This window comes from Acomys russatus, chromosome 1 (genome assembly GCF_903995435.1).
Source record: "Acomys russatus chromosome 1, mAcoRus1.1, whole genome shotgun sequence".
Classification (NCBI taxonomy): domain Eukaryota; kingdom Metazoa; phylum Chordata; class Mammalia; order Rodentia; family Muridae; genus Acomys; species Acomys russatus.
In genome coordinates, this window is record NC_067137.1 from 14,892,137 (window position 1) to 14,963,050 (window position 70,914).

Consider the following 70,914-nt stretch of genomic DNA (forward strand, 5'->3'; position numbering starts at 1 on the left):
TAGGACCAATATGGCAAGTAACTCAGGGCACATGGCTGCAAAAACCGCAAGACTAGCTTAGATCATATCTGTCCAGCAGACTGCCTAAAACTAAAGAGATATTGAAAATAGGTCTCCTACGGTAATAGCTTTCAATGCTGGGGTTGCTCCCCAGGCTATCAACACACTTGACAGACACCTTCCAGCTTGAATTTACCCTTAGGAAGGGAAGAGAAACGGCACGCCCACACACAGCAAAGCTGCTTGTGGCCAGAAGAGGCCCCTGGGATACAAAGAAGGAAGCTACTGAAATGAGGGCAGCTGTGGGGGACACAGGACACTTATCCAATACAGACTCAACGCTTATCATCAGCACAAACCAGAAGGAAGACAAGAAGCCGTGGTTTCAGCTAGCATACTGGGTTTTGGGGTGCGTGTGTGTGTGTGTGTGTGTGTGTGTGTGTGTGTGTGTGTGTGTTTAGATTTTTGGGATCTGTCTGTCTGTCTGTCTGTCTGTCTGTCTGTCTGTGTCAGAAGTCAGGGGTGTTAGGAGCTTGTGAGCTGTCCAATCATTTTCCTAAACCAACCTTAGGTATATCTTGGCAAGGAATGGAGACTCACTTAGAATGACACATGAAAACAAATGCCACATTTTTTGCATGGCCCCTCCAGGCAGTTGAGCCCCTCAGAGGAGCACTTTGAGCAGGCCAGCACTTGCAGCTCAGCCACCAGCAGCAGCGGCACCATCTGCAGTTGGCTCACCAGCCATTGCATTCAGGTAGTTGGGTTTCATGACCCCGATGTCAACCACTGCAGCTAGTGTGCCCGTGGGCCTGCTGTTGGACACTCGTGGAGTCACTTCATCACTGGGGGCTTCAATGTGGATAGCAATAGTTGAGCTCTCAAGGTCTGACAGCATCTATGGGAGATTCAGGGAGCCATCAGAACAGCAACCTTGCTGTCCTTGCTTTTCTGACATGGGTTTCTAGATTGTGCCCCAGGACCAGGGTGAGATTAAGGCCTGGAAGGGTTTCAGTGAAGGGCTGAAGTGATGGCAGGCTCGCAAATTTCTTCAAACAGAAGAAGGAGGAAGAGGAGGAGGAGGAGGGGGGAGGAGGAGGAGGGAGGAGGAGGGAGGAGAGAGGAGGAGGAGGAGGAGGAGGAGGAGGAGGAGGAGGAGGAGGAGGAGAAGAAGAAGAAGAAGAAGAAGAAGAAGAAGAAGAAGAAGAAGAAGAAGAAGAAGAAGAAGAAGAAGAAGAAGAAGATGATCTGCTCTGATGACCCCTTCAGCATAAACACATAATTAGTAGTGAAGGTGCAAATTCTAGGTTAAGTCTCTCGTCAGGGGCAGCTGTCTGCTCCAGACTGGCTGTGAAAGAGTGTGTCCTGACTGTACAGGTATACTGAGACGACAGAGTCAGGGCCTGGGCCAGGTTTGAGTGGTCTCCTTACAACACCTTTGTGACATTTTTCTTTGTCAGTTAATTACAATACAATAAATGTGTGCTGGAAAAAGATCTTTAAAATCCTGAGACAGGGTCTATCAAAGAATTGGCAACTTTCTCTCTTACTGACAAGATCTAGATAGAGGACCGGCACACATCTTAATTTCACTTTCCATGAACCCCAGGGCCCCCCATGCTATGAGGGAGGCAGTAGCTGTAGGCCCCTACTTGTTCCAAGAGGAAAGGCAGTGCTGGGGAGACTCTGGGGAGCGTGAGCATCAGACCATAGCAGTCTAGAGTCCTTGACCTGCAGGGAGCCCAACTCGGAAGGTGGGAGACTGGCCGGCACTGAGTCCTCCTTTCCACAAACTAGCTGCCTCTATGAGCCGTAGCTGTATTGCTAAATGGGTAAAACCAAGATTTATCAAATCTTTTCAGTTAATAAATAACAAAACAGAGCCAGATATCCAGGAATGTCCCTAAATTGGTGCTTTAACCACTTAACTAAATTACCCTGTGATTTTAATGGTCACACTAACTGGACACTTTCCAAATTGTGTTTGGAAAACTGCCAATCAAAAGGAAACCAGAAATCTTGGAGAATTTCTCATAGGAAAACTGAAGGCCTAGTTTTATTAAATATCTGTTAGTTGGATATTTGGTGTCTGCTAATCTTCTGTTAGGAGATTTTGTTCTTTTCACTGGGTGGGATGCCTAACCGGTAATAAACTAAGGCTCTAGGGTAACAGTCCTGATCCCAAGCCCGCCTGCACCTGCGGGCCACCTTTTGTCAGAGCAGGAAGGATATTCAAACAGGATGAGAGGCTGATGATTGTTTTCTATGTGACTGAGAAAGACTATTTAACATAGTCACTGCAGCTGGGTGACTCGGAGCAGCATCGTTAGCAGGGAGCCAGCATGGCTGAGAAGTCCAAGTTCATTGAGTACATCGATGACGCTTTAGGAAAATCAAAAGAAACGGCACTTCCCCACTTATTTTTCACCTACGAGGGGATTCCGTACCCGACTACCATGTGCACTTCAGAGACTTTCCAAGCTTTAAAGGCCTTTGAAGCCAGAAGCGATGACATCGTGCTGGCGTCCTACCCGAAGTGTGGTACGTAGGGGAGGGTGCAAGGTGAAGGGGGAGGAAGGAGGCTCATCCCCCACATGGAACTCACTGAAAATCAGCAAGGAGGGGCGCAAGACAGCAAAGCACGCGGCTTATAAAGCCAACAACTGAAACAGGGCGAGGAGTCAGCATTCTGGGGGAGGAGGTTGAGGTGCAGAGGTCATGGCAGATGATGAGTGATGAGAGAGGCACGGCAGGGCCAGGATAACAAAATGTGAATATTTTTGACAGACAAAAGAAACATGCCATTTCTGTCACTTACATAATGATTTCCATGAGGTGGCTTTTTTTTTTTCCCCCTTTCCTTTCCAGACTCTAACGTCAAATCGGTGTTTAAGGGCCATCATCAGTAGAGGATGAAGATTTAGAATCTAACTTACTCTATTCCACATTGTCTACTTTTTTACTTGTGTTTTTGTTTGTTTGTTTAAATTGAGGTCCAGGCTGGCCTAGAACTTACTATCTTCTGCTCCGGCTCTAGCGTGCATGGGTTACTGCTGTGAGCTATTCCACGCACCCACAGCATGCACTTTGATTCTTTCTGCTGTCGCTTATTAAAGCCCATTTCACTGAACATGTTGCTTCCTCTTATTCAATGCTGGGCTTTCATAAAAATCAAGATTGTACACTCCTGTCATTTAATTCAGGGTAAAATACGTTAACCCGATATTTTTATGGCATAATATTCTTCTTCAAGGAACGTGTTCAATCATGTCAAGGAGACATCTGAGGCTGACTTGGTGGCAAGCATCTGGAATCTCATTACTCAGGAGGCTGAGGCAGGGAGTTCATGGGTTAGAAGCCTGAATTGCAAGATGTTGACTCAAATAGAAGGAAAGAGTGGAAGGGAGTGAGCGAGGGAAAGGGAAGAGGACACGGTTTGAATTTTAAATACATTAAATTCCATGTTAACATACACAAATGCTCTTGTTTGTTTGTTTGTTTGTTTGTTTTTTGAGTCAGGGTTTCTCTGTGTTAGCCTTGGCTGTCCTGGAACTCACTTTGTAGACCAGGCTGGCCTTTAACTCACAGAGATCTGCCTGCCTCTGCCTCCCGAGTGCTGGAATTAAAGGCATGCACCACCATGCCAGGCAATCATAAATGCTCTTCTCTCCAAAATTATTTCTTTCCACCTCTAAAGAAGTGAATGTACACACCATGGGATAGCTGAGAATTTAGTTTCCTCCACATCTATATGCTAAGGTGATATGTCTTTGTTAATAAGACTCCTTAATGAGTTTTGTTTCCTTACAGGGTCAAACTGGATTCTCCACATTGTCAGTGAATTGATATTTGCCGTTTCTAAAAAAAAATACACATGTCCAGAATTTCCAGTCCTTGAGTGTGGTGATGCAGAAAAATATCAGGTTAGTACAGCTTTTCAACTTACAGCAAGTGGTCACAGGAGATGTCGTCCACCGTGGGGCCTTCACTTCTGAGTTCAGAAAGTATTAAAGCAATGCGAAGAGTGATCACCGATGACTAGTGACTGCTTGCTTGCCACATCCTTGGTCCTTTTCTCGTATCATCTCATTTTCTCGCAAAATAACCTTATCACTATTCCCCAGAAGACGAAACTGCCAGCCTTGCCTGAGATCAAGGAGATAATAAATGGCAGGGCCAAAATTTGAATCCCAGCTTTCTGATTTGAGCTCTGAAAAACTTAATAAGCATTTACAGAGCATTTTTCAACATGGGGGGCAAGTAATCTGAGAATACCCAGAAAATGAAGACTATAGCTTGGGTAGGATACAATCCTGGGTAAGATGCTAGACAGAATCTGCAGTTTTTCACTACTAAGGCATTTTAAATTTCCTTACCTTTTCCCCCTCCATTTGTTTATTCATTTGTTCGTTCATTCATTCATTCACTTTAAATCCTGATTGCGGCCGCCTCCTCGCCTTCCAGTCCCTCCCTCAACACACTTTCCCCTCAATTCTCCCCTCTTCCTCTCCTCAGAGAAGGGGAAGTCCCCCATGGGTACCAACCCGCTTGGCACATTGAGTTGCTGAAGGACTAGGCGCATCCTCTCCCCCTGCCAGAGAAGGCAGTCCAGCTTAAGAGAATGGCAGACATCAGAGTCAGAGAGGGCCCTGCTCCGGTTGCTGGGGGACACACATGCAGGCCAAGCTGTGCATCTGCCACATATGTGTAGGGACCTAGGACCAGTGTTTATTTTTTTATTTTTTATTTTTTGGTTGTTCAGTCCCCCTCAAGTTAGTTGACTCTGTGGTTCTTGTGGAGTCCTTGACCCTCTGGCTCCCTCAATCGAACCCCCAACTCTTCCCTAGGACTCCTTGAGCTCTATCTAATGTTTTGGCTGTGGGTCTCTGCATCTGTTTCCATCAGCTGCTGGGTGAGGTCTCTCAGAGGAGTTATGCTAGGCTCCCGTCTACAAGCACAGCAGAGTAACATTGATAGTGCCAGAGGATAGGTTCTCTCATGTGAGGTCCAAGGTTAATGTTTTAAGTTTTAATTTTACGTTTAATTAATGCCTCTAATCTGTAGGCCTTGCCTAAGGGCAGATGCTTCCTGACAGGCTGGAGGCTCTCGTTGCTTACGTAAGATAATAAACCACTTCCTTAGACAGGTTTGGTTGACCCAACTGCACCGGATGTGTTTGACCACATGTAGGTGGGAGATACACAGACAGGGAATACGTCAGGGTGTGTGCTTGCCCCTGACTGGATCTGATGAGAAATGCATAGCCTTATAAGTTTGTCTTTATAAGCCTCTGCAAATTGTGACTGCTTGTCATTTTCTGGGAACCCTGAAACGGACCTGCCAGCGTCCATCAAACTGGCCAGTATTTGACTAAAGCTTACTTTTTATTTAGTTCAAAATTGTGGTAGTGGTCCTATTCTCACCCGGCGGGATTAACACCCCAGCGAGGGCTTTCTGCTTCTTCAGCTGCGCTAGTCTGACCGGAAAGCCAAGTGTTGCCCCGGCTATTGTTAGAACCTTCCCTTTCTGATCTTAGTGCCAACTGTGAATAGGAAGTTGATTTAACCTCTGAACCATTTCTCCAACTCCACTTTAGCAAATATTCTAAAGTTGCCTATGGCTCCTTTTAAAATGCAGTGTGCCTTTTATTTTTAAACAGAAGTCAGTGAGAAGGCAGGTTTGAATTAATAGTGATTCCATTTACAGAAAACTTCCCAGTAGGACACATACAGACGATACACATAGTCTGAAGACGTCCTCTGTCCAGTCAGTCAGCTTTAATACTGCTTACACTTTGGCTACACCACTCATTTGTTTGAATAACGTGTTGTCTATCTAGTTCTGAGACAATTGCTTTCACTTTCCTCTTGGCTGTGCCTCTAATCCTTGTAGTAACTTTGTCACTCTGTGTGAGTCACCATGTGACTTGCGGCCATACAGTGTAGGATGAACAGTACACCATCACTTAATCTGTAAATGACCACCTATTTGCTGTTGTACAAAGCGTCTGAAACCTCAAAGGCTAACCCTAATCTCTAAAACGGAGGCTCTGATATCTGCCTGAAAAGGCTGTTGTGAATGGATGAAGCTAAGCTATTTCAAACCCCAACACAGACCCGTTTAGTGTGACCCAGCCATTATCAGCAGGGATCAACACTTGGACACAGTGCTCCTTTTTTTAATCTCAGAACGTCTTGATTTTTCTTTTTTCTTTCTTTTCTTTTCTTTCTTTCTTTCTTTCTTTCTTTGTGTGTGTGTGTGTGTGTGTGTGTGTGTGTGTGTGTGTGTGTGTGTGTGTGTGTGTGTGTGTGTGTTTGTTTGGTTTTTTGTTTTGTTTTGTTTTGGCTTGGTTTGGTTTGGGTCTTCTCTATCTAGCCTTGGCTGTCCTGGAATTGCTTTGTAGACCAGGCTGGCCTCGAACTCACAGTGATCTGCCTGCCTCTGCCTCCCAGAGTGCTGGGATTCAAAGTGTGCGCCACCAGGCCTGACTTTGTTCTCTTGTTTGAGTCGAAGTCTCCATACTCCAAACTTAACTAGAAATTCCTAAATATTATTTTATCACTGGAGTTGAAGTTTCGAGTGGTCTATATTCTATATTCACGAGACCACTGAATAACGATTATAAAGGGCTGACTCTAAGCTAAAAACCCTTCGCCACTGAAGAGCATCTATTTATTGTTCTTCAGACAGGGTCTCCTGTGACCTGGAATTCACTACTTTTCTAGGCTCATTTAAATGTGTGTCCCTTCAACCTCACGCTTCCTGGAGCTGATTATAGGTGTACACACCACTACGCCCACAGGTAGCCATAAAACTTTGTTCTTTTCAGTTATCAGTAGAAATAGATAACAGAAAAATAACCAATTATTCTATATTCCTCAAATGAACAAACATTTCATAAATAAACTCAGATATTTAGGTAACACGAGCCTTCAGATTCTGTTGGGATTTTTTTTTTGGGGGGGGTGGTTTTCGAGACAGGGTTTCTCTGTGTAGCCTTGGCCATCCTGGACTCACTTTGTAGACCAGGCTGGCCTCGAACTCACAGCGATCCGCCTGTCTCTGCCTCCCGAGTGCTGGGATTAAAGGCTATATTTAATTGTATGGTACACCTTTAATCCCCACACTAGGGAGGCAGAGGAGGGTGGATCTCTGAGTAGGCCAGCCTGGTCTACAGAATGAGTCCCAAAACAGTCAGAGCTACATAGAAAACCCCTGTCTTGAAAAAAACATAAAAAGAAAATATATGTCTAGAGGCTACAAAGATGTGTCAGTGGCTAAGAGCACTTGCTGTGCAAACATAAGGGCCAAGTTTAGATCTCAGTGCCTACATAAAAAGCCAGGTGTCCTATAATGCCATTGCTGTAGGGGATGGAGACAGGAGAGTTACTCAGTCTTTCTGGGTGTCAACGTAGCTTCATGTTCAGAGACTGCTTCAAAAGAATACTGTGTGAGCAGTGATATGACAGGCCACCCAGTGTCTTCCTCAGGCTTCCAGGAGAGCACGCACAAGCACACACAACATACAAACATACACAGTCCACATTCACATATCTACATATGCTACATGGGAGTGCACACAAACACCAAGAAAAGTTTAAAAATAGATCTATCTGTTAGAAATGGATTTTTAGGAACCTTGTCAGACTCAAATATTTCTATTAAAGGCCTTCATATAGAAGAGATATGAATAAATAAAACAGTGAAGTGTGAGTTCTGAACTTGATATGATTGTTACAAATGCTTGTTTAAAAAGTGACAAGGATTGATTGTGGAAAGCAGGAGATGGTAAAACTATTTAGGTGAGATTTGTTAGGTGAGATTAGTGATTTGTTCCTGATCTTCATGAAAACAAATGTAGGAAAGAGAAAGTAATTACGGAGTGCTTGGAGCCACCACTTAGATACTATGCCTTTAATGACTGAACACACACACACATCTACACACACTCACACACACTGTCAGACATACTTTCTCAAACACACATTTTAAATGTATATTCTCACACACACTCTCTTACAAACAACCGCCCAGACACACTCTCCAACACATATGTTCTCTCATACATACTCTTAGATGCACTCCCTCAGTACACAATTACAAACACACACAACACACACACAATCTCTCACACACCTATACACACTAACCACATTGTGCACACTTTGTAGAGAATGAAACTGTTCCCATCACCAAGGATTTTGACAACTCACCTCCACTATGACAAGCTGCCTCTGTCTGTCTTCAAGAACAAAGCCAAGGTGAGTGAATTTGAAGCACATAAATTTTTTACTTTTATTTTGTATGTGTAGGAGTATTTTTCCTGTGTGTTTGCATGTGTACCACGTATGTGCTGAATGAAACACTTATGTATACATACAGTCTGGCATTTCGTTCGCTTGTTTTGACCTCACTTTTTAGCAGTGCTAAGCAAGAGCTCTGGCGCTGAGCTTCACGTTCAGCCCCATAGCTGTTGGCTTCTGATGGGGTGAGTTTGCTGGTAATCATGGAATGTAACTATGTGAAATGAGAGATGTGGGTTTTTTTTTTTTTTTTTGTTTGTTTGTTTTCTGTCGTTTCTTCCTTCAGCTGTCTTGCTATGGCTACATTCAAGTCAAATACAATTCAACATAGAGAAAACATAGGTAGGAGGAAATGTGCAGTTTATTATCATTGGTTTTTACAATTGATAGATTTTAGAATCTCACTGCTTCAAAAGAACACAGTCGCATACAATAAACATTTTTTTCCTGGTGACATCTGCAACCATATTACTTCTGACTTTCACATATAATAGTCATCTTTATGTTACCAGACAAATTGTTGTCCGCCTTGACTCTGCTTTCCATTTGCTTAGACACCTTGCACCAGGAGTGGCGAGGCGTGCCGCAGCCCCTGCACACGGGATGCTGAGGCAGGAGGCTTAAGTCACCCTTAGCTCTGAGTCACCATTTTCCCCATTTCTCCCGCCCCTGTACCCCTACTCTGTGGTCCCCCCCCCCCCCCGCCTTCACACCACACGTAGTCCTTCTGTCCTCCTCCTCCCTCCTTCCCTTGAGATCGCTTGTTCCTTTACATGGTCCCCAGGCTACTTTAATCATCTAAACACATACACACACACACACACACACACACACAGAGTGAGAGAGAGAGAGAGAGAGAGAGAGAGAGAGAGACAGAGAGAGAGAGACAGAGACAGAGACAGAGACAGAGAGACAGACAGAGTTTTAGATTCTGAATACATGTGAGAAAGCATGTGCTATATATATGAATCTGGCTTATTTTGCTTACTATGCTTTCCAGTTGCACCTATTTTCCTGCAAATGACAACGGTTTCAGTTTTCATTACAGCTGAATGAAATTCCATTATGTACCAGAACCACATTCCCTACATCCATTCACCTGTCGATGGTCCACCAGGCTGGCTTCGTGTCTTTGCGACTGTGGACAGTTCCATAATGCCCAAGCACCTCTGTGGTGTTAAGCCAGCAGTCAAGGGATGGAGACGCTGCACCATCCTGACACCGCCGGCAGCCTGAGACTTCCATCTTGTAGGGGCCTAAGCAGGATTTGTGACTTTGATGCAGTAAAGTGTTTTAGGATTGGTCATACGAAGCCGAGTAGGAGATGTTACCGGAGATATTTTAGTATGGTGGCACATGTCTTTAACCTCAGCACACAGGAGACAGGGGCAGGCGTGGTGGACATAGCAAGTTCCAGGCCAGGCAGCAGTGGAGCGCTGTCTTAAACAACAGCAGCAGCAACAAGATCTTTTAGTAGAAATAAAAGCACTCTCAAGAGTATGATGGTGGGCTTCTCAAAAGAGCCATGAAAGTAAGATATTCCCAAGCCCAGCACTGCCTCAAGGGGGAATTTCAGATGCCTTAGCATTAGCCTTATTTACCATTTTAGTAGATACCCAGTTACAACTTAAAAGATGCTAAGAAACCATTTATTTTTCTCTCCCTTTGTATTCGAGACATCATAAGGTGGCTCTGATGATGCCTCGCACATAACTACATAATCTGATGAAATAAAACCAGGAGCTCTGCCCTCCCCAGCCGCTCTGTTGTTAGTCATGACCCGTCTCCCACCCCAGCTTAAAAACCTCTGGGTGTGTTCCCATGAGTTAGTTACCGCTCTTTGCATCTGAGGACCCACGCTTCTACTGCATTCAGCTTGCAGCCATTTAAGTTTCACAGAAAACCAAGCCCCAAAAGCTCTGGAAACCATCCAAAAGCACCCGAGAAGCAGCCTCCGCGATGACCTGACCAGAAAGCTCGTGGTGCCCTCTGCTGGTTTCAGCTTGCTCTTACAAGGACCTCAAACCTATTTATTCAGTCAAGAAACTTCCCAGGGGAAGCATCTCTGCCTTTTCAGAAGGTCACGTGACTTCTGCCTGTTCAGCCTAATCGGGCTTCTGCTGCTTGGGCACGGAAAGCTCAGCCGCACGCTCAGTTGTGTCTTAGGTTTGAAGCAAGGAGCAGGCTCACTTCTATCTTGGGCTTGTTTGAAGTCCTGAATGCATACCTAATCTCCCACAATCCCTTGGTTCTCTGGGGATTCAGTTTGCTGTTTACAGTGCTCATTTCACACGTTTTACTCAAAGGCCACTAGAGGTCACTGGAGAAGAGAGAGCGGGGAATGAGAGGTCTGGTTTGCTGTGGGGGTGGGGGTGGGGTGCGCTTTATTTGGAGGTTTACTTTTCAAATCATCCTCTGAGATTCTGATAGTGAAATTATTGTTTTGCCTTTTAGTATCTTCTACATCTGCCTTTTTATGGTATAAACTCATTATTGGCAAAGGTCCTCTGCAGTGTCACTCTTCGGTCACAATTATGGCATTGTTCACCATTTCTCTTTTCCAAAGTGCAAAATACCAAGCTACATAAATTAACTTTGTTTTTACTCTCTAGATATTGCTGATATTTCGAAACCCTAAAGATACAGCAGTGTCTTTTTTTCATTTTCATAATGATGTCCCTGATATTCCAAGCTACGCCTCTTGGGATGAATTCTTCAGACAATTTATAAAGGGACAAGGTATGACTGTTAATAAAAAAGGTTTTCCTTTAACAGGCAAACACATAAATGTGAAAATGTAAAGAAATAAGATTTAGGAAGATCTCGGAACCAAAAGGTTGCATTTTAATGAAGTTTTACAGCATTAGGACCAATTCCATGCATCAAGCTACTGCAATGCATCTTTGGTTTCATAGATACTCTAAGGCAGTGGTTCTCAGTCTTCTTAATGCTGTGACCCCTTAATACAGCTTCTCATGTTGTGGTGACCCCCAACCATAAAACTATTTTTAATTATTTATTTATTTATTATGTATACAAAATTCTTCCAAGGTATATGCCTACAGGCCAGAAGACAGCACCAGGTCTCATTATAGATGAGCCCTCGTGTAGTTGCTCGGAATTAAACTCAGGACCCTTGGAAGAACAACCAGTACTCTTAACCTCTGAGCCATCTCTCCAGCCACAAAATTATCTATTTTTGTTGCTACTTCACAACTGTAATTCCGCTACTGTTGTGAGTCGTAATGTAAATATCTGTGTTTCCGATGGTCTTAGACAACTCCTGCGGAATGGACCATGACCCACAGGTTGAGATCCACAGCTCTGGAATTCATTTGTTGACTATGAAAACTGAGTGGTCATAGAACAGATTCAGAACCAAGATGTTTTTAAGAGTGATGTAGAAAAGTATTTCTAGTTAGTTTCCCTTAAGTCATTCTATCACAGTGTCAAAAAAAACAACAACAACAAAAAACAAAACAAAACAAAACAAAAAAAACACACTCAGGAAAGATGAAAAAGAAACGTCAATAAACTTGTGTAAGCACACCTAAGACATTTTTGTTAGACTCCATAAACATCATATCTCTAACTATCAATAGCTACTATTTTAAATTATGCTTTTGTTCTTTGATAATTGTATATAATTTTAGCCTTCTCTCTCCCCGTTATCTTGTTTTGTCCCCACTCCTTTTCTTATTGACACTGGGAAACAGCTGGAGCGCGGGTTGTTACACCATAGAAGAAAGCGCTGCTCACACCCACCTCGCCACCATCTTTCACTGCTCAGTCTCTCAGGGAGCTATGGGGCCTTGGGAGCCTTTCCTCCCTTTATGCTGAAATGATAACTATGAATTTCTATCTGTTACTGCGTCTCCAGATGTTACGCTGGGTGTTGTCTAGGCATGCTTTCCCTTAAGACTCATAACCAGGCAGAGTAAGGGGCTCCTGTATAGCTGAGAACACTAGCAAATATGTTCTGCCAATTGCTAATTACCCAACTTGTGCACATGGCAGTGAGGCTATGTCCAAGGGTCCAGGAGCCAGAGGTCGGCAAGTATCTCCTTTTAATAGTGGCTAAATGACCCTAGGGGAGACAATATTGTCTGTTCTCCTCAAGAGAACATGTTGTATAACACTTTCCTTGGATATTAAAATAATAAAAACTAAGACTCCCTCTCAGAGGGACCCTGAGACCAGACCAGCGGCCTGGAAGAAGCAGAAAGTAGCTGAGCTTCTTGGAAGAGGTTTAGTGCAGAGTCACTTGAAAAGAGGCTGCTCTAACCTGTTGAGCTGCCTGCGGACCGTGTGGTAGGCTCCAGGTTTCCCGGCCTTAGTGCGCTGTCACCCACAGGCCTTGGTCATGCAGCTGTCTCTGAGGCATTTCTGCCTCTGTAAGTAACCCCAGTAAAACTCATTGGTTCACTAGTTGGACTTTGGTGTCTCCGCACTTGGGTCTGTTGTAGCATCTCTATTTGGGATGAGTAGATGTGTGAGTTGCGTCTCCGCAGGAAAAGTGTTTTCCCACAACAGAACCACTTCTCTAAATCTATTTTTTTTTTAATCATTGTACTTAAGATGGACACCAGTTTTGCTACACACACGCATAGTGAAATGATGACCGAAGTCAAGCATATCCATCCAGCATACCACACAGCTTCTTTTCTGCATGTAGAGAAAAATCACATACATTTGCTATATTTCATTGTACAGTACAGTATTTATAACTGCAGACTTTAAGCTGTATATTAGATCATTAGACTTATTCACACTTCACTGTTCCAAGCTCACATGGAACATAGACCCAGAACTTACCTTTACCCCCTTGCTTCCTCACCCTCATCTGAAAGACACCATGCCTTCTGGATTATTCAACCTTTAAAAAGGTAGATGCGACCAAACAGAGTTTTGTCTTCTGCCTTAATTTAGTTAGCATGGTGCCTCTCAGGTTCACTTTAGAAGGTAGCATCTCTATTTTAATATTCCATGTTGAATCTCTATACCACAATTTGTAATGGCCACTTTAAAAGGTGTTTGATATAGCAAATGCCACAGCATGCCACTTCCATGGGCACTACATACAACAGTGGCTCCCTAGCGGATCGAGTCATAACACCAAGATGACAGGAGATGCGTGCGAAGGACCATTAAGCGCACTTCTGTTGTCTAGAAACACTTCATGGAGACCATGTGGGGCCAGGTAGGGCAAACCCATAACACCGCTCCATACATGTAAAATATAAGAGAATAGTCAATGATGGTGTTTGTTATCTGTGGGATAAATTAAAGAGCCTTCCCCATTGGCTGCATCCATTCTTTGTATTTGATTAGTTGATTGGCAATAAGATGTGGCAGTAATAACTTGGACAGGATTTCTTCCTTGCAAAATTCTTTTTTTCTTTACATAATTTATTCAGATTGCATCTCAATTGTTATCCCCTCACTTGTATCTTCCTGTTCCCCCCTCCCTCCCTCTTTCACCCTATTCCCCTCCCCTAGACCTGTGACAGAAGGGGACCTCCTCCCCCACCATATGATCACAGCCTATCAGGTCTCATCCTGGTAGACTGCTTACCCTTCCTATGAGGGCCACCAGGCCTCCCCACCAAGGGAAGGTGGTCAAATAGGGGGCAACCCAGACCCAGAAAGATACACATGGTATATACTGACTTATAATTGGACACTAGCCCAATAAGGATGTCATCTGAGAGTCTTCATTTAGTGGGGGAGGGGGGGTTGGGATAGATGCTGGGACTCCCTATTGCAAAATTCTTAAGTCCAACTTCTAGTGGCAGATGAATACTGTGGATGCCACGTGATCGGCCATCTGGAGCTACAGCCACTGTGACTTCCCTGCCACAATGGACCACAATATTGAATTGTAAACTGAAAGAAAATCTTTTTTAGCTGAAGTTGCTTTGGGCAAAATGTTTTTTCACAGCAACAGAAACAAAAGAAAACAAAACAAAACCTCAGGCATATGTACGCACTATGTTTGAAATAGCTTGTTCCCCCATTCTAATGAATGTCTTATAAATCTGACCAGATTGATCATTTCACAACTAGCTCAGTTGTAATATTAGTGGGAAATGTTCAAGAAAGTAAAACATAGATGGAAATGGATCGTGAGGCAGGCATATTACACATCTTGGTGACAGATTTGTAATATGCACAATCTGTCTGGAATACAGACCCGTATCTATGTATCTATTTTCCTTGGTTATGTACAGTTACTTACAAAGTTGTTTGTTTGTTTGTTTTCTCTCCTGTGTTTTTTAGTTTCTTGGGGGAGCTATTTTGATTTTGCAATTAATTGGAACAAATATGTTGAGGATGAAAATGTTAAGCTCATATTATATGAAGACCTAAAAGAGGTGAGATTATGGTCATTGGTAGTCAAGGGCAATCTTTATTAGAGACTATGACACAGAGCACATACTTAGGATGTCTGATTGTGTGAACAAATAGTGTATTTGGTTTTTAAAAATTCTAGACACATAATGCAAAACTAGAAAGAGCCCACTATACTTAGAGGCTTGGTTTGTTTGCTTAGCAAATAATACAACATTTGCAGCTTAGTAATAACTGCTTTCTTTACTCTTTGTGATGGAGAGTCCATGTCAGTGATAGAAGAAACAATAGGTAGATCTCAGTTAATTTAATCAAATATGCATTTGGTTGTGAATTGATTTTCCAAGTTATTGTTTTTTCTTTCTTTCCTTTTTTTTCTCTCTCTCTCTCTCTCTCTCTCTCTCTCTCTCTTCTCTCTCTCTCTCTCTCTTGGCTTTTTGAGACAGGGTTTCTCTGTGTAGACTTGACTGCCCTGGACTTGCTTTGTAGACCAGACTGGCTTCGAACTCACAGAGATCCACCTCCCTCTGCCTTCAAGGTGCTGAGATTAAAGGTGTGCATCACCACAGAGAGTGCTTTTTCTTTAAAAGATTGTTTATTCACTTAACAAACATAAAGTGAGAGATGACTCAGCACAGTTTTAGGCCCAAGTTATACATCAGTGAAGAATTCAAACAAGGTTCACTGCTCCAGATTATTTATTTAAATAAATGAATGCTGATTTTAAAAAAAAATCTTTGCCTCAGCAAATCCCACTGACAGATGTTTATTTTTCAATTTTTTTTTTTTGTCAGAATCTGGTTGTTGGAATAAAACAGATCGCTGAGTTCCTTGGCTTCTCCTTAACTGATGAACAAATACAAGCCGTGTCAGTCCAGAGCACCTTCCAAGCAATGCAGCACAACTCTCAGGAGACACATGGTGCTATTGGCCCCTTCCTGTTCCGCAAAGGTAAAGTTGCTTTCGTTTATGGGGTGTTATGTCATCTTGGGAGTGGCTTTGCACTCAGCAGGCAAGTCAAATCACTTTGCCAGAAGGGTTTTAGTTTTCTCTTCCTTGATAAGAATTCAGGACCTGGGGAGGCCAGAGCTGTGACTGGCAGCAGTCCACTGTCCTTTACTGCACTAAGTGCCCAGTGATGGCAAACAGCAGCTGCAGCTCCAAGGTCAGGTTCCAGGTAGGAAGAAGGAAACAGCAAAAGACCATTTAATCAAACATGCATTTGGTTGTGAATTGATTTTCCAAGTTATTGCTTTTTCTTTCTTTCCTTTTTCTTCTTCTTCTCTTCTTCTTCTTCTTCTTCTTCTTCTTCTTCTTCTCTCTCTCTCTCTCTCTCTCTCTCGGCTTTTTGAGACAGGGTTTCTCTGTGTAGACTTGCACATTAGCTACCTGCACATTAGCTAACCACCCTCCTTCTAGAGCTTTCCACCCAGCCTGCGCTGTGGCTGCTGGCATTCATTCATCACCACTGTCCCTATAGAAGTAGCTGGAAATGTAGTTTTACATTTTCAAGCTAAATGCATTGTAATTCACAAAATCAACAAACTTAACAGTGTTGTTAACATAGAAGAAGAAAATTGATGGTAGGTACTTACAGATGATTTACTTCATTTCATTAAAGTATCCTAAGATCTTATAAATTTTATAATTCCATAGCTTTAGGACTTTCTACTTTTATTGGACATTTAATGAAAATATAATGATGCTTAGATTTTTTTTTACTGCATACGTGTGTGTGTGTGTGTGTGTGTGTGTGTGAATGTATGTATGCATATTCCATGAAATGCATGAGGAGCTTAGAGGACAATTTGAAGAAGTCAGTTCCCTCCTTCCACCAGATGGGACTTGGGGGGCTAGATCACATGTTGTTAGGCTTGGGGCAAGTGCCTATATCCACTGGAAACTGATTATGTACTGACTGGAATGCTGTGTTGGGGTTAAACTTTATAACAAAGGGCCACAAAAGATCTAATTTTGCAATGTAGGGGAAAAGCAAAGACCTTGGTTTCCCATATCCACATTTCAGGATCTGAGCTAAGTCTATTTTCTTCAGTTACTTTTCCAACTGACCCATCTGAGATATCCAGCATGAGTGGAAGACTGAGTCGGAGCGTGGCTGCAGCTAGATTGTTATAGAACACTAATCCTTATGCCTGAACTTATTAGCCGTAGGAAGGGGGAAACAGACCCTTCCTATACAATGTTCATCAAGTGCTATTCAGAACAGAAAAACTCCGACAGCCAATGAAGTCAATCTGATGTTCTTGGAGAAAGTCCACAAGGCAGGAGAATATGGAAGGGCACGGAAGAAAACACTAGCCAAAGTTTACATTTCTGCCACCTGAGTCAGGTTGTACATTTTTGGTGTGTTTCCTCCCAGCCTTTTTCTGTTGGGCATAGTTGATGATGTTGGGGACAGTTCTGTGTCTTGTTTCATTTCCTTAATGCACCATAGCTCTTTCTCATGTCATTCAGCCCATTTCATCACCACGTGTTTCAATGGTTGTGCAACACAGAGGCTGCAGTTTCAACTGGAAACATGGAAAGATTTCAGAGAAAGAAACAGTTTACTTTCTGCATACATTTATTTATCCTCTGTGTGTATGCACATCTATGTGGGATGGGGGCTCACATGTGCATGTTACGGTGTGCATCTGAAGGTCAGATGGCCACTTTTTAGATATCAATCCACTTCTTCTGTTACCTGGTCCCCAGCACAATCAAACTCAGATCTCCAGGCTTGATGTGGTGCATTTACCTGCCGAGCCATCTCACCAACCAAAGAAATAACATTATATGTCAGAAAAAAATTGCGTTTAAGCTTTTACTGAGACAGAGTTTCACCGTGTAGCTCAGGCTGACTTGGAACTTACTATGTGGCCCCAGCTGATTGAAAAGCATCATCTTTCTGCCTGAGCCTCCCGAGTGCTGGGATGACAGATGCTTGCAACAACAACTGGCTGAAGTATTAAATTTCTAAAAGATGTTCAGTGTCTGGCATCTAAACCAAACCTGAAGCAAAATGTTAACTGTTAAAATGTGTTTGGGTATTTGAGAGACTTTAGAAGAGGAAAAAAATGCAATTCGGAAATTATGCGATTTTAGATCCCAGATGTTGGGGAAAGGATGTGGGTAGATCATTGAAATGGAGTCTTCTTTCCCCAGGTGTGTAAGGAAAGCATGTCACCTGCCACACCACCAATGGAGAAGCCGAATGGGCAGTGTTGATCTTACAAGAAGATTGTGTGTGTGTGTGTGTGTGTGTGTGTGTGTGTGTGTGTGTGTGTGTGTGTGTGTAAGACCAGGACCAGAGCCATAGCAACTCTTTTTTCTCTTTTTTCATCTCTCTATCTTCTCTCTCCCTCTCTCTCTCTCTCTCCTCTCTCTCTCTCTCTCTCTCTCTCTCTCTCTCTCTCTCTCTTCTGAGGCAATGTCTATCTATTTAGTTTTGGCTGTCTTGGAACTTGCCCTCTGTAGACCAGATTGGCCTAGAACTCACAGAGATTCTCCTGCCTCTGCCTCCTGAGTGCTGGAATTATCCAGCTCATGGCAGCTCTTATAAAATAAAACATTTAATTGGGACTTGCTTATAGTTTAGAGGTTTAGTCTATTATCAGCATGGTGGGAAGCACGGCAGCACAGACAGACACGGTAGCTGAGAGTTGTACATCTAGTTCCAAAGGCAGCAGGAAGAGAGATACTGGGCCTGGCTTGGGCTTCTGAAACCTCAAAGCCTACCCCGAGTGACCCACTTCCTCCAACAAGGCCACACCCACTTCAGCAAGACCACACCTTCTTATCCTTTCAAATAGTGCCACTCCCTAAGTGCTCAAATGTATGATCTTATGGGGGCCATTTTTATTCAAACCACCACAACTGTGTTGTTATTTTTAACCTTTCAAAGTAAAATACTGTATTTTTAAAAGGGCAAATTTGGGTAGAATAGAGATAAAATTAAGAAATATTCTAACATATATCTGAATCTTTTTTTGCCTTCTGTGTTATAGGTGAAGTTGGTGATTGGAAAAATTTGTTCAATGAAACACAAAACCAGGAAATGGATGAGAAATTCAAAGCGTGTTTAGCAGGCACTTCCCTCGGAGCTAAGCTGAAGTATGACTTATATTGCCTGGTTTGAATCTGGCCAAGTTGGGCTGGCCTACATATTTTCTTTTCCCTAATAATAACTGGGTTTATATAATTAGATAAAAACCCAATCAACGAGTCAACATAACAACCGTCCAGTAGCATGTAGTTCCAAATAGGGCAGATCTGCTAATGATGGCAATAGCTGAAAGTTTGAGCTCAAATTAAAGTTTGTCTTCTTGAAGAAGAATTGGAACATTCCTGTCAATGTGTTATTCTAGGGTTGAGAACAGACAAGATGGGCTTCCAAATGCTGTACTTTTTTTTTTTTTCAAGCCAAGGTTTCTCTGTGTAGCCTTGGCTGTCCTGGACTCGCTTTGTAGACCAGGCTGGCCTTGAACTCACAGAGATCCAGCTGCTTCTGCCTCCCTGCATGCTGGGGTTAAAGCCGTGTACCACCCTGTCTGGCTGTGCTATGTTTTCTTAAGCTTTTCTCATTGGGAAACATCTCACTGTGGATCCAAGCATTTGTAGGAGCTATCTCAGACTTACTTACTGGTGGGTGTGTAGGAGCTATCTCAGACTTACTGGTGGATGTGTAGGAGCTATCTCAGACTTACTGGTGGGTGTGTAGGAGCTATCTCAGACTTACTGGTGGGTGTGTAGGAGCTATCTCAGACTTACTGGAGGGTGGCATTCAAGTGTGACTCTGCGTTGACATAAAGTTAACAAACTGCAATTTGATTCAAGATGAATGGTCTTTGTCTACTCTGGGTATGCCATGTCTGCAGGCCTTGGGAGTTGTCCCTCAAGCAACTTTCTACTTCTACATAGGACAGTCTTGAAGTCAAAGCTAAAATATATGGTTTTTGTACCACACAGATCTTACTGCTGCAGGGTTGAAAGCAGTCATGCAGGACTAACAGGAGAGTGTAGAGAATATTCTAGAAAGATTATGCTATCTGGTGATCTCAATCATCCTAGTTTTATAAAGTTCTAGACCAGTTAGAGTTTCAGTCAGACCTTGGCCTCGGACCATCAAAGCAACAGAAAAAAAAAAAGACTGCTAGGCTAGAGTGAGCCAGACACTCTTCCTGGATTTCACCGAGGAGTGGGAAGAGCTTATATTACCCTCAGGGTAGGATGCAGGCAGATCTCAGTAGTGGAGCTCAACGTATCCTAATACACTAGCCTAGATCTGCCAAAACAAAGATCCAAAACATGTCTGAAAGGCAACCAACCTATGGTCCTTAAAGGTTCTCAACGTGGGGGTCGTGACCCCTTTGGCAACCCTCTATCTCCAAAGATATTTATGTTACCATGCAGAACAGCAGCAAAATTACAGTTATGACATAGCAACAAAAAATAATTTTATGGTTGGGGGTCACCCCCACATGGGGATCTGTATTAAAGGGACACAGCATTAGGAAGGTTGAGAAGCACTGTCTCAAAGGATCAAAACGAAGTAACGTACTCTTTGTCACTTGAATAAAACAGAAATAAAGCAAAATTGCCAGTCAGGCATGACACTGTGCCAGTATAATCTCAGGAAAAGCAAAGACCAAAAAACCCTTAACATTTCCAAAATGAAATTATCAAAATAAAGCCCTCAGAAGTATGCCTGCCATCCGATTAGGATTTTTCAAGTATATGAAGGAAATGTAACGTATAACCAAGATCAAGAGCAACTAATAGAAACAGACAAATGAATGAAATTAGCAGACAAAGACCTTTTTAAAAAGACAGCATACATCTAATAGACATGCCCAAAAGGCTGGGCATGGTGGCACGCACCTAAAACCACAGCACTTGGGAGGCTGGGGACATGAGAATCACAAAGTCAAGGTCAGTCTAGACTAGATAACAAGATCCCGCCAGAGGTCCCAACACCTTTAATCCCAGCACTCGGGAGGCAGAGGCAGGTGGATCACTGTGAGTTTGAGGCCAGCCTGGTCTACAAAGCATAGTCCAGGACAGCCAAGGCTACACAGAGAAACCCTGTCTCAAAAGAAAAGAAAAGAAGAAGAAGAGGAGGAGGAGAGAAAAAAGGGATGATAAAAAAGACTGAAATGGATGTTTTAGGAGTAAAAGTCACAACATGTAAACTGGACAACATAGTGCATGAATAGGAAGCACATTTGATTGTGAAGGAGACGACGCTATGGTGACTGAATTCACAGAAGTAGAAAGAGTGTGGAAACCCCACAAGAAACGCAGGCAGGGACTTGGTGACTTATGGGACAATAAAGTAAATACAAATGCAATTGGAATTCAAAGAGAAAGGAGGAGAGGCAGGGAGGAAGAAAAGAGAAGAAAGAAAGGGACGATGGAAAAATAGATGAAGAAACATTGTGGCTGAAATTTGTCAGTTCAAATTACTATAAATTCACATATCCAAAAGGTTTAACAAACTCATCATTTAAAAAAAGATGGGGCTGAAACATGAAGTGGCAGGAGAGTAACAAGAGTAAACGTTTCACCCTGAAGGGGCAACAAGCACTTCCTCCCTAAGAAACTGAGGCTCTGTGATCAGCAAGCACCCCACTGCGCAGTGACAAGCTGAGTCTTGATAACTCAGTCTTGATATACTATCCCCGCTGGATACCCTACCTGTAGCTCCTTAAAGGAACACTCCATCACCTGGGGAGAAGCTGACAGTGAGGTCTCCTTGCCACCTGCTCTCAAAAACTTCTGCAGAAATGCCTCTGCTGAACACTCACGAGGGATGGCAGCTTGCTCAGTCTGCCCATTCTGGCCTAAGTGGTTTACTCTCAGCATTTCCAAAGATGTCCTTATCACTGCCATTCCTTCCGGATCTCCGAACGTCTGGCTGAGATGTTAGCCACGGAAGGAGGTGCCTCTGGATCCTTCTGGAAGCTGTGGCTAGGGAGTGAAGGACCAAGCTATGCATTCACCCACTCCCAATCAATGCTCTCAATTCCCCGAGTTGGTGCGTGTTTCGTTTTGAGATTGGCCTATAATATAGGCTGGCCTCAGATTTGCTATGTAGCCAAAGGTGACCTTGAACTTTCGGTTTTCGTGTCTTCACCACCCCCAAAGCACAGACATTACAGATCTGCACCACAATACCCGGTCAGCGCAGTGTTGGGGAGAGAACCTTGTGAAGCCAAGCCTCTACCGACTGAGCTACACCCCAGGCCTATGGGACATTTTCTTTTTGAGACTGGATCTCTTGCCACTCAGGCTGGCCTCCAATTTACCAGTAGCTGGGATGGCCTTGCATTCCTGATTCTCCTGGCACCGCCCCCGAAGGCCAGGATCACAGACGTGTACCACCATATCCTACTCTCTCTGGATGGTTTCCTTTTCTGTATTAGCTTTCAGTACAATTTTGGTTAATGAGGGCCACCGCGGTATTTAGTCTGCAGTGGACCACTGCAGCTACGCTCAGCTGCTCAAGTGGCATCCCTCCTTCAGGCCATCTTCATAATCACCTCCACTCGTGCGTGTTTCCTGGGCTTCTGTCAGTGAATATGACTGACATACCTTTGCCATATAAACTGTCTTCTTTTTAAAAATTTTTTTAATTTTAATTTTATTAATTTATTCAGATTACAACTCAATTGTTATCCCATCCCTTGTATCCTCCCATTCCTCTCTCCCTCCCACTTTCACCCTATTCCCCTCCCCTAGCTCTATGACTGAGGGGGACCTCCTCCCCCACTATATGGTCATAGGCTATCAAGTCTCATCTTGGTAACCTGCTTATTCTTTCTTTGAGTGCCATGAGGGCATCCTACTGAGACTCTAGGTAAGAGAAACATAGGAGATGGGGAGATAGAAGGACCCAAAGGGTCCTGGAAATCCACAAGAAGAACATCGTGATGGGTGGATCGGGGCCCAGGGGAGTCTGCTCAAACTATTGCACTAACCAAGGACAATACAATAGTAAATGATCATCTTTCCACTTCTTTCCATCAGATTTTGTCAATATTCCTTTGGGGTATGTTAACCTCTTATTCTATTAGAATTATCTCTAATTAGAATTGTAGGGGTGAAGGGAGAGGTAAAGAGGGGTCATCTGGTGAGCCTGCACCTCCCATTTCTTGCAGATGACCACCTCAGGTTCTTCATCCCTGACGGTGCCAACCTCACCAGACAGCCTGGAAGGCCTGTAGGGATAGCAGGAGCTGAGCAGACAGGTGCATATGGGTTTATCCTAACCCACTTGCGTTCCTGGGCTGGCTTTCTTTCCCAGTCCATCTCCTTCATATTTATAGTGCAGACATAGTGAGCTTCTTTTGTAACTCTGCAGCTTAGAACATCAGACTCAGAACCAGATTTCTGCATCGGCCAAGAGACTACGCGAAATAAAAGATCTCCAGGGGTAGACATTACACTGTGTGTCCTGCATTTCTTAAACTATTCCAGGCAGATCCGGGGGTCCCTGCCATGTCCAATAGCCAGCTCACATAGAGCTGATAATAGCCAACACCCACCTCTGGCAGTGTCCTTTTTAGTCACTTAGAAATGCCAAAGATAGGTGGCTATGGCCTGGTCTACCTTCTAAGTGTCCCACTAGAGTTTCACATTAGAGACCTCAAATCACACCCAGGATCCACGCTACAAGAAACCTCAATTTAGACACTTGCTACCCTAGCTTACCAGGAAAGGTAGAAGAAAAGTGTGGACAGGGTGCAATGTTTACTGTGTGTTTGGGGTCTGTCTTGGGACTTGCCCGCCTCTCATCAGCTGAGATGTTGGGAGTACAAGTTCTTGGTTCTAATTATAGCGCTGGAGTTCTCCTTGTCTGTTGAGTGCGGATGGGGACAGTGCTTAGCGCAGTGTCCTGCCATGAGAATGTACAGCACGCCACAAGCTAAACGGTGAACACTCAAGCCCTGTGCCAGCAAGCGCCACTCTGCCTGTGTGTTTCCATCTCACAGGAGGGTGGGCCTGCTGGTGTTGCTTTGTGATAGAATATCACAAAGCTGGTATTCAACAAGGGTCTGGCGGTACCAGCTAAGGGCGAGATAAAAGAGGTTGAAGAGAGACCACTTCTACTCCCTGGCCAATTCTGTCAAGATGGCCATGCCCTCCTCTGTGCTGCAGTGTGAAATGGGGAGGAGACTAATATTTACAAGCCTGGGCTTGTGCTGTCTTGACTCTGTCAAGATACAGACTGGCAGGACCCTCTGTGAACTCCTCAGTATCTCCGCTGTATTTTGGAAATCGGTAGCTTCCACGTGCCCAAGCTGCATCGTAAAGGTTTCTTTTGAAAAGTAGATGTGAGCATTGATCCCAGATCCTATTCCGCACTACGAGCAGGAGACTTGGGTTTCTCCTTCCTCTTCCAGCAGAGCTTTCCCAGAATAGGATCCAAGAAATGTCCGGAAGCCTGGGGAACCAGGCAGCCACTGTAACCGCGCGGGAGTGCGGGAGGCTGGCCTGGGACAGAGGCGCCAAAGCCTGCGCGACATCTCGCGGGTGCGAGCCAGTGCGGGAGGGGCAATGCGGGAAGGCGGAGTCCGCCGGGAAAACGAAACAGTGAAACGGGCCCGGCCCGGCCGGGCCGAGAAGCGACAGAGAGCGGCGGGGGACGAAATTTCAGAGCCAGCGCCTGAAGCACAGTTCGAATCTGAAGGCCACTGTCTGGCTCAGGGAAACACCGGTAAGACCTGAGGGCTATTTTCTCACTCCTGGAAAGCAGTTGCGGGACAGGGGACCCAGAAGGAAAGTGACAAGCCTCATGACTTTAAACTCTGGAGGGAAATCTGGAGTTATGAATGACCTAGAGACTGACTAAATTCGGGGCTAAGACTTTAGGCTGCACAGTTGAGATGGCATTCCAATTGGCAGGCCTCTGTGACAGCTGGATCCCACTCCATCTTCCACCTTCCACGCACTTGAGTCCCCTCCAGTCTGAACCCGAGGCCAGCCCCTGTGGTCAGGCAAAGTCCCCAGTGCCCACTGTGTTCAGACTTCCCTGGTGCTTTTGGGCCACAGCCAAGTATCCTGCAATTCCTGGGCCTTTGAGCTGTCTGTTTCTACTTCCTGGAAAGCCCTTTCTCCAAGTAGTTGAATGGACAGATCTCTCTGTATATCCAATCGGTCTCGCAGGTCTCTGCCCGCACTGCCCCACCTCCACCCCAGTATTGTTCTCCATTTTTCAACTAGTGCTTAGTACCATGATTTGTCTGTATCCCTCTACCAGTAAGATCCCAAGAGCAGTTTCTTAAAAAGACTTATTCATTTATTACTTATACAGTATTCTGCCTGCATGTGCTTGCCTGCAGCCCAGACGAGGACACCATATCCCTCTGGTTGCTGGGAATTGAACTCAGGACCTTCGGAAAAACAGTCAGCGCCCTTAACCTCTGAACCATCTCTCTGGCTCCCAAGAGCAGATTTTATTAGCTTGTATAACCCTAACACCTAGTCCCTGACAGGTACTCATTACATGTATGTTAAATGGATGGCAGTGCACAAATAACCCTTGAATTCCAGACAAACGAGACTCCCTGTTGTGCCTTAAATACTAAAAATGCCTTGCATCTAAGAATCTAAAGACTCTTTCCAGGCTAGTGCCCAGGACCTTTGAATCTTGTGCAAACTGAGCTCTGTTCTTCAGCTTGCCCTGCGAACCTGAAGGGGGGCAGAACACTGTTTACAGCGTGACCGTTTATTTATCATATACTAGTTGAATGCACGTTGTATGGGAAGCAGCTATTGGAAGGGCTTCAGCCTTTTGGGCACCTCCAATCTGCAGGAAGGAGTGTGACCAGTGACTTCAGGACAGGCAGGTGGCATTTGTAGGCACCTGTGGTACACTGCTCTTTGGGTGAGTGACTGAGGGGGTAGAGGTTGGGGGTGGGGGGTGGAGAACTACTTCCTTGTGAGCTTCCGGCTTAGTTTATAGACCAGTCAACAACAGAGCGCTCTACCTGCATGTACACCTGCACGCCAGTAGAGGGCCTCAGATCACATTATAGGTCGTTGCGAGCCACCACACGGTTGACTGTGATGAGGGCTGTGAGGTGGAGGGATGCTTGCTGCCCTTGCAGAATCAAAGAAGGCCAGGCCCTTCCTGATAGGTGAATAAAAATTGCCCAGGAGGGCTGGGCGGTGGTGGCACACGCCTTTACTCCCAGCACTTAGGAGGCAGAGGCAGAGGTATTTTAGTTTTCATTCCCTGACAGACGCATTCATTCATTCATTCATTCATTCATTTATATCAAACCTCTATTATGATGCTGGTGCCTTCCTTCCCTTTTCAGTCAAAACGGTTACATTTATTTTTTAGAGAATTTGTTTGCTCTTTATTTTTGATTACCTATGCATCTGTGTGTGGGTGGGTATATGTATGTGAATGCAGGTTCCCTTGGGGGCCGGAGAAGGTGTCAGATCCCCTGAAACTAGAATAACAACGAGGTTGTGAGCTGCCAGCCATGCTTGCTGAGAGCCCAGCTTGGGTTCTCTGGAATCCAAGAGCAGCAGTGTTCTTAACTGCTGGGCCATCTCTCCAGCTATACATTTGCTTATTTAGGTTTTTAAAAAATTATTGTTTGTGTGAGTGTGAGTGTGTGTGTGCGTGCGTGCTTCAGTGAGCCTGTCCAGGCCATAGGACACCTTGTGGAAGTCGGTTCTCCTTCTACCATGTGGGGCCCGGGGACTGAGCTCAGATGGTCAGTCTTGGCAGCAAGCTCCTTTACCTGCTGACCCATCTTGCCAACCTGGTAAAAACCATGACTGAGTAGGTAATTGTAAAGCCTGGAGGTGATCACAGGAGGAGGGAGGGAAGTACAGAACAGGCAACGTGAGGACCGGGCCCTTGGATGATATTTAGATGAAAAGAAGATGTAGAGGAACCAGGAAAGAAGTCAGAGAAGGCACAGCTCGTGAGAACGGAGGAAAATCCAGAGCTGAGACGGTGAGAAGAGAGAACAAGTGGTTGGAATTGAACCCTTGGATTATGATGAGTAAGCCACTGGGAGCCCCACGAGAGCAGTCTTGGTGGCTTGTAGAGGCTCCGGGAGCAAAATGATGCGTTAAAACAGTTTTCAACCTTCCTAATGCTGCGACCCTTTTAACACCCTCATGTTGTGGTGACCCCCAACCATAACATTTTTGTTGCTACTTCGTAACTGTTATTGTGCTGCTGTTATGAGTGGCGATGTAAATGTCTGATATGCAGGAGATCTGATAAGTGCCCTCTGGAAAAGGGGCTGCGACCCACAGATTGAGAATCAATGCTTTAAAAGCTCACAGTGTGAAGAATCTTGTTTAAAATTTAAAAAGGAAAATTACATCCTATGTGGTGTTGGTGATCCAACTTGGGGCTTTGTGAATGCTAGACAAACAAGCCCTCTACCAAATGAGCTATTTCTAGCCCACTAAGCCTAATGTTTTAAATTTCCAAATTCATTTCTAAACACGTATTTACTTATTTTATGTATATGAGTGATCTATTTCCATGTACACCTGCATGCCAAAGAGGTCATCAGGTCTCATTATAGATGGTTGTGAGCCACCTTGTGGTTGCTGGGAATTGAACTCAGGACCTTTGGAAGAACAGACAGTGCTCTTAACTGCTGAGCCATCTCTCCAGCCCCTCTAATTCGTTTTAAAAGAAATACATAGAAATTTCCAGATTTATTGGGCATTAAGTCATAGTTTGATAATATGTATGCGTTGTATGTTTACATCAGGTTAAATGTATATAAACCAAGATACATTTTGCTTTCTTTCTCCTGAGTACCATTTCACTTTTTTGTTGGCTTCCTTTGTCTATTTTCTAAACAGAGGAGTGTGTGTGTGTGTGTGTGTGTGTGTGTACATGGTCATGTTGTAGATATAGTTGTGTGCACATGTGGGCTATATGTATGTATAGTCATGTGTGTGCACAAGTGTGTGTGTGTAATATATAGCAATATATGTATATATTGTTTTGTTTTTAATGTAAAAGCTGTAATTCTGCTCTGCACTCTTTACACTTTCTCAGGCAGGTGGACAGACTGGGACATGTCACTCCTTGGAAGCCAGGAGTAGAACACAGGGCAGGGCTGTCTTTCCTTGGCCGGGAGTTTTGAAAGTAGATGGTTTAGGAGGAAAGAAAGACAAATTTTGACATGAAGTTTTTCCTATATATATATGTGGGGTTGAGCTGAGTCAAGTAGAGAAGAGAGCCTGTCTCCTGTGGTCTCCTGTGGTGGGTCAGGAAAATTGGATTAGATATGGTCTGTTAGTGTCATGTGCCGCCTCTCCAATTGCAGGCTTACTGGAAGAAAAAATGGCCAGCGACACACCAGGTTTCTACATAGACAAACTTAATAAATACCGCCAGAAACATCAAGTAACAATTACGTATAAAGAGCTTCATACTACAGGACCTCCACATGACAGGAGGTAAGTTGCCATCAGAAGATGTATAAGGGCCGGGGAGCTGGCTTGGTGGGTAAGAGCTCTTACTGCGTAAGCATGAAGGACTGAGTTTGACTCCTCAGCACCCACATAAAAAGTTGAGTGCGCCCAAATACAGGCCTGTACATTCAGCACCGTGTATGGCAGAGACAGGAAGATTGCTGGGGCTTTCTGGTGACCAGCCTAGCTCTGAGTTCAGTGAGAGACCCTGTCTCAAGGGAATGAGGCCAAGGGGGTGACGCCTGGAGTCCTTCTCTGACCTCTGGGGGCACACAGGCAATTCACTCCCCCAACATGTGCACACAAAACATAGAATCTACTGAACACACACACACACACACACACACACACACACACACACACACACACAAATAAAAGGATGGAAGGAAAGTGTGAGCTAGGAGGTGAAGGTGTAGCTCAGGAGTAGAGCATGCGCTTAGAATATACAAGGCCTGAGTTCAAGTCTAGGCACTGAAAAGGTAAAAACAAACAAACAAACAATAGGAGGCCTGTCCCCGTAAGTGTAAAGTAGGGGACACAACCCTGGTGCAGTTTGAAGGTCTTCAGCACCATAGTGAAGCTGCCAGAGTCCTGTGCGAGTCACAGGACTGGCAGAGCCAGTGACAGAGCCTGGTAACCTCAGGAGACTCAAGAAAAGTGGAGGCTGGAGCAATGGCTCAGTGAGTCAGGACACTTGCCACCAAGCCTGATGGCCTGAGCTTTTCTCTAGAAGCCACGTGGTGGAGAAAATAGATTTTGTTGTCCTCTGACTTCCAACAAGCATGTCCTGTCATGAGCACACAGACGACAATACACACACACACACACACATTGCACCCAACCCTCACACCAAATAAATAAATAAATAAATAGAAAACAATTAAGCATGGTAGCTCATGCTTATAATACCAGCGCTTTAGGGCAGCGTAGGCAGGAGAATTGTTCTGAGTTTGAGGCCAGCCTGGATTGTATAATCAGACACTGTATCTAAATAAAGAAAGAACAAGAAGAAGAAAGAAAAGAAAAAAGGAAGAAGAAGAAGAAAAAAGAGCACAAATTTCTTCCTGCTTCAAGAAGACATTGTTATTGGGTAGATGTCTAAAGTCCACACTGTTTGAGCCATAACCATCTATAATGTAATCTGGGCCCTCTTCTGGTATGAATAATAAATAAATCTTAAAAAAAAAAAAAAAAGTCCACACTGAGCATAGGTTCAAATCCTGAAAGGTGTTTGTGTTGCAGTGACAACTGGTGCACTTCTCCTTAGGTAAGTTACAAGCTGTGTGGTGTGGCGTGAATACTGTTTTTTTTAACCAGGTTTACATTTCAAGTTATAATAGACAAGAAAGAATTTCCAGAAGCTGAAGGGAAATCAAAGCAGGAAGCAAAAAATGCTGCTGCCAAATTAGCTGTCGATATGCTTCGTAACGAAAACAAGGTGAGTAACTGGCTTTTTACCCTAGTTAAAGGGAATCTGTAAATATGTATGTATGTATGTATGTATGTATGTATGTATGTATGTATGTATAATTTCTCTCAGGGAGAAAATATGCATGTCAGTGTAAGACCAGTCATTCAAAGTTTTACTTCCTTTTTTTTTTTTTTCCTATCTCTGTTTCTCCTGAGTAAGAAATACACCAGGGAATTTGCTAACAAAGCTGTTCATTTCTTAGTGAGTGCCAGCGGCACTTCCATGTTCTGAATCAGAGTACATGTGGAAAGATGAGACTGTTCAGTGGGACAGGGGCTGACAAGGGCTCCGAGGGGTCCTTTCTACCTCAGAAAACAAAACCGAGAAAGCCATGCAAGTGCTGGCAGGACAACAGTTCGTCTTGAGGGAGATTTCAGAGAACCAGCATACATGACACTGGTGTCCCTGAAGATGCAAACAGGGTAACCAGCACATAAAACAACAACAGCAATAACAGCAAAACAGGTTTATTTGGTCCATGGGGAGGTGCGGAAGGTGTACGGTTCTGTGGGAGAATGTATACTTAGCAAGCGCAAGGCCCTGGATACGATTTTCTCACATCAAACAAACAAGCTGGCACTGGAGAGATGGCTCAGAGGTTAAGAGCATTGACTGCTCTTCCAGAAGTCCTGAGTTCAATTCCCAGCAACCACATGGTGGCTCACAACCATCTATAATGAGATCTGACGCCCTCTTCTGGCCTGAAGATAAATGTGCAGGCAGAGCACTGTATACATAATCAATCAATCAATCAATCAGTCTTTAAGAAACCCAAAGCTATCTGAAGTTATTTGAGCAGAAAATTTTTTTATGAAAGGCATGACATTAGATACAATTAACTTCATAAATACCGAGAACGACATTGATCCTTGGGAAAGCACTGACCCGAGGGGAGGAGGAGGAACTTTAAAAACATGGAGGCAGATGATAAAAAAGTTTATGTTAGCTACTACAGTTGTCAAAGCCGGGAGGCTGGAGCAGGGGCTGCAAAATGAGACACGAAGTGATTTTTGTGCCATGGGAAAAGCATCCTCAGACACAGGGAAGTCTGGCCTTCTAGTGTACTCCTGGACGGTCTTTATCGAAAACGCCCTTCTTAAAATCAATTCAAAAGCAACGAAGCAAACCCACCAATTTTCTTACTACTAAGCTAAAAAAATTAGTCAAAAGGTTAGGAGAAAGAGGGTAGCGTTCCTCTTTCAAAGATGAAGAAAGACAATAACAACAACGCTGGAAAACTGTGTAAAGGAACACACAAAAGAAGACGAACGAACTCAAGCCTAGCTCTTTGGTAAGGTTAATGAAGGAGACGCTTTGGACCAACCCCGATCCATGGGAAACAATGACGGTGCAGATAATAATAGTGCTGCTTCTGCCTGCATCTTCCCCTTACGCTGAGAGGCAACAGAGCTTCCCTCCCATCTTTTACCCCATTTTCAGTTTTTGAAAGGGTGCATCATGCTAGAAAAGTGCTACAATACTTTTCTCACGGAAAAAGAAGGGGGCTGTGTGAGTAGACAGGGTTCGGGTGTCTGGGGTGTGTATTGCTCTTCCGGAGGATCGGTGTTTCGTTCTCAGCATGCTGGGTGGCTCACAACCAACCACCTCTAACTCCAGCCCCAGGGGATCACCTGCTTTTCTGGCCTCTTCAGGGACCTCCATGCGTGTGTGTGTGTGTGTGTGTGTGTGTGTGTGTGTGTGTGTGTGTGTGTGAGAGAGAGAGAGAGAGAGAGAGAGAGAGAGAGAGAGAGAGAGAGACACACACACACATTAAAATAAATAAAAATAATAAAATAAAACTTCTAAAAGTAAAACAAGGAGCCAGTAGTGGTGGCACATGCTTTTAAACCCAGCACTCGGGAGGCAGAGGCAGCAGATCGCTGTGAGTTCGAGGCCAGCCTGGTGTATAAAGTGAGTCTAGCGCAGCCAAGGCTACACAGAGAAAACTTGTCTCAAATAAATAAATAAATAAATAAATAAAACAAGGAAATGGTGCAGGTTTGTTGTTTCTGTAAGGCAGACTGACCTCAAGTTTTCTGTGTTGCTCAGCCTGGCCTTAGCCTCTCTGTGTAGTTGAGGCTGGCTCCGGGTTCTGTAGCTCAGGTAGGCCCCAGACGCTCTGTATAGCTCTGGCTGGCCTCAGGTTCTCTGCGTGGCTTAAGCTGGCCATGATCATTTTGCCTCTGAGTCCCAAGGTCTGGTATAACAGATGTGCACCGGGCTTTTCTTAATGATGTTATAAAAGGAAAGGCTTAACAAATTGCATATTTATAAATTGCTACGGGGGTATATTTTTAAGTTTCCTTGCCATACCAAAATATAAAAAAATTTCAAAAAGGAATGAAAGGTGATATATTTGGCAATTATCTGAATTCAGCCATTGTGTAGCATGTACATATTTCAAAACATCATGTTATGTACCATAAATATATGTAATTTTAATGTGCCATTTAAGATTTTTAAATTAAAAATTATTTTTGCAGATTTTTAAAAAACTAACAGACACATAGTTCATTTTTTGTTTTGTTTTTGTGTGGGTTTTTTTGTTTGTTTTTGTTTTTGTTTTCAAAACAGGGTTTCTCTGTGTAGCCCTGCCTGTCCTGGACTCACTTTGTAGACCAGGCTGGCCTTGAACTCACAGAGATCCGCCTGCCTCTGCCTCCAGAGTGCTGGGATTAAAGGCATGCACCACTGCGCCCGGCTCCATATAGTTCACTTTTAACAGGAAACTATACTTGAGAAATCCATAACATGCAAGTTGTCTTCCATGTTACTTATTTAGTAATTTCATATGATAGTCCGTGATTTGTATCCGGCACTTCTTTCTTTGTAGGAGGATAGTCGTATGGATGTTTCTGAAGAAGGTTCATTCACTGGGAATTACATCGGCCTTGTCAATAGCTTCGCCCAGAGGGAAAAGCTGTCTGTCAACTATGAACAGTGTGACCCTGACACTCAGTCACCCCAAAGGTGAGACATGCCTTGGCTTCTCTGCTGCTTCACTGTGTGTGAGCGATAAAACTGAGGCGCTTCATACGTACTTTTCCAGAAGTATCTCCCTTCTCTTATACATTCATTGCGGAACATTTTTTTTAATGATTTGTAAACATCGCTTTAATTAAAATACCCAATTCCTGAGGCTGCGAGGGTTTGTTGGAGTCAAATTTGGCTGATTTCCTACACCCCCCCCCCCGCCATGGGTTTGCTTTCTGAAATCTCAGTTACCTCTGGTCAACCAGCTACAGCATAGAAAGCTGTTCTGACAGGAAGGTCACTTCCGCAAACCTAGGCATAGAGCACATTACACTAACGGTTCTATTGTGTTATTGGCTGTTGTTAATCCTTTTCTGGGCCTAGTTTATGAGTTAAACTTCATCATAGGAATATACAAGAAAGATGATGTGTATTTCTGGGGTTTGGCACAATCTATGGTTTCAGTCATCTGCTGGCCCCGACAATAAAAACGGGGACTGCTGATCTTTGAGGTGCCTCTGAACGTTTAAAAGGGTGCAGGATGCTCACGTGTGAGGGATGCAGAGTTCTTCCCTTCCCTGAGGCCATGGCAGCTGCAGGCGTGTAAAGACTACTCTGCCCCTGTATGGGATGACTCTACCATTTTCAGTTAGAGAGCTGCTTGTCTGAGCATCTGCTCTTCACGTGTGACTAGTTAGCCGATGCCATGGACCAGGGGGCGAGGTCTTAGTCCACTGCGAGGACAGTGGCTGTGAGGTGTTGTATTTATTAAATCCTAGAGGGCTTTTCTATGACCTGGATATCCCCCCCCCCAATAATTGAGACAGAGACCTATTGATATATTTAAACAGCCTTAAAGCTCAATAACTGGACAGGTACCATTTAAGCAAATTTCCTAAGCTGGTCTAGATACCACCCAGCTACATCTCCCAAGTGATTTGCCAATGTTTGTCCTGTCTGGGCTGGATCTGCTCCATCACATCGTGTCCTCTCTCTCTCCCCAGCCTCATGGTCCCTACCTGAGACCTCAAGCCCAGGAGTTTAAGCTCTGTATATTTCTCTTCTGCCCAGTTACAGGCTGTGTACCCCTCTCCATAGATCACTGGGGAGCAAAGTTTGCACACCGAAGATGGTGATGTGAGAAAGCACTTGTTTAGACTGCAATCAGATCTTGGGGCCCAGAATTTAGCATTTGTATACGTAGCACCAGGCCAACCCCCAACAGTGAGAGGTATGTGTGCACAAGTCTTAGAGCCTGGAGGCATTGAGAACTCGGTCACCATAGTGCCATACCCTCATGGCTTATCCGCTGTGAGCCTCAGTCTACCAACTGGTTCTTTCCTGTTCGAGCAGCTCTGGAAAATTCACTGGATCTCTCTCCCTTTCCTCTTTCCCTCTAGGTCTTTTTACTTGGGATTGAAAAGATTTTGTGTTTTTTTTTTTTTTTTTTTTTTTTTTTTTTTTTTTTTTTTAATTACTACTCGGCATTTTGCTGTCAGATCTTTCAATGAAACAAACAAACAAACAACCTTACACGTTCCCTGGGAAATGTAAACTAGGATTATCAGCTGCTCCTGGTTATTCAGCGTGATTGGTGGCCATTTTTGTGAGGGTTAAATTTGGTGAGGTAGGAAATGTAAGTCTGGGTAAAAAAAATTATTAGTCTGATCTTAAGGCCTTTATTAGTATACAGGGTCCTTTTATTTTTTCCAAACTGTACATTAGATTGACAATATTTTTTGATATGTGAATGAATACTCTCATTTTTTCCTAGATTTATTTGTAAATGCAAAATTGGGCAGACAACATATGGTACTGGTTCAGCTGCTACCAAACAGGAGGCGAAACAGTTGGCTGCTAAAGAGGCATATCAGAAGCTGTCAGAGAGAAGCTTGGTGGTATGTGTTCCCAATTAGATTTAATTTGTGCATTTATGATTCCCTTTGAAAGTGACTTTGGGCTAATTTGTTTGTATAATGCAGGCATTTGCTAATTGCACAATGAATGATTCCTCCATTGTCTGTATCACCAAAGACCCATGAACCATGAGGTTACAAGGTCCACGGAGCATAAAAGTTCTAAGGCAACGCAGCACTATTTTGAAACTTAGCTCAAATAGCTATGAAATACATGTTAATTTTGTGGTTATTTGTGATTGTGGACTTGGTGGCTACAGGGAGAGTGTGTTCAGTAGTGTGTACCCAGTTCTGTACCATCTCAGAGAAATAAATCCGCTACCTATGAACCTGCTAAAGGCTGTCTCTTCTTCCAGAAAAGTGACAGAGCATCCTCTGATTTTATCACATTTGAATCCAGCGGCTTTCCCCGCAGCCTATCTTTATCAAGTGATTCGTGAGTTTGGGTAGCAGCTTGATGAGTGGGCTGGGGGTTGTGGCATGCTTGAGGCTGTGGGTCCAATCCCAATCACTTCCTTCTACCCCCCTTCCCCCGCCCCTGCCCCAAATCTGGGTCCCAGAACTCACACCATGTCACCATGGGATCTAGTAGCCTCTTCTGGCCTCCTGGGTCACCCATACATACGTGGCATTTGTTCACACAGACACAGGCATATTCACATAAATCAAAAACTGGATTGACTTCCTGACAGTTACTTTTTTTTTCCCTCTAGTGCTTCTCACTCAGCACGTGAAAGTGGCTCCTCAGAGAGTGCCTTAGAAACCAGCCTCCCTCGCCATTCTCCTGTTATGGTATGGTACTAGCCTTTAAGCTTCCAATTTTATTTTTTTTCTCTTGCTTAAAAAATAGCCTTCATTATTGCATAAGTTTTACACTTTAATTGCACATGTTCTTACTGAATTATGGTATTGACAACTATTGATCTTTCCTGTTTTCTTTATTAACCTTCGTTCATATTAACTTCCATTTTTCTGATGGAAAATTCTTCCCATCCTCACTCTCTCCCATCCCATTCCCCGCCCACTTTGTTTTTGTTTGTTTGAGACAGGGTTTCTCTGTGTAGCCCTGGCTGTCCTAGACTCACTCTGTAGACCAGGCTGGCCTCAAACTCACAGAGAGCCACCTGCCTCTGTCTTCCTGAGTGTTGGGATTACAGGCCTGCACTACCATCTCTAGCTTCTCCACCCACTTTGTAGTCTGTCCTCTTCCTTTCTTTCCCTCCCTCCCTCCCTCCCTCTCACTCCCTCCCTCCCACCCTTCATTCCTCCTTTTCTTCCTATTTTGGGGAGCAAATTCCAGACTCAGGTATTCTAGGGGACCTCTGCCCCTGAACTATCTCCCAGGCCTTACTCTTGCTCTTTTTTAACATTTTTTTGTCCCCCCAACTGAGTAATATTTGGTGTAGTTCCACTTCTACTTAAAAAATCAGAACTAAACTTAAAAATCAGGTAATTTATTATAAAAATCAATCGGTTTATTGAGAACTACGAATCTGTTTTGGGTTTTGTTTGTTTTTTTGGTTTTTTCGAGACAGGGTTTGTCTGTGTAATAGCCCTAGCTGTCCTGGACTCGCTTGGTAGACCAGGCTGGCCTTGAACTCACAGTAATCCACCTGCCTCTGCCTCCCAAGTGTTGGGATTAAAGGCCTGCACCACCACTTTTGGCAAGGAGAACTGCAAATCTGTAAGAAAAAGGCAATTGGCTCAGTAGAATAGATACTGTCTGAAGGCATTTGCAACACCTAAGTGGACAGCAAATGAGAAAAGATGCTTTTTTCCTCTAGGGATGAGGAAAGTGCAAATCAAAACAGCCGTTTGGCCAGGCATGGTGGCAACACTCCTTTAATCCCAGCACTCGGGAGGCAGGTGGATCTCTGTGAGTTCAAAGCCAGCCTGGTCTACAGAGCGAGTCCAGGACAGCCAAGGCTAACACAGAGAGACGCTGTCTCAAAAAAACAAACAAAAACAAAACATAAGCAAACAAACAAACAAAAACAGCCGTTTGACGCCGTTTCACAGCTGGTTGGTTGCAGTAAGGGTTGGTGGAAGATTCGGGGAAGCTGGCACCTGTACGGAGCTGGTGATCTTAAAGATTAAGGAGCCTGGCCACAGAGCCAGCTCCCAAACTAAGGCAATTGCTCTCCTCACCTGAACCACTTTCTCTTTTCCTTTCTTTGCAGAATGGTCTCAGAGAAAATAAGAAATCAAGAGTGTGAGTATCATTGTGCACTGGACATATTTTGGACTCGGGTTCTCTTTCAGACTCTGTCTATCTGCTTCGCTGCTGTCTGTGCTACTGGCAGAGTATTTATCATACAAGTTTGAGCGATATTTCAGAAGCTGTGGAAAGCTTGAAACCTATAAACCAAATTAGCTCAAGAGAAAAACACATACACTCACACACACATGCTCACACACACGTTCACACTCACACACTCACTCTCACACACATGTTCATGCTCACATACATTCACACACATACACACTCACACACACACATGCTCACATACACTCACACACACCCATGCTCACATATACACGCATGGTCATACACGCACACACGATCACACACGATTACACACATGATCACACACTCACACACTTACACACACATGCATACATGCCTCACACAAATACACAGATGCTCACACACACTCACATTTACACACATGCTTACACACAAGCACACATGCTCAGACTCACATGCACACATGTGCACACACATGCTCATATACACACATGCTCACATACATACACATGTTCACGCACACATTCACACACATGCTCACATGCTTACACTCACAACACGCTCACACACACATACACACACATACACAGACACAGACACACACACACACACACACACACATGCTCACACACACACACACACACACACGCTCACACGGTATCCTGTAGATGCAAAGTCCTATTTTGATGCAGCTAGAGACAGAAGTTTAGAGTGTTATTTTAGATAACACTGTTGAAGGTCTGGAATTGGAAGTGTTTTTAAGGGAAGTGTATGGGTTTTTTTTTGTTTGTTTGTTTCTTTATAGATGGATGGAGTAAAGATAGTGTAATAACTTGTTTTTTAATGAACAAATTTTACATAAATTGTAAGGAATTGGTTTCTTTCCCTGGAGAGTAAAGACATATAGTCAGAAATGAAGGTGAGACGGCAGCAGGAGCCTTAATGCGGCACCAATGTTTTCTGAACAGTAAACTGAATAAAATCCAACACCCAGGGTGCATGGCTGCAGGAAGGGGAACCTGCCACGTGATCTGCTGCCTTCCGCAATGACCAGGGATAAGGAGAGTTTGTGAGAGACTGGGAAGGAAGGGGAGACGTGGCTGAGGAAGAGAGCAGCTGAGTGACGGGGAGAAGCAGGCCTCCAGCAGGTGTTACCTCAGCCCCCGGTGCTGACGCTGCTCAGCAGGACCAAGGGGGGGGGCGTGGTGGCACTATTCTGTGCGGTTCTAGGTCATGTTTGAATATCCCAGCACAGTTGGCTCAGCAGCAGCGAGCAGCGAGGTCCAGAGGGAGGGACCCAGGAGACATCCATTTGACAGGTGTCCTGATGCTGAAGAAAAGGGAGCCGGCAGGCCAGTGATGAGTGTGTTCAGGTGAAAATGTGAGGAACATAGGAGAATCAGAAGGAAGTGATTTTTTTGAAGAAGCTGAACACTCCTTTCTTGTCTTTCTGGTGCAAAATATGAAATGCCCAGTGCGTGGCGTAACGCTTGCTCTGAAATTATATAGGCTACAGTTTTGTCTGAGATTTGCGTTTTTGTCTCCATTTTAGAAAACCTAATGATGTGATAAAAAATAAATACAGCGTGGACTCCAGGTAAGTGGAGTTTGTCTAGCGATAAGCATGCGTGTGAAACAAACTTTCTTAAGGTTGACTCATAAATTGTATTTCCACCCAAGTGATTAACAGCTGTGGCATAGTCAGGCCCACGGAGGATTATGGTCTCTCGGAGAATCCAAGTGGAACATGGCCAGTGCAGGTCTCTGTGGTGCCATCAGCATTTCTGATATCCATGGATGCTGCCAAAACCGAAAGCAAATAGGACTTCATGTCAGTGACTTAGAAAGGAAAGAGTATTGAAAAGAACCGAAAAGGGTGGAGGAAGGAGAGAGAGACTCCTGTGGGGATTAAAACAAATCCGTTTGGACCTCTTTTCCAGCTTCACACAAGATTTGATTAGGAAAAAAAGGAAGGGGGGGGGGCTCACCTTCTGTAGATGATGCTTCAGTTAAAAATGAAGGACCCAAGATGAAGGAAGCCTGTTTGAATCAGCAGGACTCTTGTAGACCAGGCTGGCCTCGAACTCACATAGATCCACCTGCATCTGCTCCCCCCCCCCCCGAGTGTTGGGATTAAAGGCGTGCGCCACCACGCCCAGCTTGAATACATGTTTAAAAAAGAACCAGTGAATACTTATTGAGCATTTGATCCATACCCACCTGCTTTGGGCATTAGGGTTATGGTGGTGACTGGCATTAAAGAAATACATTTTAAGTATATCTGCAGTGAGGGGCTGAGGAGACGGCTCAGCTGTGCAAACACGAGCACCTAAGTTTGAATGCAAAGTGCCTACGTAAAAAGACAGGCGTGGCAGTTCATATATCTGCAACTCCAACACTGATGGAGACAAGTAGACCCAGTAGAGCCAGCATGACCAGTCCAAGTTCAGTGAGAGACCCTGTCTCAAAAAATAAAGTGCAAGCTGGGCTCGATGGCCCACTCCTTCAATCCCAGCACTCGAGGAGCAAAGGCAGGTGATCTCTTGAGTTCAAGGCCAGCCAGTCTCAAAACAAAACAAAACACAACACAACGAGACAAAAGGTGAAGAGTGATTAAGGAAGACCTCTGTCATTAATCTCTGGCCTACACACCACATAGACACGCACACACACACACACACACACACACACATGTGCACACCCAAACACCCACATATTACATACATTTGTATCTGAGTTACACACACATACACCGTCATTACAAAATGTTGCCAAAGTTAAAGAAGAACAGCAGTATGAATAGAAACGGAAATAAAAGCCCAAGGTTGGTCACCTTTCTGTGGAGAAAGCACTTGCTTCAAGTGTGCTGAACAGGGACACACAGTGTGGTGGGAGAGGGCTGGAGAAGGAAGTGGGGAACATGCTACCTGGCACTCTATTGGTCATTTAAGGGTTTCCTGGGTTTTGCTGAATGCAAAGATAAGGCTGTGGGAGGGCTAGGCGAGAGGGAGATGCAATCAGACTAAGAGCTCGTAGCTAAAGTAGGGCAGGCGAATTCAACAAGCCACCACTGCGGCGGGAGCCTGATGGCTGGCCTGGGGTGTGATGCTGGAAAGGGACAAGCCACCACTGCGGGGGGAGCCTGACGGCTGGCCTGGTGTGTGATGCTGGAAAGGGACAAGCCACCACTGCGGGAGCCTGACGGCTGGCCTGGGGTGTGATGCTGGAAAGGGACAAGCCATCACTGCGGGAGCCTGATGGCTGGCCCAGGGTGTAATGCTGGAAAGGGACAAGCCACCACTGCGGCGGGAGCCTGACGGCTGGCCTGGGGTGTGATGCTGGAAAGGGACAAGAGGAGCGGGCACATGGTGGTGATACGGGTTGGAAGAAATCGGGCTTAATGATGAGGTGTTGGGGGCGGGGTAAGGAGGGGAAGAGAGAGACAGGTTGTCATAGCCCAAGGCAGGCTTGGGCTTCTCCTGACTCCTTGTGGCACACACCTGAGTGATTCTTTCTAACTTTAATACTTGGAGGGCGATTTCTTTTCTTCTTTGCACCCAGTTGATGTGTTACATATGGTTAGAAGGGGTGATCTGTGATACCGAGTTCTCTACTGAAAGAGGGAGGGAAAGAGAGGAGGAAGAGGAAGGCTGTTATTATTATTATTATTAGTTTTAGTTTTTCGTGACTGGGTTTCTCTGTGTGTAGCCCTGGACTCTCAGTGTACACCAAACTGGCCTCAAACTCACAGAGATCCGCCTGCCTCCGCCTCCTGAGTGCTGGGATTGAAGGTGTGGGCCACCACCACCCAGTTGGAAGATGTGTGTGTGTGTGTGTGTGTGTGTGTGTGTGTGTGTGTGTGTGTGATTCAAGAGTTCTACCAGATGTTATTAAAAGCAAGAAAGGAAGAATCAGTTTCACTTTACATTAAACACTAAACCTCAGAATAACAGCCATATCAATTTTAACTAGGTTTAACGAGGATTTTGAAGACATAAAAGAGATCGGCTCAGGTGGATTTGGCCAAGTTTTCAAAGCAAAACACAAACTTGATGGAAAGACGTATGCTATTAAGCGTGTTAAATATAACACAGAGTGAGTAAATGTTTTGCTCTTTTTTTTTTTTTCTTTTTAACACAGCGCGTTGAACCTTCACCGTTCTTTCCATATCTGCCCTTCCTTCCTTCCTTATTTCTTTCTTGCCCTCCTTAATCTTCCTTCTGCCTACAGGAGTTTGGCTTATTCTAAAATGACCCTACCTTACAGGAGGTATTTATTTCAGTTTAAATATAGGAATATAGCATTTTGAAACAGCACTGAATTCTGAAGCCATTGCCTTATTTAGTTTAAGGTGATTTTTTTCAATTTTCTCTGTTTTGAGGCTCTCTCCTCTCTGATGTCTCCTGCTCGTGTCAAGCTGACATAAAACCAGTCAGCACAGGGTAATTTCTTTTTTTTTTTTTTCCCCAAGTGTTTCTAAAACATTTATTTGTACCCAAAAAAAGATAGTGATAATGCAGATAATCTAAACAAAAGAGATTTGAGGTAGACATAAGAAAAAATGTGACTGTGAAAATTATTGTGGGTTAAAGGAAAATTCAGGTGTTGTCAGTGAGTAGAGGGTCTTATTGCAAAAGCCGTATTTTTTGGACCATAAGACGCACTTGACCATGAGATGCACCTAGTTTTTAGAGCAGTAAAACAAGAAAAAACATATTCTGAAGACATTGGTAAGTTTTATTTTTCAGGGTAATTTCAAGAAAGTATCACAGTGTCTTAGCTCTTGAGTATAACCCCTGTAAATCTTTCATAGTACCAAGTCTTTGGGTTTGTTTTTTTGTTTGTTTGTTTGTTTTGTATAAACTAGTCCCTTGATGTAGTTTTGTCATACATTGAAAATTCTAAATTAGGCTCTGCTTGCTGCTTGGGTTACTTATTCTTGCTGCCCAAATGGAATTCACTTGTGAAACCCAAAGATTTTTAACACATCTTCCAAACAGAATATCAATATGATTTAGGTACTGAAAAGTGTGTTACAGACACTCAAAAGAAGATACAAATGGGGCTGGAGAGATGGCTCAGTGGTTCAGAGCACTATCTGCTTTTCCAGAGGTCCTGAGTTCAATTCCCAGCAACCACATGGTGGCTCATAACCATCTATAATGAAATCTATTGCCTTCTTCTGGTGAGCAGGTGTACATGCAAGCAGAACACTGTATAATAAATAAATAAATAAATAAATAAATCTTTTAAAAGAAAGATACAAATGATGTTTAAATGTTGGACGTCTATCATTTAAGCTACCGTCGTTTACGTTGAGACTGAGGACAGCTGTGGTTTTTCTGTGCATTCACTGTTTTCCCTTTTCAGTTCTGGCTCTCACGCTAAAACTTGGCACAGGAACCATGGCGACTGCTGCACAGAGAAGCCCGGGTGGTTGTGTCCTGTTGCTTTCAGGTGTCCCGTTGTTATCAGGGATGTGTGACGACACGTTTGTTTTCCGGGCCTTTTTTAACTAGGAAAGCAGAACGTGAAGTAAGAGCACTGGCAGCACTCGATCATGTCAATATTGTTCAATACCACGGTTGCTGGAAGGGGGAGGACTACGATCCTGAGCGGAGCACCGATAGTGACTCAAGTCGGTAAGAAGAAATGCTCAGAGCTGCGATGGCGTGGAAGGCACTTGTCATTTACTAGGCTGGCCACTAGAGGAGGCTGTTGCTCATCATATTTACGGATCAGACCACCGTCCAAAAGACAGTGGTCTCTTGTTCTACAGGCAAGGAGGCAATGAATGCTCTTTTCCTGTTCCTCTCCATCTTCCAACCTTGCTTTTAATTTCTTTGTTTTAGATTCACTACGGAGCCCAGACTGGCCTCAGGGCGGACCTCCTGCCTCAGCTTCCCAAGTGCTACGATCACAGGCACATGCCAGTATGTTTAGCTCAGTTTTGCTTTAAACAATGTTTTTAATGAGATGGAGAGACGAACAGAGAGTTAAGAGCAACGAATTGCTCTTGCTGAGGGCAAGCAGCTGTGTCAGGTGGCTCACAACCACCTGCAGTTCCAATCCCAGGCTATTCTCCGGCTTCTGTGACTATCTGCATTCAGAGACACAGACACCGACTTTGAAAATAAATCTTTTTCTTTTTTTTTTTTTTAATGGTTTAAATTTTCCTTAGCTGTTTTAAAGATCTCGTCTTCTGCATTCCTGACTCCATTGTTTTTCATACAGCCATTGCGAGTCATGGCTTACAAGAGTAAAGACGGATTTAACATGTAGATGCGGAATCCGAAGGTCCCCTCTTCCGCCACTGAGACTTTCCTGTCTTCCTTCTCAGAGGCTAAGGGCAGTGCGTTTCTGGAATGTAGCTAGACCACTGTGAGGGTGTGGTGAGCTGCTGCGACAGGAACATGGCATGCCCTGATCACATCACTCGCGCTTTGTTCTGGCTCAGCCCCTTCTATAGGACTGGGAGTTCTTAAGAAAAACCCCTGGCTTTTACCTTTGAAAGCTGTCCATATTTCTTGGGGTCAGTCTTCTCGCTGAAATCCTGATGCCACAGGAGATGTCATCTTGTGTCCCATCTCCGTCTTGTGCCGTCGGGAACTCTAGAAGTAACTGACCATCACTAGACTGAAGGCTTCATTAATTTTAAGCAACTTATTGGCTATATTGCCATATTTTCTAGCATACGTGTGATTAGAAAAATATAAATTCAATATCGAAGCAAACTTAGCTCATAAGAAAATATAAACTGTCGTTAACAAGATCAATCCTTCAACTTCTGTCTTACAGCAACCAATTGAGCGGTGCATCGCTACGAGTTTGTAAATGGGCTGTCATCTTAGGCTTGTTTTTATTGTTGTTGTTTTGGGTTTTTGTTTTGTTTTTTGCTTTCCTACCTCTTGTGTGAGACTCTAATGGCCATGATGATAAGCAAGGTACCCAACTCATTTTCTCATTTCTAGGTCCCTGTTCTGTGCCCTTTATAAACAGATGTTTTTTTCAACTGATGATTGTTGCAGTTAGTTTAATTGTATGGCCTAATAAATGTTTATTATTAGGCTTATAATTATTACAGCGGTGTTATCTAATCCACTTTACAATCAATAAAGACACAGACACCTGATGTACTTTAGAATCGCCTATTTCCACCTGGGGCAAGGCAGACATTACCTCCTAAGCTGTCTTTGTTTATCTCCCGGCCTCCATCCCATGCCATCTGCGTCTAATAATTTCTGTTGATTTACCTCCCATCCATAATCCCAAAGTACTTGCTAAGGTTGTTCATCTGGGCCATGTCTTACACGTGGGACTTCAGAGCTCCTCCCCTGGGCCCACAGGACTTTTTTCATATCCCATGGGAATTCTCTTCCTCCTTCCCCTCTGTCCTGCCTCCTTCTTCTTCCCCAAAATTCTCTCTGCTCAAAGCCCATGATCCTTCACTCCATCCCTTCCTTCTGCCTTGCCCGGATATAGGCCTTTTATTCAGTCAAGCAGGGAAGCAAGGCTCAGGGCAGCAACTAGATTTTTTTTTAGCCAGTAATTAGCATTAAAATACATAGCACCAGACCAATCTCCAACAATTCTTTTCTGTCTAAATAAAAAGGTCATCTTAGAATATAATAGCATATAGTAAGAACAATTATGAAATAGTTATAAAGCCAATAGGCAAGACTTACATATGATGATAAAATGCTTCAAAATTACTTTTATAGTAGTGAAAAAACTGGATTTTTGCAGTTAACACTACTCACATCCTCATATCTATTATCAAAAGTGATCAAGAGCTTTAGCATTAAAGAATATATGAGCTTCATACTTTATAGATAAACAGTTGAAGTTCTGGATACTTGGGAAATTATAATTTGTATAAAATGGTTTGTTCCATTTCAGATTTATTATATTCAGATTTCCATTCTGAGACATGCTTTGGGTTTTGTAAGATATGGTAGAATTTTTTTTTAATGAATTTATTTTCATTGCTATTTTTAACGTGCTGTGAATTTTGTATCTAGATCAAAGACTCCGTGCCTCTTTATTCAGATGGAATTCTATGATAAAGGAACTCTGGAGCAATGGATGGAAAGCAGAAAGCCGAGTAAAACTGACAAAGCTTTGGATTTGGAATTATTTGAACAAATAGTGACAGGGGTGGATTATATACACTCAAAAGGTTTAATTCACAGAGATCTTAAGGTAAGTGGGAACTTTGTTAGCTGATAAATACAGTTTAATAACTTTAGAATGTATTTTCCTTAGTTTTAGATTTGTGATTGGCCGTCAGTCATGATAAAATAACACTTCTCTTGTCTGCTGGCCTTTCCCAAATGCCATCCTATGCAACTGCTAGGCAGATCTGCAGGGGCCCCTCAGCTTATTTTGACAATGATCCTATTAAAAGTCTCCTTCCCTTTGAGCCATATTTAGCTTGATGGTCCTTGCCTCACTGTAAGCAATAACAGCTTTCCTATACGGAAAATAATTGTGGTGGTTGCAGGGGCCAGCCAGCTGCCCTGACCCAGCCTCTGTCCTTGGACTGCTTGCTTCCACTGTGCACAGCTCAAGAGGCTACAGCCTAGCATTATCTTGACTGGCATCTTCTGCCGCACAATTAGGAAAACCACAGTAATCCAAGTTGTCAAAGATGCATCATCTCTTAGTGTGTGCTTTCATGGTCTGGACCACTTAGTTTCCTCATTTTCACTTTTCATCAGCAAGGAAAAAAAGAGACATCTTTATCACGAACTTACCATGATGGGTCCTAGCTGAGAGCTTTGCTCACGTCCCTCGCTGGCTGTGCTTCTGCCTTTGGTCCTGATTCCTTTACTTAGCCTTTTCTGAATCACTCTACTTAACAAGGTAGAGGGCATGCACTTACTGAAAAATTGTCAGAACCGGGGATACACCCTGCATAGGACATTCTGCAGGATTGCTAGGAACTAACCCAGTCAGAGAGTCTCAAAATTGGGAGGGGTTTTAATGCCATCAGGCCCCGAATCACAGCAGCAGCATTCCTTCAGGTGGGTGTCCAGCCCTGGTCTGGGATAAAAAACACTAATCCCCACCGATTGGACCTCTCACTAAACTAGGGTGTGTGAAAGTAGCTATTTTTACTATGCCTGCCCTCCACTCCTGGACCCCTCTGATATTTGGAAACAGGTATAACCGAAGTCACCTTTGCTGTCATTTAAAGGTCTTTTCTTCTTTCTTCGTTTGATGTTTTAAATGCCCAAGGTATTAAATTCCCTGAGTTGTGCAGCCAGTGGAAGGATAAATGCCGTCCATACAAGTCAGCATAAAAGATGGTCGGTAATCCCAGCACTCAGGAGGCAGAGGCAGGTGGATCTCTTGAGTTATAGGCTAGCCTGAGTTATAGGCTAGCCTGGTCTACAGAGTGAGTTCCAGGACAGCCAGGGCTATACAGAGAAACCCTGTCTCACCCTCCACCCCATATGGTTGGGACCTGTGGCAACAGTCAGTCTAATTGGCATATATTAATTAATTTTCTTCTATAGCCAGGTAATATATTTTTAGTAGATGAAAAACACATTAAGATTGGAGACTTTGGCCTTGCAACAGCCTTGGAAAATGATGGAAAATCACGAACAAAGAGTACAGGAACTCCTCAGTACATGAGTCCAGAACAGGTAAAGTTCCTATTTTCTTTTCTTTCTGTCTATGTACATTTACTTCTTTAATTTCTGCCTCCATGTATGTGTGGCGTGATGTACTGTGTGCATGTGTGTGTGTGTGTGTCTGTGTGTGTGTGTCTATGTGTGTGTGTGGCGTTATGTATAAGCTCATGTACGTGTATGTGCATGTGTGTGTGTGGTGTGTGTGTGTGTGTGTGTTTGTGCACAAGCAAAAGGAGACCAGAGGTGGTATCAGGATGTCAGGTATCTTCTCTGATGGCTCTCCACCATTTAAAAAAAAAATTATATATATATATATATACACACAGAGAGAGAGAGATAGTTGTGAGTCACCACACAGGTGCCAGGAATTGAACCCAGGTCCTTGGAAGAACAGCCAGAACAGCAGATGAGCCATTTCTCAAGCACCACATATAGGATTTTAAATTATTGATTTATTTATTTGTGTATTGTGAGAGGGGAAGACTGGTCCTTGCTGTTTGTGAGATTCCATGAGTGGAACTCAGGTCACCAGGCTTGGAGGCATGAACCTTCCCTGCTGAGCCATCTCCCAGGCCTTCTACAGTATATTTTGAGACTGAATATAATGTATTCCCACTGAACCTTGAAGTTACCAGTGTGATTAGGGTGGCTGGCCAGTGCACGTCAGGGATCCTTCCAGGTCTGCTGCGTGTGACGCCTGAGGCAATAAATATAGATGTGCACATTGTAAATTTATTACATATAGTATACAGTTGTGTAACATATTGTTTGGGGGTAATGACTACAGAGGAAAGAGAGTCTATATACGTTCATATACATGCAGTTTTGTTTGCACAGTGGATTTGCACTTCACTGAATCTGCAGGTACCTGGCCTATAGATACTATAGATATAGATAGATACTATAAACGCCAACTGTTTTCTTTGATACTCTAGTGGTCGCCCTGATGTTAAGTGACTAAATTGAGAGACAATTGTTTTCAAATACAGAAAATGCTTCCAAGTTGTCACTCAAAGATTGATTATTAATAATCTCCTATTAGCTTATACAAGAATCCTGCTTTCTATTGTCTCAAGACAGGGTGTTCGATGGCCTCAGCCTTGACACATAACACAAGTTTGCCATTTTTCTTTGTGTTTTCTATATTTGTTTAAAGGAATTCCATCTTTCCTATATTTACTTATTTTTTCCCATAAATTTTCTAATCACATATTTCCCCATTTTTAAAATAAATAGCCTGTCTTTTGTTATGTATTTGCAAAGAATCTTTCTGTATTTTGTGTGACAGGTCTATGTATGATTCTATACTGCAATCTTTTCTGTTAATGATGCTGTTTGTGGACTTGGAGGTTTGCTGTGTTTACCTGTCCTTCCTTCCTCCCTCCCTTTCTTTTCTTTTCTTTTTTTTTTCAAGACAGGGTTTCTCTGTGTAGCCTTAGCTGTCCGAAGGTAGAAGACAATCTTATCACTATTGGAAATAGATACTAACTTTTAATGAGGCAAATTATATTGCCTTAGGGAGGTCTTTAAAAAATAAGGATATAACTAGATATAGTTAGGGCATATAATCATTTAATTGTCTTATAATATTTACAAAAATAATGTACAGTTTGGTTGTTATTTTTGTCATTTTAATAGCTTACTTAACAAGCTTTTTAAATGTATAGGGATAACAAAACCATTAATGAAAGGATGGTTTGACTTAGTGAGTGGTGTTGTAGACATACCCAAGTAGTAATCTATCCTGTGTTCACAACTGGGAAAAGACCCACATGTTGCTTCAAGCGCTTTGGTGCCAGCAGCACTGTGGTACGTGGCAGGCGTGACCTGGCAGGCAAGCTGCAGTCAACTGTTCCGGGAGCAGGAGCTGAAAGATGGAGTCCATGTGCCTTCCAGGCCAGAAACGCCCACAAAGAAAAGAGGGATCAATCATAGTCTATTGCTATGTGTTGCATATCTTTATGATCAGTTCATAGTGAATGAAAATGTGAGGCGATTTTACTGTTATTGAAGTTATTCATTTTATGGATGTAGAATAGCTATTTGACCTTAATTTTGGGGGGGTGGGGTTTTTCGAGACAGGGTTTCTCTGTGTAGCCCTGGCTGTCCTGTGTTCACTTCTGTAGACGAGGCTGGCCTCGAACTCACAGCGATCTGCCTGCCTCTGCCTCCCGAGTGCTGGGATTAAAGGCATGCACCACCACGCCTGGAATTACTTGTACATTCTTGATGGTTACTGATCTTCTTGTTTTTACTTTGGAGACTTTTCATACTACAGGATGAAAAAGTTTAAAATTTTTTTCTAATACTTTGACCTATTTGGAATAAATTTTTATATATGTAAGTGGAAGGACTATCACTTGATTTTCCTTTTTTTTTTATATTGTAGAGGAGTTTATTAAATGAGCATGGTGGGGAGAAGGAAAAGGGGGTGGGTACCCCAGAGACAGAGACAGAGGAAGAATATGAAGAGAGAGAGGAAGAGCAATTTTATTTATCTCTAACATGTAATTACTTCACCACTATATAGTAAATATTTTAAAATGTCATTTTAAGTAAAAAAAAAAAACTCATAGAGTGAGAAAATGAAAAAGAGGCTACGTGAGAGCTGGGAAAAGAAGGAAATTAGTTGTTTAATATGTACAACTTCTGTTTGGTATGCTGGAACATAGGTACTAATAACAGCTACGGAGCATTGTGAGAGTACTTAAGGGTATGGGGTTGTTTACATAAAATGATTAAAGTAGTAAATCTATCACCTGAACAATTTAAACATATTTTTTTGGCATATATTCACTGTATTTAGGGCTGAGTTCTATAAGGAGAATCTCCAAGTACGCCATGTGCTTTCACCAGGATTTCCCTCTTTCTGTCTCCTCCCTTCTGCTGTCTCTTACTACATAAATCTGGGGTCCATAAATGACAGAAAATGTGATATTGTTCTTTCTGCGCTGGGGCTCTTCCTTCTAATATCATTGTATGCAGTTGCATCTGTTTTCTTAAACATAATACAAGCTTGTTTTTTACATCTGAATAGAAGTCCATTATATAGGACTTGAGAGATAGCTCAGGGGTTAAGAGCACTGTCTGCTCTTCCAGAGGTCCTGAGTTCAATTCCCAGCAACCACATGCTGGCTCGCAATCATCTATAACATGATCTGTTGCTGTCTTCTGGCATGCAGGTGTACATGCAGGCAGAGCTCTCATATATACATAAACTAACTAAATAAATCTTTTAAAAACCTCCATTATATATATATATATGTGTGTGTGTGTATATACACACACATACATACATACATACATACATACATATATACACACATATGTATACACACATATATGTATATATGTATATATATGTATGTGTTTGTGTATACATGGATAATCAGGTACCTGTGTGGCGTGTTGACTGAGAACCCTTAGGGTAATTACCCAGGAGAGCTATGCCTGGGTCACGTAGTAGTTCTCTTTGTAGTTTTGGAGGAAGTTCTATATTAATCTCTGCTGTGGCTGGAGTAATTTGCATTCCCATCAGCCCTATACAGGGTTTTGTTTCTCTACATCTTCATCAGAATTTGTTGTTGTTTTCTTTATAATGATTGGGGCAAATCGAAATCTTACTATAGTTTTAATTTGCATTTTTCTGGTGGCAAAGGATCTTGAATAGGAGGGAAGGGGCTACAACCAGAATGTAAATAATAAATAAATAAGTTAATTATAGGAATAAAGACAACAATTATAATAAGAAATTTGATATAATTACTTTTTTAAAAAGTTGTTTTTAGACTCTTTAGAGTCTCATATGTACAGGATTGCATTGTTTACAAATGGGGGTTTGGTTTCTTTTCCTATCTAAATTTCTTTTATATCTTTCTCTTGTCTGGCTAAGCATCCAAGAAGTATATTGAATATGCGTAGAGAAAGCATGTCCCATTGCCCCATTCTTAATTTGGGTGGAAAGGCTCCCACTTTTACCATTTGGTAAAAAAAATTAGCTGTAGATTTGTTTTTTATCGCCTTTATTGTATTCCTTCTATTCCTATGTGATGCTTAATCTTAGTGCTCAACTTCAATGTAAACAGACATTGTAATGCAATATATAGTTTGTAGCTAATTTGTTTCTCAAAAGGTATGGAGGCTTACGTTAGGTGAGTAATAAAGGCAAATGTATTTTGGCCTCTAGATATCTTCACGGAAATATGGAAAAGAAGTGGACATCTTTGCTTTGGGCCTTATTCTAGCTGAACTCCGAAAGAGGTGCATCACTGTTACAGAAAAAATAGAGGTAAATAGCCGAAGAATGAATTAAACAAATTAAACCGTTGGTCGTCATCCTTTAAGCACCACCGACACCACCATCTGGTTCAAGTGTGGGTGACCACATCAGTTTCTGCCTGGAGTCAAGAGCCTAATCTTCGCTAAAGTAGAGAGGCCGAAAAGATGTGCTGCCTAGCACTCCAAAACAGAAGGGACATGATGGGACTCATGCACCTATCACTTGGCAGCATTGAATCTTAAGGGTGGCTGTACAATTGTCAGTAGGCTTGGGAAGGCGTGGAGGGAGTTCTGCTTGCTTCTTGACCGGAGTCCATGCTAAATTTTAGAAATGTTCTAGATTTAGTGTGCCCCCAGCTACTAGCGCGTTTACTGATTCTTCCTGTGTACCGCTTCCTACTAAACACATCTATGCGTTGTATTTCAGTTTTTCCATCGTCTGAGAAATGGCATCTTCCCTGATGACATATTTGACAGCAAAGAAGTAAGCACTTGAAAGCCTTCAGTTTTATTTTTTTTTCCCCCCACTGTTTTCTTTCTTAGTACTGATTCTTAACTGTAATTAACAGAAAAGCCTTCTACAGAAATTACTCTCGAACAAACCCACGGAACGACCTAACACATCTGAAATTCTGAGGACCCTGGCTGAATGGAAGGCCATCTTGGAGAAAAAGAAAAGAAACACATGTTAGGGCCTTTGTGAAAAAGTGCTCTGCTTCTGGTGTGTGATTTTCCTTTAACTGTCGAAAGTCTGAGATGGAGTATCAGCGAATAATGTACTTTCCCCCCCCCCCCCTTAAGTTTTAGTGATCTTGCCGACAGGTTTTTGCTAGGATGACCCACAAATATTATATTTTCTGGCTGTGAAAACGCATGCCCCTTTGTTCTCAATTGTTAACTGCTGGGCCAGTGGCACCAGGCAAGCAGGATATGCATATGTTTGTGGCTTCCTCATGGCCCAAAGAGAAAGGCAAGCTGCTGTGATGGTCACATAGCCCCTAATGCCAACTGGATATGTAAAGTGTGTGGTTTTTTGTTTTTTTGCATCATAAAGAGTTGATGGTTGGAAGTGGGGCAGAAAGACTGACAGATTAGCTGAGAGAGAGAGAGAGAGAGAGAGAGAGAGAGGACAGAGACAGAGAGAGACAGAGACAGAGACTGAGAAATGGGTCAGGAAGGCAGGAAGGTGGTGGGGGCCACATGGAGGACCACACTTGGTGGAATAGCTGACTTAATTTAGGTGGACTAGCTGAGAGACTTCCCCAGCAAATAGGCCAAAGCCCGTTTACAACTCCAGTGTCCTCTGTGTCTTTATTATTAAACCCCAAGTGGGACCCCAAAGCCCCACAATAGGTTTCTTTCTTTCTTTCTTTCTTTCTTTTCTTTCTTTCTTCTCTCTCTCTCTCTCTCTCTCTCTCTCTCTCTCCCTCCCTCCCTTCCTTCCCTCCCTCCTTCCTTGCTTCTGTTATTTCAAAAAACGTTCTTAAAAAGTTGTTTTTTTTTTTTTGTTTTTTTTTTTTTAACAATTGTATACATGTGTTGTTTTCTGGTCACACTCACTCTGGCCCTCTCTTGGGCACTCCTGCCCTCTGCTCTGCACACCTCACCATGTGTAGCCTCTGAATGTGGTAGTCCAAATAAACCTCCCAGCCCTTAAGTTGCTTCTCACAGGTAGTTAGTCATTGGGATGAAAAAAAAAAAAAAAAGTAGGCTTTTGTTGCAGTAAAGCTACTGTGTAGTTTCTTGGGCTTTCAGAACTGTTTTGCGGGAGGAATGTGGAAAAATTTGATGCTGCAGGCTAGAGAAGTTCTAGAATGCTGTAGGTGAAACAACATGGTAGCTCAGAGAAGTTTCAGAGAAAAGGAACCCATTGGGAATTGGACTAGCCACAGGTCATTTGTGTAAAATTCAAAAGTAATAGACTACTTTGTTTGGCGGAGAAATTTCCAGGCATTCATTCAGGGTGTGGCGTGGTGACTGTCTCCTGCTCTTAGCCAGGGCTGTAGTGAGAATTAGGAAAGAGCAGTAAGATGTGAAAAGACAGAGTTTTGGAAAAATGAGTGCCTTCAAAGACAAGGTGTGTGCAAAGTTGTTAAAGAGAAACCACGTACTTTACATTGTTGGTATTATAGGAACAAGTCTATACCCAAGGAAGGCTGCAGAGCGTGAAAATGAAAGACCATGCGAAGGCCTTTCATTTCAAAAGCCCAAACGGGAATACTCAGGGGACTCGTTTTTCTGTTTTAGCTGTACAGGAGCTTGGAGAGTGATACAGTCATAGTCCAAGGCATCAGGGCTTCACATCATCCATATAATGCTGGTTTTGCAGGAAAGCAGAATGTTAGGGTCATTGGGCCAGAGACACTTGTCCCACAGTTACATAACAAGCTGTGAGGACAATGTGTTAAGAGGGTGGTCAGATTCCTTGAAGAAAGGCTCTGAGAGGCTGTGTAAAGTTATGAAGATGAAACCTAAGTTTTTTTTCTTTTTCATTTTTTAAATTTTATTTTATTAATTTATTCATATTACATCTCAATGGTTATCCCATCCCTGTATCCTTCCATACCTCCCTCTCTCCCATTCTCCCCTTACTCCCCTCCCCTATGACTGTGACTGAGGGGGACTTCTTCCCCCTGCATATGCTCATAGGGTATCAAGTCTCTTCTTGGTAGCCTGCTATCCTTCCTCTGAGTGCCACCGGTCTCCCCATCCAGGGGACATGGTAAAATATGAGGCACCAGAGTATGTGAGAAAGTCATACCCCACTCTCCACTCAACTGTGGAGAATGTCCTGTCCATTGGCTAGATCTGGGTAGGGGTTTGAAGTTTACAGCCTGTATTGTCCTTGGCTGGTGCCATAGTTTGAGCGGGTTCCCTGGGCCCAAATCTGCCTATCATAATGTTCTTCTTGTAGGTTTCTAGGACCATCTGGATCCTTCTACTTTGCCATTCTCCTATGCTTCTCTCATCTAGAGTCCCAATAGGATATTCCACTCCTTGGAATATACCCAGAAGATGCTCCAGCACACAAGAAGAAAATTTGCTCAACCATGTTCATAGCAGCCTTATTCTTAATAGCCAGATCATGAAAACAGCCTAAGTGTCCCTCAGTAGAAGAATGGATAAAGAAACTGTGGTACATTTACACTATGGAATACTACTCAGCTATTAAAAACAAGGAATTCCTGAAATTTGTGGACAAATGGATTGAACTAGAAATGATCATAATGAATGAGTTAACCCAGAAGCAGAGTCAAATGGTATATACTCACTTATATCTGGACACTAGCCTACGGGGCATGTCCCATGAAAGCCTTCACTTACCAGGAAACTGGGACAGAGGGGAAACCTAAGTTTTAACAGAGCCTCCGGGATGCTGGAGATGAGAACATAGAATATCTGTTAAAGAAGCAGTGAGCGATGATTGGAACCAGCCCAAGAGAAAGCGCATGCCTTTCTGCCTCAGGAAGCCTAGTGGAGCTGTGGCGCTCAGACAATGCCATGTGGTCCAGACACTGGACACCGAGAGGCAGCCTTTGTCTGCCCTGCTTGGATTTACTCTTGCATTGATCCGGTTTCTTCCTTAACATTCTCCCAGACTGACCTTGCAGAATGGGAGCGTTGACTTTGTGCCTTTGCACGCTGTAACATTTGTTTTATAGGGACTCGCAGCTAAGGATTTCCCGTTGCTTCTCAAAGCACTTCAGACTTTTGTATGGGGTTAAGTACTAAGACTATGGGAATTTCTGAAGCGGGACAGAATGCATTTTGTATTATGAGATGGTCATGAGCCAATTGGGACTTGGACACCCTCCAACCACCATGAACTGAGGCTTCTGCCAAATCTTTCCTGTCACGAAGGATTGTATCATTGGAAATGGAGTGAAAATAAACCTCTCCTCATTTAAGTTGCAACTGTTGGGTTTTTAGTGACAAGAAAAGTAGCTAATATGCTGTTTGTAGAAGCCATACAAGAAGCACCCATAATGCCTTCAAAAGGAGAATAGATTTGAAACTTTATTTACATATCAGAGAATGAATGAGCTAAAGATAAATGTAGTAACAGTATATTAACAGCATGTTAATAGAAAAAATATTATAATGTTTACAAAAGGAAACCATTCACAAATTCATAGAACATTCCAGAACATGCAAAACAAAATCATTTTTTAATTTAAAAACTTCTCTTTTTTGGAATCTCAACAAATATGGAAAAGGTAGCTAAAGGAGGAAGCAGAAATGATATTAAATTTATATGGTTGGTGAAGAGGAGGGGAGGATGTGAGGTGGCTGGCAAGGAAGAGTCTCAGTTAGTCTTTTTATCTTATGCATTCTGATTCTATTATAACAAAGCTTTGAAGAAAGATAGCCATGCTGTTGGTGGTGGTAGGGAACTGTCCTCCGTCTAGACAGGCAAGATCACTTTCTACAGAGAAGAGGGCTTAGAAACTACATGTAAGAGACTCCCAAGAATGTGAACAATTTGGAAGAGATGAGACAAGACCACCTGGGTAAGATGAGCAAGGGACAGAGCATCAACTCCGGAAGAATGCACACAGGGACCATTGAGCAGAGCAGGCTTTAGCCACACTCTGCAGCTGGGAGATGATGTGCATTGTCTTCTTAGAGACCCTGATGGGTGTCAGTTTAAACATTAGAGCAACAGATCACCATCACAAAACTGTCGTGTCACTTTACAATTTATTTAAAAGATTTATTTATTTATTATGTATACAGTATTCTGCCTGCATGTGCCTACAAACCAGAAGAGGGCACCAGATCTCATAATAGACGGTTGTGCGCCACCATGTGGTTGCTGGAAGAGCAGCCAGCGCTCTTAGCCTCTAGCCATCTCTCCAGCCCTCATTTTACAACTTTTAAAGTGAGCCAAATTTAGGTTTAGCAGAGGGCGAGAGGCAGCGAGAGAAGTATTTCTATAGAGACATGTAGCTTTTTCTTTTTTAAGTATTCATAAAAACATTTGGTGTGTCTTCTGACTTGTGGTGCGGTAAGGTAAGGCTCATCACTGGATGCTAAAACTACCGTGCTGGGAAAGGGACCGTTCCCAGAGTTTAGAAAGGTGAGCGTGTACATCTACAATGTATGTCCATGTCACCGCAATACCATGGTATCATCGCGCAAAGCGGAAGAACCTAAGGATGTGCTGCTCCCGATGCTCCTCAAGAACTAGGTTTGTTGGGTCTGGAGAGATGGCTCAGAGGTTAAGAGCACTGACTGCTCTTCCAGAGGTCCTGAGTTCAATTCCCAGCAACCACATGGTGACTCACAGCCATCTATAATGAGATGTGGTGCCCTCTTCTGTCCTGCAGGTATACATGCAGGAAGAGCACTGTATAAATAATTATAAACAAATCTTAAAAAAAAAAAAAAAAAAAAAGAACTAGGTTTGCCCCAGTTCCCACCTGAAGTACAACCATGGGGAGACTAGTGGCAAACCCAGAATGTGGTCATCTCTTATATAATTTGTTTTCCTTAAAAGGTCAAACACACATAATTGGAGGAACTATTCTTTTTTTTAAGACTTATTTTTATTTGTGTCCATGTCTTTGTATGTGAGCAGAGGGCATCAGATCCCCTGGAGCTGGAGTTACAGAGAAAGAAGAAAAAGAAAGGAGCTGTGATAAATGTTAGCCTCTGGCAAATATAAAGAAGATATTTGGGTATTTGACATATGACTTGCATTTTTCAAATTTTATACATAGGAAGAAATCTGTTTAAAAACAGACTAATATTAGCTTTAATGAATGAAGCTACATTTAAGAGGAATATCAAATAATGTGGCTAGTAAGAGTGTAGCATTTTACCTTGCCCTCACTGATATTTTTACATTATGAAATAAATGTATTATCTCTTAGAATCTTCTGATACAGCCTTCTGAGGATATACTTTCTCAGTCTCCAAAAACCAGAAAATAAAAAGTATCTTCTTAATTAGAGCTATAGTGGGCAGAGTAGGACTTCACTTACTAATTCCAGGTCTAGTTTTGAAACATTTTCACCTAGTTGCTTCACTAGAAACAGACAGGGGAAATTTTTATCACAGACCAAATGTTTCATTTCAATTAAATATACATATATAATAACACATACATAAAGACACATAGATTTAACATAAACTTATATCAGATATATTCATTATATATATGTACAGACATATGTATGGCTGGTTGCATAATTTGTGGGGCCCAGTTTAAAATTAAATATAACATGCTTTTTAAGAGGCTAAGTGTGGGACACTTCTAAGCATAGTCTAGTTTAACCGTACATCTGCATGCCCATTAAGTACACCCTGTGTACATATCTAACATGTGACATGAGATACTTGAATGCCAGCTTTTCCAAGTCTCTATTGTTTGTAGATGCACTAGGCCAGACTTACATCCGTTCTCAACTTGAGTGTTCACCATAAATTCAAGTTCTTTGGCACGTTAACATTTTATTATGAGAAAATAATCTCATTCAAGAATAATTCTCATAATTTTTTAAATATTCAAACATACACAAGAATAATGAGACTGTATGTTTCATTGTGCAGCTTGAGCAAGTATTTTACCTTGGCTGTTTACACCTACCCCTTCCTTTTTATTTCTTTGGCTGGAAATTTTAAAAGTGAATTGTTGTTTCCATTGTCCAATTTTACCAAGGAAGAGTCAGGAGCCAGATGCCAGTGTGAAAGCCTGCTAGCTCAGAGATGCAGAGAAAGTGCCCAGCTGGCCTTCCTCCTCAGCTGACATCCCCAAAAGAGCTCTATTGGTTGCTTGCTCTGCTTCTTGGTTTTATTTCATTCAAGCAGGAAGCTCTTGGATTAAAGGTGTGTGCTAGGGCTGAGCCATGCAACTAGAAACAGGGTTTTCCAGTAAACAACACAATCTTGGGATTCACAGTGTGATCAAATATCCTGCAACAGTGAATCTCAGGCATTATAGAGTTTCAGTTGTAAGTATTTAAACGTCCACTTTATAACAGACGAGTTCTTTGTAATATTAACAAAAATCACTGTCTTAGTTTGGGTTTTATTGCTGTGATGAGACGCCATGACCAAGGCAGCTCTTACAAAGGACATTTAATTGGGGTTGGCTTACAGGTTCAGAGGTTTAGTCCAGTATCATCATGGTGGGAGGCATGGCAGCGTGATCTGGAGGTAGCCCTACAGCACAGTCCCCGTGTTTTATGTTCTCTCAACATTTGCTTGAAGAAATAGTCATATGTCTGTAGAATGTTCTCCACTCAGAAAGTGGCCCATGGTGTTAGATGGATGTAGTTACACAAATACTGGGTTCAATCCTACCTGAAAACTGTAAGAGTACTGTGAGGCAAACAAAATGCTTCTGGAATATGTAGAGCAATGCTGATGTTAATTTAGTTGTGTATTTTAATTTCTCATAGTTGATTTTACCACAGATTCAGTCATTTACACTATATTCACTTATTGCAGTTTTGGGGGCCAGAAACTTAAAATGAGATTTGGCAGCCATGTTCCCCAGAGGTTGCCATCAGGAACCCTATGCGTGGTATCATTAAAGTCCAGGTACACATACCTGTTCCGTTTTATCTGAACATACTCTGGCACTTGTATTCTTTCCCATTGTTTGTTCCTGAAAGTCCCCTCAACTTATAAACAAACAAAAAAATTATAGGGACCATGAGATGACTTAGCAGGGAAAGTCACCTGTAACCAACCCTGATGACCAGAAGTCAATCCCCGGCACCTACGTGGTAGGAAAGAACTGACTTACGTGGGAGTTCTTTGACCTCCACTCATGTCCCATGGTACACATGCCTACACCCATACCCACACTCATTTCACCTAATAATTGTAGTAAAAATGTTGTGTGATACCTCACATTGTATACAGCCCACGTGCCCAACATCTATAACTTAACAGTGTTTATTCTATCCAGACTTCTGTCAACACTTTACTCAATTTTAAAACATTTTTGTCACCTCAAAGGGAACCTGTATCCTTTTACAGACTAATCATCTTCTTTCAATTCTACACAAGTACTAGTCTGCCTCCTGGCTGTAGACATGCCCATTCTAGGCATATAAATAAATAGAACCAGACATGGAGTATTTTTCAGCTATAAATTATTCCCAAATCTCATCCATGGTGTAGCGTGTCTCAGTAATGCCTTCTTTTTTTGCCGCCAAGTAGGCTCCTGTTGTATGGATATATAACATTTTATGTATTTGTTCAATAGACATCTGGGGGTTTATACTTTTTTACAACTATGAATAAGACTGCCCAAGGAGGATAACCAGACTTGTGTGGGAACACTTTCTATGCTTAGAATCGCTGACTTACACAGCAGCAGCCTCCTCACAGCTCTGTGTCCATCCTTCAGAACTTAATTCAGTGCAACTGTAGTGTCGCATGGTCTCCCCAGCAAAGTGGGGTGTCCCCTAGTCCTCCCACTGTTTAGGGCTGCACTATGTTGACTGCTTTGGGTTCACTCAGTCACTGCTCTGTAATGGTTTCCCTTGTGATGTTGTGGTGTTTTGCAAAGCAAGGGCAGGCTGCTGCATATACTTGGAATTTAAAAAGAAAAGTGGATATTTAGGAACTGCCCTGGATCAGTTAGAATAAACCTACTAGAGAAATCTGGGCATATAAACTTTGAAAAGGGGTCATGCCTTTGCTGTCTGACCCTGGACATGACCCTGGGGTATGGAATCCTCCAACCCTCATTCTTCCTTTCCAACAGGGAAGTGTTTTAGCTGACAGGAGCTACTGAGGTAAAGAACTATGCAGGTGTGGCTCAGCCTGTGGTGAGCTCCCTACCCAGGAAGCTAACGTCTAGAAAATACTATCTGGTATCAACAGCTGTGTTTGCTATTTACTCTGAAAAACAAACCAGTAAAGCATGATTTCTTCAAGACATTGGTCCTCGAACAGAAAGTAGGCCCTTGCTCCATAGGCAGAGAACAGGCATGTGGTTTTCGTCAAATAAGAGCTATTAGGGAGTCGGCCTTGCTCTGTATTTCAGCTTCATTTCTGCTGCTGGTGACTGAGCTCAGGGTCTTGCACTGGCTTGGCAGGCCTCTACCATTAAGGTGCATCTCAAGCCCTAAAGCTGACGATTGGTTTCTTCCCAATTCCCAGGCCTTGTTTCTCAGTTTATCAGGAGAGAGGACTGAAGGTGCTACCTGTCGAACGTATCCTTGGCAAATGCTACAAGCACAATACCAGCAGGAATCAAATTGTCCATGTCTACACTTGTACGTTGAAGTAACAGTAGTTATTTCCCAGTCACTGAGCAATTTATTCCAAAGTAGGACATATTTCTAAAATAAAGTGCTATATAAAGTCCTTCTTTCCACATACACAGTTTTACTTTATTGGGAATAATCTCAGTCATGATCCGCAGATGTTGGTCCCGGGCAATTTGAAGATAGGTCTTCTTTATCTGTAATTTATGTGAGGGAAATAAAAGGTGAATACAAGTTTATAGTAAACTTTTAGAAAATAGTAAGTAGTAGTTCTGACCAGTCATGTTTGTTATTTATTCTATGAAAATAAATGAGGAAAAGATTAAGGGCTGAGGATACAGATCAATGGTTAGGAGCTCTGGCTTCTTTTCCAGAGAATCTGCATTCCATTCCCCACACCCACATGTGGCTAACAACTGTCTAACTCCAGCACCAGGGATGCAGTCCCTTCTTCCGGCTTCCACAAACACTGAACATCTGTGGTGCATAGACATAGACAAAGGAATAGCACCTATACACACAGGAGTTGAAGAGATTAAAATAATTACAAGAAAAACTTTCACTCTCAAATATAAAGTCCTTAATTAGCAGCTAGCTAAGGTGAAATGGATAAACATGTCAGACAATTGTCTCTGTTACGGCAAGAGTTAAACCAACTTCGTCTTCACAATGAAAAAGAGAATGGATTTCAACATATTTGACTTTTATGAGTCAGAGACAATAGTCTACCTAAATAGGAATTAGTTCTAAAATTTTAATGCAAGTATCTACCAAAGAATGAATCTTCAAAAATACAGCATGAAAAAAAAAAAAAAATCACTATCTTCAAGGATTTTTTGTTCTTTTTTAATTTTTTATTTTATGAGTGGTGGTTGAGACAGGGTCTCATTATGCAGTGCTGGCTGGGTGGGAACTTGCTATATAGACCAGGCTATCCTTGAACTCACAGAGATCCACCTGTCTCTGCCTCTTGAATGCTGGGATTAAAGATGTGTGCCACATGCCTGGCCTTTAAGTTATTCTTTAGAATTGAAATTATGTCTTCAGTAATAAAATGGTGAAAATTCCCTCTTGCACATTAAGTTACTAAAAATTTAGAGTTCTAATAAAAACTCAATTATTTCTATAGTCACTATTTCTTTACAACACTGGTCCCATATTGTTATTTGAATGGAATAAGAACACACTTCGACTGTTTGTAGGTCATGTGAGTTTTATTAAAAACAAACAACTATCCACAGAGAGCATTCTTTAAAGCATAAGTAGTTCTCCTACCTTCGTAGGCTGTCCCACACCAAATGCAATACAGATGCTCTTCTCGTAAGTAGCCAGTGAGGATCTGCAGTTTTTCTAGCACCTGGATAGAGAACACGTGTGCATCAGTGGCTCACACTGACCAGAACCTGGCTTCCAGGACCTCAGTGCAGCTACCCTCTTTTGGTGCACTCTCAGTTACTCAGGGTGTCAGAGCGGAGGTGACATATCTGGGCATGTCTCAGTGGACTAACCACAAGTGACCACTGGTGAACATAAAGAAAACCATCTTTTGGCTGCCTCTGGAATAATGAGGTTTTCTTTGTTTTTTGTAAAGACTGGTGTCTCATTATGCATTTTTAAATCTAGAACTCACTCTGTAGACCAGGCTGGCCTTGAACTCAGAGATCCATATGCCTCTGCCTCCCAAGTGCTGGGACTAAAGGTGTGTGCTATCACACCTGGGGATAACAGGCTTCTTAAAGACCTCATTTAAATTCAAATAATTTGTCCCTCAGGTGAGGGGAGGACCGTCTCCTTGAGCCCCATTCATCAGAGATCTCACAGCTAAGCCATGAACATGTGCTTAAAGTTATAAATGCTGCCTAGGGAAATTCTACATACTAGTAACTGTAGGAGTGTTATCTCTTGAACAATTGAACAATGACATTTAAAAATTAATGGTGCACGTGTCCACCCGTGTCGATGTGTGTGGGCAACGTGCTTGCTAATGTGTGTCAGAGGAACCCTTGGGAGAGCTGGTCCTCTCCTTCCGCCATGTGAGTCCTAGGGATTGAACTCAGGTTGTGATGCTTGGTACAGGTGCCTTCACTCACTGAGCCATCTTCGTCCAGCATCTACTAGCCCCTTCCGATTTTATTTTGTTTCACTTTGCGAGTGGATGAGGTGCACATTAGGATCACTTTTAGAAATGTAACAGGAAGCAAAAGCCGACTGCAGTCATTTACAGCTGCAGCTGATCCGCCATCTAACTGAAGCTGAGGTAAGAGCGTAAACTAAAACTAAAGGGACAAGTCCTAAGAAATTTTGATTTTGTGCTTAGAAAACCATGTCCTTCTAAATCGGCAGCTCTCAGTGGGGGTTATCTTCTCCCCAGGGGCTATTTAGCATGCTTGGAAGCGTTGGTTGGTGGTCCTAACAGGAAGTGCGACTGACACCTGGAGGGTGGAGGCTAGGTATGCTGCTGTGAAGGGAGCAGAGGGAACCCTGAGTGAACGTCTATTGCTGGCATCGCCTCAGCCCCACAGGAGTGGCAAAGCCTCATCATCCAGGTAAAGCTCAAGAGGAGCAGCTAAGCTTTCTTCAGGAGTATGAAAATGAAACTGGCAACTGCGTGGTATGCTACAGCCTGAGGCTGCTTGCCTGGAGAAACCGCCTATCAGGACTAGCTAACCCCCAACCCCATGCTCTTCCTAATTACCACACTGAACCTCAGGGTTGCTGGGGGTAGTAGGTAACCTCCATCAGAAAGCACGCCCCCACCTTACCCTAGCTTTTCTGTACATGTGTCTGTGTCTGCCTTTTCCCCACTCCCTCCCCGCCCCGAGTCAGGGTGCCAAGCAGCAGGATGGTACTGCCACACACATCCTATCACGCTGCCCACAGCAAAGGATTGCCAGCTGCAGGGGTCAGACATGAGGTGCCAAGGCCAAGATCCCTGCTCTGAGCAAACAAACAAACGGTGCCCAAACATACACTCAGGTCTTCACTCGTGTATTCGTCTTCATCCTGTTCTTCCTCTTCCTCCTCCTCAGTCTCCTCTTCAGGCCTTATCCAGTACCATGCCTCCCTGGGAACCTGGATATTCTGAGAACGCAGAACTATTTTTATAAAACACAGCTAAGTATACTTGTGGTGTCATACGTATGTTTGAGCTACCATGAATTTGTTCTTCCAAATAATATTTACTGAGTGTGATTTCTCAGTGAAGCACTGGTCCATGAGCAGTGAGGACTGAAAGGACATTTAGTTCTTGCTGTCAGCCCAGCAGGAAAGACAGACAGTAGATATAAAACTGTACATAAAAGCTAGGCAGTCACTGGGTGCAGGGAATACATGTAAGATAATGCAAATTCAGCGAAGTGGGGCACTGCTCCCAGCTACTCATATGTGATGGAAATCATACCAATACTCGAGACCCTAAGTGAAGTAGCTTTATTTTACTAGCACTCACTGCGACTTGCAAAAGGCAAAGATTTCTTTTAAAACTATCCCTATTTGAAATGAAAGCATTCCACCTTAATTGTCCAACAGACACACAAACTGCTAAGTATGGACTAAAATCATGTTAATCAAACATTATGGGGAACAGAATTTCTACACAGTCCAGTCCCAAGTAATGATAGTTTGCATAAGAGAAAAGCTATTTAACCCTTACTAGACAAGTCAGGAAGCAAGCTCCTGGAGAAAGCCAGTTATTGGTGCATCAGTCACCACAGTAGGTGATGCACACCAAACGAAAACTTACACAGAGAGGGTATAAACAGGGCACGGAGGGTTTTTCCTTAATAAAAATAGGAGCCAAATCATCCTGGGTACAGAACACTATGCAACTGGAAGCAGATGCCCCGCTACCTTCTGGGTATCCAGCTGCTGGCAAGCTCGCTGGCTTCTTCTCAGGTCCCCTTGCAGCTTCATTTCATCTTGCTTATTTTTCAGCCGCGTCCTGGACGAGGGAAGAATCATATAGTAACGTCCATTAAACTCCTTTCTATACCCCCACACCGAGGAACACACCATAGTTAAGGGGACACGAAGCAAAACCAGGTCAAAGGAAAAGGTTTACCGAAACTGCTCGGCAGCCTTTTCTTCATCTTGGTTTTTCATGTGGATTTTTCTCCTGTAGTTTTCTAGCCTTTCCTCTGCTTTCCGCTTTAATAATGACTCGTGACCTAGGCCACTTTTTCCTGGTCACAGACAAAACTCTGATGAGGAACTTAGGAAACTACTGATTTTTTTTTTTTTAACTTTAAAATATGACAATTTAAGTACTTGAAAATTAAATGCAGTTCCCACTTGACTATAATTATCTGAACCTATTTCATTAAAATGACAGCAGAAAACACTAAGGTTTAGTTTTCTTATGTCTTAAGGCCCAAATGCATGGTTTGATTTTGACAAATGTCAGAAGCTCATCCAACATAGTAATGTTACACACATTTTTAAAAATTAGGAAAATGAGCTGAGCGTGGTGGCGCACGCTTTTAATCCCAGCACTCGGGAGGCAGAGGCAGGCAGATCTCAGTGAGTTCGAGGTCAGCCTGGTCTACAAAGCAAGTCCAGAACAACCAGGGCTACACAGAGAAACACTGTCCTAAAAATCCAGAAATCAAACTAAACCAAAACAAAGCTATTACTTTCATAAATGTATGCGCTTCTCTTGGCTTAATATAAGCAATTAGGCAAGAAGATAAATGTCATTGATAACCCTGCTTTAGCATGTTTAGTACATTACAATAGGCCAGGAAGGCACTGTGCTTTCCATAGCTGTAACTATTTCCTCCAGTTTTTGTGTGCTGGGATCAGAGGCAGGGCCATGTATCGATGGGCTTCATCCTAGTCCTTAACTCTTTGGCACAGTCTCACCATGTAGCTCAGGCTAGCCTCTGCATCTCCATCCTCCTACATCTGCCTCCTAAATTCTGAGACTATAATGTGTAATTACAAATGATTACTTCTGGTTCCCTTATATTTTTTTTATGATTTAAACTTTACATTCCATTACTTCTATTTCACCAAAACTTACTTTAAATTTTTCCTACAAAAACAACTTTTAAAAAAATGTGGAAGCTTAATATTTTACTATTTCATAGGCTTCCTATGATAGCAACTATAAGGGAACCTTCACCAAACATATTAAGTGAACCAATCTAAGTTACTGCCACCTAGTATACTAAAAAAGAAAAAAAAAGAAACAAAAAAGGATTATATACCTGTTTTGACATTGAGAGGAATTGGTTCAACTATACCATCTCCTAAAAAAAGAAAAAAAAAACCCATAAATTAGAAATACTTTATTACAACAAAGTTCAGGTCTATTAGCACAATATGTGACATTACAATCTCACTGTATACCCACTCCTAGTTTCAATGATACTCCAAACTGAATTCTGGAAATCAATATTCTTTGTCAGCTAATACCTCTCCTGACTTCAAATACCTCCTTCTCAGTAAGATCACTCAGCCTCTTTCTTATGCTATTTTATCTTTCTTTCTTTCATCTACACACCTTTCTTTCTTTCCTTCCTATTTTTTTTTCTTTTCTTTCTTTCTTTCTTTCTTTTTTTTTTTTTTTTTTAAGACAGGTTTCTCTGTGGAGTCCTCGCTGTTCAGCCCTGTACTCACAGAGATCCACCCGCCTCAGCCTTCCTGAGTGCTGGGATTAAAGGCATGTGCCACTATGGCAGGCTCTGTCTAGTTTCGAGACAGGGTCTCACTATATAACCCTGGCTGTCCTGGAACTCACTATGTAGACCAGGTTGGCCTTGAACTCACAGAGATCCTCCTGCCTCTGCCTCTCCAGTGCACTTATGCTATTTTAAGAAGTGACACTGTGGACACATAAGTCTTAGATGGCAGAGACCTCAAGAGAAAACAGTCAGTCTTCCTATATGAAAAATCAAAGAGATTAAAATAGAAAAGAAGCAAACTGAAGGCACCAATTATAGCTGCTGCATCTTAATAAGCAGTTTTATTTCCTAAAGGGTATACAGCTTTGGAAAGTCATTCAGACAGCTAATGTTGGCACAGAGCAAGCCGGGAAGAGTCCTGTCATGGTCCCCAAAGCTGCTTCACTGCTGTCTGGCCACTGTGCTTTTCTACCGATCACCTGCTACCACTGTTCGCCACCTCCATTCTCAGCCTCTTGTCAGGGCCTTCAAGCCTGCAGTGGGATGCTAAGGTGCACACGCTGGCACAAGTGGCATTTAAAATGGACGTGAGAAGACATCTCTGTAAGGGTTGTTAGCCCCAAAGATAGTAGGAAACTCAAGTGGTTTTGCTTTTTAATAGACTAAAAGTACACTGCAATTGGGCGGTGAAGCACACTGATCTACTTCTGTGACTCACCACTCCTGCCCAGAGCCTGCCCACTTTTGTAGCCCATCTTCTGGAGCAGAGCGAATCCTTTGTTTTCACAGCCCAGAGCATTCTTCAGCCCGATGTCACGTCTTTCACGTTCTTCTTCTTTCACGCTCTTCTGCCTGTTTTTCAGATTAGCTTCCTGTTGCTTTTCTTCTTTTCGACGAGCTTCCCGGATCTGCCTCAGCATTGGCACGCCTGGTCTGACATCCTCTCTGGAAAATGGAGGAAACAGTAGATTGAGTGCAGGGAGTTTCCTCCCGCTTGCAAAGTACTCCCTGGACACGAGCCACGATTTCAAGCTTGAGCCGGGATCATCTTCGTCACCGCTGCTGCAGCAGAGGAGGAAGGCCAGTTACAGACGGTGGCAAACTAAAGGAAGTGTGAAGTTGAGTACATTAGCAAGATTTCAGAGCAATTTTTCTAAGAGGTAAAGAGCAATAGGCAGTAAAGCCGAATAAAGGGTTGGCAAGACAATGAGATTGCATCAAGGGGAAAAGAGCCACGCGATGACAGCAGAGGGCACAAAGAGTGTCAAGGGCAGATGTAAAACGCTTAGTACTAAGAGACCAGGAAGCTCTTATAATCTCTGTATGGACACACAGGATGCTTTCCATGAAACACTAACACTGACTTTTTGTTTCTTTGTTTCCAGACAGGGTTTCTCTATGAAGTTCGGAGTGTACTGAAACTCTCTCTGTAAAATAGGCTGGCTCAAACTCGAAACCATACAGTCTGTCTCCCTCTGCCTCCGAAAGGTGTACGCCACCACGCCTGCCAGTAAGGCTGATTTTAATGTCACATCTAAAAACCGATGTCCTGAAACAGGAAGATGGCTTACCAGGTAAACAGGCCTGCTGTGTAAGCCTGATGACCCGAGTTTCATTCTCAGGATCTGGTGGAAGGAGGGAACCGACTCCCCAAAGTTGTTCTCTGATCTCCACATTGGTGCAGTGCCCTACTCCCAGTGATAAATCAAATTTAAACATTAAAATATATACTAACAAATATCCTGGGTGGAGAGGGAGGCAGCTCAGTTGTCAGAGTACTTGCCCGAAACTCTCAGTATGATCCCCAACAGTGCCAAATCCAGGCATGGTGGCACACACCTGTAATCTCATCCCTCAGGAGGCAGAGGCAGGGGAATGCGCTACACAGTGAGTTGGAGGCCAGCTGAGAGCTCCATGAGACCCTGTCTCAAAGCAAGCATACACGACCGCCACCACTACCCAACCAGTGTCCTTTTTTTTTTTTTTTTAAGCAGTCTACTTTTGTCCTTTGCCTATCATCCTATGAGGGGTACACAGTAACTTACTGAATATTAATGAAGGAATCTGACATGTAGTCCTCTTCCTCTGCCATGTTCAAATTCCTGTGGTAAGACCTGCAAATCAAGTAGGACAAAATAATAGAATCATCATCATTATAATTTTAGCTTTATCAAAGTGGAAATCAACCCTGAAGAGCAGCAGTGCTTCGTGATGCTCCCTTGAGCACAGAAATAGAGAACTCCAGCACGTTATGTCCTAGCAACAGAGGAGCAGCCTACCCACCCAAGGATACCTGGGAATAGTGTGGGCTTTGGAAACCTCAAAGCCCCTGCAGTGACTCACCTCCTCCCACAAGGCCACACCTTCTATTCCTTCCAAACAGTCCTCCAACGGGGGACCACGTATTCAGAAATATGAGCCTATCTGGGCCATTCCAACTCAAACTTCTACAGAGGAAAATATTCTTGTTTTGCCTTTTTTTTTTTTTTTTTTTTTTTTTTTGTCCCTGAGATCAGGTCAGCCTGTATCTCCTGCTGTCCTGGAACTCACTATGTAATCCACACTAGCCTTGAACTTGTCATTCCCCAAGTATGAGTCAAACTCTCATATAACTGTTTAGTATCCTCCAACACGGCTGGCTCCCAGTAAATCTTGCCTCTTGGCTTTTTGACCATCGTCTAGTTTTTCTCCCACACTGAGCAGTTTGTATAGCCAACAGGGCTCTGTAGAGGGACTTTTAGGTCACACTACTATGCATTGCACTCTGTAAAGCGGGTAGTATGAATCAACAGAATGAAGTCAGTGATCCTATATATGGAGATGTCCACGTGGAAGGATTGGCAACGCAAAAGTGTGAGCCAAGTCAGTGAGCCACCTGGGAAAGTAGTGAAGGCCGAGATGAATCAGACTGAATAGCAGCACTCTTACACAGAACAGTTAGCACTCACCTAGCTCACGAACAGGTCAAGGGAGAGGAACACTTAGTTCCACCTTCCAGCTGGGAAAAGTGAGGCTCAACCTGGCTAACCAGTCTGTTCACAGCCACAAAGAACACAGGTCTCGGTGATCTTGCTCCTGAAACAGAATGAGGTTGTGATTGTTGTTGCTGAGCTGGGTATAGAATCCAGGGCCTCATACGCACAAGGAACATGCTCTACAACAGAGTTAAATCTCTAGCCCGTACTGGATTGTCTTTAAGGGAAGCATTTAGCTCCATGGTCAGACATAGTGGCCCTCTGGTGTAATTTCAGCACTCGGGAGTTTGAGGGCAGCATGGTATACACAGCAAGACCCTGTTTAACCCCCTCACCCCACAGTGTAAGGGACTGCAGGTTATTTTTGAAGTTCTAGTTTTAACGGTATAGTTACTCCATCTTACACTTACAATGTTCATATCTCATCACACTGAAACGTCACACCTGGGCAGAGCAGCTTCATTAACTGACAAGGTTTGAGGAAGTTAATTACTATTGGTCAGGGAGTTAAGTGGAATAGGGAATTGGGTACTCGAGTGTGAAGAATCTCTTGCTAGGAAGACAATACACACTAGCATTCTCCACTTCCTTCAAACGTAAGCATAAACCCCACAAAGCGACAGATAACTTAGGCAGAGATGCTGGTGGCGCCGGACCATTACTTAAGAGGCACAGCAACGAAATGGTCGGATTCTGGACCTAAAAGGAGACGACACAGCCTTTGCTGATGGTTGGCGGTGGTGTGTGTGCAGCTCTATGCTTAAGTACCTAAAGAATGGGTAACCACCTTCTTCTCAACAGGATGATTATAGGTGTTAGCTTATTTCTGTATTGAGCAGAGTTTGAAGTAAAGGGCTACTGAATACACATAGATGGCTAACTCTTTCCTATGAGTGTCCCGGGCATCGCAGGCGCTTCCCTCCCGCAGCGACCCATCAAAACGACCACTCACAGATAGGGCGTTGTGATGGGCAGTCACAGCCAACTTGCACCAACCTCAGTCGTATCCTCCTGGGTGACCCCACAGCCTAAGAGCAGAGATTTTCCACCACGAACCAGGTCCGCTGACTGCGCATGCGCAGTCCAACTAAAGCGGGCCAGGCCGAACTCCAACCCATTTGTTTCCGACAGCCGATTCGCTTTGGAAACTGGGCGGGCAGGGCTAATATACCTAAAGAAGTGCGCATGCGCATAACCAGCGTCCTGCGCATGCGTTGTCCTTCCGCTTCCTGCCGGCAAGAGCTTGGGAGGCGGGGCATCCGGGTCCCTCGGCGGTGGCTACAGCTTGAGGAGCTCAGCTGGTCCGCCCCTCCCGGACTAGGAGGTGAGGCGTTCGGTGTCCGGTGCTGTCACAGCATGCAGGTCGACACGCACTTGCGATCCCTGGGCCCTGGGCCGTTTTCAGAGGGCTGAGGAGGGAATTCGAGTTTTGAGGCCAGGGAGCCTCAGTCTCGTGGGGTTGACAGCTCGAGGCTGACGTCCCCGGGCGGCCCGACCCGGTCCTGCCTTCGAGGTCCTCGGAGCAGCCAGGTGCACCCAGGCCCGAGCACCGCAGTCCCGGGGCCGAGGGGTTGTCCGGGGCGCCCCTGTCGCGGGTTCCCAGTCGGGCCCGCCCCCTCGCTTGTCGGAAGCCTGGGGTCGTTGTCTTGGCCCTTCGTAGCAAGGGAGTGTTAAAGGTACACTCTGCAGGGGACTAGAAGGTTCGTCAAGATGTGTGAGCTCGGTGCGTCGGGATTCTCATGACAGAATGAGCCCATGACCTATGTTCTGATAGGTACCCCACCCCCCGCCCCCAACTCGGAATAATGCCTTTTTGCAGTATTTGCAATATTTCCTTTCATTCCATTCTTACCGCCGGTTTGATTTTGTGTATATCGGTGTCTTCTCAACGTTTATTCTCTCAGGTTGGTGAGTCAAAGTTACTGGACAAATGAAAAGTAACGAGAAGTGAAACCATCCTTTATTTCCCTGTCTTAGTGATTGCATTTACGAAACTTGACATTTAATATTTTTTAAAAAAGCCTTACCTGTTGGGGCTGGAGAGATGGCTCCAGTGAGCAAGGATACTTGTTGCTTTTGCAAAGGACCCGGGTTCGGTTTCCAGTGCCCACATGGTGACTCATGACCATCTGTAACTCCAATTCCAGGGCATCCGATACCCTGCTCTGACCTCTGTGGGCACCAGGCACACATGTGGTGCACGTACATTATATAGACAAAACACCCCTACACATAAATTAAAAATTCCTTACATGTATTTCTTTCTCTCTCTTTTAAAACTAATCTCTTCGTTTAAGGTGTGACTTAAGAACTTCAATAATGGAGTTAGCTCACAGCTTATTGCTAAATGAGGAAGCGTTGGCTCAAATCACGGAAGCAAAGAGACCGGTGTTTATCTTTGAATGGTTAAGATTTCTTGATAAAGTCCTAGTTGCTG

General features: G+C 43.3%; 4 protein-coding genes across 4 annotated transcripts in view; 3 read left to right on the forward strand and 1 right to left on the reverse strand.

Moving 5' to 3' along the window:
* Positions 1-2,342: 2,342 nt before the first annotated feature.
* Positions 2,343-18,792, forward strand: Sult6b1 (sulfotransferase family 6B member 1). Its single transcript, XM_051153504.1, has 7 exons — positions 2,343-2,541; positions 3,811-3,923; positions 8,172-8,261; positions 10,916-11,042; positions 14,583-14,677; positions 15,449-15,605; positions 18,662-18,792. Exons 1-7 carry the CDS (start codon positions 2,343-2,345, stop codon positions 18,790-18,792), a joined length of 912 nt encoding a protein of 303 aa, XP_051009461.1.
* A 9,147-nt stretch (positions 18,793-27,939) lies between these two features.
* Eif2ak2 (eukaryotic translation initiation factor 2 alpha kinase 2) lies at positions 27,940-53,894 on the forward strand. The gene is made up of 16 exons (XM_051153548.1): positions 27,940-28,106; positions 29,439-29,559; positions 32,426-32,562; positions 34,340-34,463; positions 34,838-34,917; positions 35,195-35,273; positions 36,662-36,693; positions 38,282-38,326; positions 40,702-40,824; positions 42,249-42,371; positions 44,751-44,931; positions 46,251-46,382; positions 50,557-50,658; positions 51,076-51,132; positions 51,218-51,369; positions 53,563-53,894. The coding sequence occupies exons 1-15, from the start codon at positions 27,991-27,993 to the stop codon at positions 51,338-51,340; spliced, it is 1,575 nt and encodes a 524-aa protein (XP_051009505.1). The 5' UTR covers positions 27,940-27,990; the 3' UTR covers positions 51,341-51,369; positions 53,563-53,894.
* A 5,947-nt stretch (positions 53,895-59,841) lies between these two features.
* On the reverse strand, positions 59,842-67,594 carry Gpatch11 (G-patch domain containing 11). Its single transcript, XM_051153560.1, has 8 exons — positions 67,548-67,594; positions 66,221-66,564; positions 65,086-65,127; positions 63,939-64,059; positions 63,728-63,818; positions 62,849-62,959; positions 61,154-61,235; positions 59,842-60,075 (listed from the first exon to the last, which is right to left on the reverse strand). Exons 1-8 carry the CDS (start codon positions 67,592-67,594, stop codon positions 60,020-60,022), a joined length of 894 nt encoding a protein of 297 aa, XP_051009517.1. The 3' UTR covers positions 59,842-60,019.
* A 2,105-nt stretch (positions 67,595-69,699) lies between these two features.
* Positions 69,700-70,914, forward strand: part of Heatr5b (HEAT repeat containing 5B) — an 83,558-nt gene continuing 82,343 nt past the window's right edge. The window contains exons 1-2 of the mRNA XM_051166503.1: positions 69,700-69,801; positions 70,775-70,914. The exon at positions 70,775-70,914 is cut by the window's right edge and continues 8 nt beyond it. Of these exons, the coding sequence (XP_051022460.1) occupies positions 70,797-70,914 (118 nt within the window). The 5' untranslated portion in view covers positions 69,700-69,801; positions 70,775-70,796. The remainder of the gene's footprint in view (positions 69,802-70,774) is intronic.

Coding starts and splice junctions, on each gene's coding strand:
- Eif2ak2 (XM_051153548.1), top strand. CDS start 27,991: ATGGCCAGCGACACACCAGGTTTCTACATAGACAAACTTAATAAATAC. Junction 32,563..34,339: donor GACACTCAGTCACCCCAAAG/GTGAGACATGCC, acceptor ATTTTTTCCTAG/ATTTATTTGTAAATGCAAAA. Junction 42,372..44,750: donor ACCGATAGTGACTCAAGTCG/GTAAGAAGAAAT, acceptor TTTTGTATCTAG/ATCAAAGACTCCGTGCCTCT.
- Gpatch11 (XM_051153560.1), bottom strand. CDS start 67,594: ATGGCAGAGGAAGAGGACTACATGTCAGATTCCTTCATTAATATTCA. Junction 65,128..66,220: donor GCAGGCTCTGGGCAGGAGTG/GTGAGTCACAGA, acceptor TTCTTTTTTTAG/GAGATGGTATAGTTGAACCA. Junction 62,960..63,727: donor AGCAGCTGGATACCCAGAAG/GTAGCGGGGCAT, acceptor CTGCGTTCTCAG/AATATCCAGGTTCCCAGGGA.
- Sult6b1 (XM_051153504.1), top strand. CDS start 2,343: ATGGCTGAGAAGTCCAAGTTCATTGAGTACATCGATGACGCTTTAGGA. Junction 8,262..10,915: donor TCTTCAAGAACAAAGCCAAG/GTGAGTGAATTT, acceptor TTTACTCTCTAG/ATATTGCTGATATTTCGAAA. Junction 15,606..18,661: donor CCCCTTCCTGTTCCGCAAAG/GTAAAGTTGCTT, acceptor TCTGTGTTATAG/GTGAAGTTGGTGATTGGAAA.